This window comes from Lolium perenne, chromosome 2, assembly GCF_019359855.2.
Source record: "Lolium perenne isolate Kyuss_39 chromosome 2, Kyuss_2.0, whole genome shotgun sequence".
Lineage (NCBI taxonomy): Eukaryota > Viridiplantae > Streptophyta > Magnoliopsida > Poales > Poaceae > Lolium > Lolium perenne.
The window spans coordinates 187,055,265-187,127,353 of NC_067245.2; the positions used below are offsets into that span (position 1 = coordinate 187,055,265).

A 72,089-nucleotide genomic window follows, 5' to 3' on the forward strand; every position below is an offset into this window, starting at 1 on the left:
AAAGCTCATACGGAATAGCACTAACACTTGCACCAATATCACATAATCCATAATAACAATGATCACCAATTTTAACAGATAGCATAGGAACACTAGCTTGTTTGGGTTTATTAGGATGTGAGACAATATTAGAAGCATCTTCACAGAAAATAATATGACCATCCTCCACATTTTCAGTCACAAGATCTTTAACTATTGCAACAGCAGGTTCAACTTTTATTTGTTCTTCAGGTTCTACAGGTTTCTTTTCACTTTTATGAACCGCACTATTTATAACAGAGTACTCCTTCATTTTAGCAGGGAAAGGAGTTTTTTCAATATAAACTTCAGGAATAACATGATCAGCAGTTTCAACTACAACGCATTTATTAATAGATGAATCAATTTTATCTTTATACGGTTCATGATACTTATCAAAATTCTTCTTTGGCAATTCATAATGAGAGGCAAAAGCTTTATAAAGATTTACAGCAACTTGAGAATCAAGACCATATATAGCACTCATATTATGAAATTTATCAGTATCCATAAAAGCTTCAATGCATTTATAATCATAAATTATACCTGATTCTCTATCCTTATCGTTCTCCCAACCTTCAGTATTTTCTTGGATCCGATCAAGAAGGTCCCTTTTAAACTCTTCTTTGTTGCGTGTAAATGATCCAGAACAAGAAGTATCCAGCAAGGTCTTGTCTTGAAAAGAAAGTCTTGCATAGAAATTATCAATAATAACATTACCAGGAAGCTCATGAATGGGGCATTTGAGCATTAAAGACTTCAATCTCCCCCAAGCTTGGGCGATGCTCTCTCCATCATGAGGCCAAAAATTATATATGCGATTCCGATCCTTATGAATTTCACTTGGAGGATAGAACTTAGAATAAAACTGGGGCACAATATCATTCCATTCAAGAGAATCCCCATTATCCAGTAATTTATACCAATGCGCCGCCTTACCGGACAGCGACAAAGAGAATAGTTTCTTCCTCACTTCATCCATAGCAATACCTGCACATTAGAATAACCCGCATAATTCATGCAAAAATAGTAAATGATCACCAGGATGGACAGTTCCATCCCTTCATAGCGGTTATCCATAACACGTTCAATAATTTTCATAGGTATTTTATATGGTATCACTTCCTCACCTGGCGCCTCATCCACTACCGTTGCAGTAGTAGTAGATTTCCCAAATAGAAATTGAAGAGAAGACCTCTCCATAATGACTTATAGCAGCAGGCAGAAATAAAATCAGCACAACAAGAAGGTATTCCTTACCAATTCCACTTACCAATAGCGCTTCACTCCCCGGCAACGGCGCCAGAAAATAGTCTTGATGACCCACAAGTATAGGGGGTGTATCGTAGTATCTTCGATAAGTAAGAATGTCGATCCCAACGAGGAGCAGAAGGTGTTGACAAGCAGTTTCGATGAAGGATTCACTGTAAATGCTCACAGACAAGTATTCAGGGGGGTTTGATGTAACAGTTGAATAAAGTACGAGTATGTAAAGTGCGAGAGTAATAATTGCAGCGAGTGGCCCAATCCTTTTTAGCACAAAGGACAAGCCGGTTTGTTTACTTATAATGACCAAACGTTCTCGAGGACACACGGGATTTTAGTCTAGTGCTTTCGCTACATACGGCTAAATAATCTTCATTGTTGTGATAAGTGTTGTGTGGGTGAACCTATGCTAATGTACCTCCCTTCCTAGGACTAATACATACTTGTGATTATACCCCTTGCAAGCATCCGCAACTACAAGAAAGTAATTAAGAATTAAATCTAACCACAGCCTTAAACTCTGAGATCCTGCGATCCCTCCTGCATCGATATACCAACGGGGGTTTAGGTTTCGTCACTCCGGCAACCCCGCAATTGGCAAACGAGTACAAGATGCATTCCCCTAGGCCCATAAATGGTGAAGTGTCATGTAGTCGACGTTCACATGACACCACTAGAAGAATAACACCACAACTTAAATATCACACCATTGAATATTACTCAACCATAGTTCACTACTAACATTTAGACTTCACCCATGTCCTCAAGAACTAAACGAACTACTCACAAGACATCATACGGAACATGATCAGAGGTGATATGATGATGAATAACAATCTGAACATAAACTTGGTTCAATGGTTTCACTCAATAGCATCAACAACAAGTAGAAATCGATACCGGGAGAGTTTCCCCTATCAAACAATCAAGATCAAACCCAAATTGCTACGGCGGTGGCGGTGTCCAGCGGTGATGACGGCGGTGATGATGGTGGAGATGATGATGATGGTGATGGCGATGATGTCCAGCTCGATGACGGTGTCGATGGCGTCGATTTCCCCCTCCCGGAGGGAATTTCCCCGGCGGATTCCTGCCCGCCGGAGAGCTCTTTTCTCTCTGGTGTTCTCCGCCCCGCAGAGGCGGCTGTAACTCTTCGCGAGGTACCCTCTGTGGCTTAGGTCTTCGGGACGAAGGGTTTGGCGAAGAAAAGGAGGCGAAAAGGGTCGTGGGCCCCCCAGACCATAGGCCGGCGCGGCCAGGGCCTGGGCCGCGCCGCCCTAGGGTGTGGGCCCACCCTGGCTCCTCCTGGCTCCTCCTTACGGCTTCCTTCGTCATCTTGAAAAATAGGATTTTTGGTATAATTTCCTTCCAGAGTTGATCTTCCGAAATATTGCGTTCTGACGGTGCTTTTTCCAGCAGAATCCTGGCTCCGGTGTTCGATCCTCCAATAATGATGAAACATGCAAAATAGATGAAATAACATAAGTATTGTGTCCCAATATGAAATATATCAATGAATAACAGCAAATTATGATATAAAATAGTGATGCAAATTGGACGTATCACTGATACGTCTCCGACGTATCGATAATTTCTTATGTTCCATGCCACATTATTGATGTTATCTACATGTTTTATGCACACTTTATGTCATATTCGTGCATTTTCTGGAACTAACCTATTAACAAGATGCCGAAGTGCCAGTTGCTGTTTTCTGCTGTTTTTGGTTTCAGAAATCCTAGTAACGAAATATTCTCGGAATTGGACGAAATCAACGCCCAGGGTCCTATTTTGCTACGAAGCTTCCAGAAGTCCGAAGGAGAGACGAAGAGGGGCCACGAGGGGGCCACACCCTAGGGCGGCGCGGCCCCCCCTTGGCCGCGCGGCCCTGTGGTGTGGGGCCCCCGTGCCGCCTCTTGACCTGCCCTTCCGCCTACAAATAGCCTCCGTCGCGAAACCCCCTGTACCGAGAGCCACGATACGGAAAACCTTCCAGAGACGCCGCCGCCGCCGATCCCATCTCGGGGGATCTAGGAGATCGCCTCCGGCACCCTGCCGGAGAGGGGAATCATCTCCCGGAGGACTCTACGCCGCCATGGTCGCCTCCGGTGTGATGTGTGAGTAGTCTACCCCTGGACTATGGGTCCATAGCAGTAGCTAGATGGTTGTATTCTCACCATTTTGCTATCATTTTCGGATCTTGTGAGCTTCCTAACATTATCAAGATCATCTATCCGTTATTCTATATGTTGCGTTTGTTGGGATCCGATGAATAGAGAATACTTGTTATGTTGATTATCAAAGTTATATCTATGTGTTGTTTATGATCTTGCATGCTCTCCGTTACTAGTAGATGCTCTGGCCAAGTAGATGCTTGTAACTCCAAGAGGGAGTATTTATGCTCGATAGTGGGTTCATGCCTGCATTGACACAGGGACGATGTGAAGAAAGTTCTAAGGTTGTGTTGTGCTTTGTTGCCACTAGGGATAAAACATTGATGCTATGTCTAAGGATGTAGTTGTTGATTACATTACGCACCATACTTAATGCAATTGTCTGTTGCTTTGCAACTTAATACTGGAGGGGGTTCGGATGATAACCTGAAGGTGGACTTTTTAGGCATAGATGCAGTTGGATGGCGGTCTATGTACTTTGTCGTAATGCCCAATTAAATCTCACTATACTCATCATGATATGTATGTGCATGGTCATGCCCTCTTTATTTGTCAATTGCCCAACTGTAATTTGTTCACCCAACATGCTGTTTATCTTATGGGAGAGACACCTCTAGTGAACTGTGGACCCCGGTCCAATTCTCTTTACTGAAATACAATCTACTGCAATACTCGTTCTACTGTTTTCTGCAAACAATCATCTTCCACACAATACGGTTAATCCTTTGTTACAGCAAGCCGGTGAGATTGACAACCTCACTGTTTCGTTGGGACAAAGTACTTTGGTTGTGTTGTGCAGGTTCCACGTTGGCGCCGGAATCCCTGGTGTTGCGCCGCACTACATCTCGCCGCCATCAACCTTCAACGTGCTTCTTGGCTCCTACTGGTTCGATAACCTTGGTTTCATACTGAGGGAAACTTGCCGCTGTACGCATCACACCTTCCTCTTGGGGTTCCCAACGGACGCGTGTTGAACGCGTATCACCCACCACATAGTCATATTCATAATTGTAAAATAATATTTGCTTTTCAATGCAAGAGTGATAAGTATAGTACTTTGCATATAATTTGATAAAAATAATCAAATGACATGAGCAAGCGATGAACTTGCCTTTCTTGACTGCAAGATTATGCAGGCAAAAGCTTCGGTACGTGAGAACTCCAAATTCTGAAATATCATCATTGTCCGGTAAGGACAATGTTTAAAGAACTGGCAAAGATGCTATAATGCATAGTATGAGATGCAATTGTCCCGAGCGTAACCTAACCTCATTGATTTAGGATGGATGAGTTGTAAAGATTTCTTTAGGGTGTGTTGCACTTTTAGGATGATTCTCAAACAAGGTTCTTATTAGGGTTGGTGATATGAATAGCATAAGCAAGTAATATGATGCAACATAACAAGCATATATTCAAAGGATAGTAGTGGAATAGTATGTAAAGAACAATTGTCAATTTTATGTTCTACTGGACATGGTTGATGATTATTTATACTATACTTCAAAAGAATAACTTTTGAAGAACATGTTAATTAAGAAGTAATAAGTATTTCAACTAAGACTAGGGCTTCTAGGGTTTGATTGACCTTTGTTCTTCAAAAGAATAACTTTTGAAGAACAGGTTAATAAGAATGAGAACTACTATAAATAGAAGCTATGGCTTCACATTTGATTCACGAAGTAACCACTAATGGCTTTTAAACTAGGTGGTTTACTACTTCATAAATAGGTTTAGTTGGATAGGAGTATGTGTTGTGAATTATTACAAAAGGTTGGTACTAGGGTTCATTATTATGGTTTTACTAGGGTTTAATGGTTGAGGTTGATCCTAATGGTGTGCTATATAGGAGTGGTGATCAATGACACTACTCTGATTAACAAGCTAGGGTTTGCATCTAGGTGGCACTAATTGGATCATATAAGTGTTAATAAAAAATAAAGACATGAAATAATGATCACATGTAAAGTGATGTGGTTTTATTTTAGTAGATCATGATCATGCATGCATTTGTTTCTAACTAGGGTTCTATAGGTATAGATGAAGTTTATATAATCATATGGGCTAAACCCCTAGGGTTTTAGGGTTGCAACTATTATGGATGAACACATAAAATAATGGGACCAAGGTCTTACTTAAATTGAAACTAGAGTTTCTAAATTATGGTACAACTCTTAAAATGATGATTGTCAATATAGATGTGGTATGTAATTATTTTACAACAAAATTAATAATCGTTTTAGCATTTTATTAATTTTCACAAGAATTAATAATTAGGGTAGCTCCTATTTAGGTTTAATTAAAACTAGGGTTTAACAATTGTTATTAGGTTAATTAACTTGTTAACTAAAGATGTTTAAGTATACAAGTTTTTGAGTTACCAAAATAATATTATCCTTTAGTATTTTCTTGATTTATTATCATTTAAAGAAAAATAGGAAATATCAATTTGCAAATTATGATTTATGAATTAGCACTAATATTTAAGTGGATGCAATTATGATAAATAAAATTAATCTTAATATTTTATTTAGTTACTGAATAGCTATTATTTGTTCTTGAAACTTGAATAATTATTGAATTCAAATTGTGTTTTTAAATGAAATGGCATAATTAATAGGTAAAAAAATAAGTGAATTTTTATTTTGACACACATTTTTATTTTATATTTTATTTTAATAGAGTTTATTTTTGTGAGCATTTTGATATATTATTCATATTTTTCTGAGTTAAAATGAATTTTATCTATTTCTGCAAAGTTTCAGATATTTAATGGTTTTTAATTTAAACAGAAAATGCTATTTGTACCGATTCAGATCTAGCCGCAGAGACAGACAGGTGGGCCTGTTGACTGAGTCAATTTCCACGCAGGCAACGACCAGTCAATAGAGCTGAGGTGGCGGTGGACACGTAGATCTCGCCGGCGGCTTGACGCCGGCGACCAGACGGATACGGCGCCGCCGATTTACGGCCTCCCGGGACGCGCGACTAGGGTTTTTGGAACCTCCTCTACATGCTGAGGCTAGTGGTGGTGATGGTTTTGCAAGGGGATCACCGGAACCATGTCGGAAAACATGTCCCGCGATGGTGCTCTCCGGCGAACTATCGATCGAGGGCTACAGAGGGTTCTGGGAAGCGAGATCTAGCTCTATAGAGGCGTATGCTCACCCTGAATACGACGGCGTGGTCGACGACGACGATTGCTGACGGAGACGGCGAGGATTTCGCCACTACCGTCTATCTGCTGCAAAGGGAAAATCCAAAATTGGTGTTGCTCCGAGCTCCCCTGGATGCTGGGCTCCTCCCAGATGCTCCTTGAGTCCAGGCGCTCCTCCTGGATCACGCGCCGGAGGCTGGGGTGGCCTCCTCCGTCGGCTTTGTCTTCGACTCCGGCGATAGAGAGTGGACGAGATTGAGAGATAGGGATCATCTGAGAAGATTTGAAGTGGTGGAGGTGAGCAAGGCGTGCACGGCGATACCCTCCACCTATTTATAGGCCAAGGGAAGCCCTGTGGCCTCGACACGGCGATGGCCATGGTCGGGAGGTGGTGGTCTCTGGAAGCTTCCGTTTGGCAAAGATCTTCTCGGCCGCGGATAAGCTCGGACGCGAGAGAGATTGGACGTGGTTCTGAGATGTCTGGCGACGTCTAGGCATGCTTATCGACGACGAGGTCGTGGCCTACTGGCCCCGCCGCGCTGTCGAGCTCGGAGACGACGACGGTGAAGTCATTTCTCCGCGCACGATTTTTAAAGCAAGCGAAACGGTATTTGGACGTGGGCTGGACTGCTCCTGGGCTTTGACATGGGCTGCTGCTGGGTTGGCTTCGGGCTGCTGTGGCCTGAACAGGTAGGTTTCCCTCTTTTTCTCATTTCAAATTTTCTATTTATATTTTCTATTTTGTGTTTTGTTATTTGAGTCCAAATTTGAATTCAGTTTCTTTTTGCAGGTTCTAAATTATTTGAGTATCAAGATAACTTAATACTATTACTTACTGCCTAGTTTTTTGGTGTAACAAATATATGATTAACTTGAGGTGCTTATGAGGTGTGTTTAAAATTTAAAATAGATATGAACTTAGGGTTCATCTCAATTGCTTTTTCATTTAAAAATCAAACCTGTTAAAATGCTTTGAAATTAAGAACATGTGCATGGTTAACAAATTCTATTGTTCTAGTGCTTAACCATAGTGATTACTCACATATAATTTAATTATGGATAGAGTTTAACAAATGGAAATGGGAATGGATTGGTTCATGATTTTATGTGAAGAATTGTTTCCAATGGTTTAAGAAAATGGGTTGGATCAACTCTATAATTACTAATCTTGCTTAGCAACTTCTAGCTCAAATTATCTGAGATAGATCCTATGCTCATCATGGTTAACTCAATCTACTTATATGATGATTATATTTTATAAAATACTATTTCATTTGGTTCACTAAGCAATTTCTTTGGGAGCCAAAATAGAATTGGATATTGGTTCACTCTACTCACCAAATGGTATTTAGTTCTTAAGTATATATGGCTTGGCTTTTACTTGTGATACATGATACACAAGTTAGGACATGTAATTTTTTTGTGTGGGATTGATTCCATATGACAAGGTTTAGGGTTTTGGGAATACTTCACTACTTGAAGTATTAAATAGGCATGAGGCATGGCAGGGTTCTACTTATGATTCCAAGTGATACTTGGATTGGTATTCAGATGTGGTCTAGGATTTTAGTGGTGATCACCCATGTGATACACAACTAAGATTATGATATGGGCATGAGCTTTGGTTATATTTCATTAATAGAACATGGCTCTCACATCCAAGGTTAAAGGTTGGTTTGAACAAGTAAGATTTAAGACTACTCTAGTATTCTCTAGGATAGACATGGATATGGTTAGCATCTTGATACGTCCAATTTGCATCACTATTTTATATCATAATTTGCTATTATTCATTGATATATTTCATATTGGGACACAATACTTATGTTATTTCATCTATTTTGCATGTTTCGTCATTATTGGAGGATCGAACACCGGAGCTGTGGATTCTCGCTGGAAAAAGCACCGTCGAACGCAATATTTCGGAAGATCAACTACGGAAGGAAATTATACCAAAAATCCTATTTTTCAAGATGACGAAGGAAGCGGAAGGAGGAGCCGGGGAGGAGCCAGGGTGGGCCCACACCCTAGGGCGGCGCGGCCCAGGCCCTGGCCGCGCCGGCCTATGGTCTGGGGGGCCCACGACCCTTTTCGCCTCCTTTTCTTCGCCAAACCCTTCGTCCCGAAGACCTAAGCCACAGAGGGTACCTCGCGAAGAGTTCTGACCGCCTCTGCGGGGCGGAGAACACCAGAGAGAAAGAGCTCTCCGGCGGGCAGGAATCCGCCGGGGAAATTCCCTCCGGGAGGGAAATCGACGCCATCGACACCGTCATCGAGCTGGACATCATCGCCATCACCATCATCATCATCTCCACCATCATCACCGCCGTCATCACCGCTGGACACCGCCACCGCCGTAGCAATTTGGGTTTGATCTTGATTGTTTGATAGGGGAAACTCTCCCGGTATCGATTTCTACTTGTTGTTGATGCTATTGAGTGAAACCATTGAACCAAGTTTATGTTCAGATTGTTATTCATCATCATATCACCTCTGATCATGTTCCGTATGATGTCTCGTGAGTAGTTCGTTTAGTTCTTGAGGACATGGGTGAAGTCTAAATGTTAGTAGTGAATTATGGTTGAGTAATATTCAATGGTGTGATATTTAAGTTGTGGTGTTATTCTTCTAGTGGTGTCATGTGAACGTCGACTACATGACACTTCACCATTTATGGGCCTAGGGAATGCATCTTGTATTCGTTTGCCAATTGCGGGGTTGCCGGGAGTGAGAAACCTAAACCCCCGTTGGTATATCGATGCGGGAGGGATCGCGAGGATCTCGAGTTTAAGGCTGTGGTTAGATTTAATTCTTAATTACTTTCTTGTAGTTGCGGATGCTTGCAAGGGGTATAATCACAAGTATGTATTAGTCCTAGGAAGGGCGGTACATTAGCATAGGTTCACCCACACAACACTTATCACAACAATGAAGATTATTTAGCCGTATGTAGCGAAAGCACTAGACTAAAATCCCGTGTGTCCTCGAGAACGTTTGGTCATTATAAGTAAACAAACCGGCTTGTCCTTTGTGCTAAAAAGGATTGGGCCACTCGCTGCAATTATTACTCTCGCACTTTACATACTCGTACTTTATTCAACGTTACATCAAACCCCACGAATACTTGTCTCGTGAGCATTTACTGGTGAATCCTTCATCGAAACCGCTTGTCAACACCTTCTGCTCCTCGTTGGGATCGACATTCTTACTTATCGAAGATACTACGATACACCCCTATACTTGTGGGTCATCAAGACTATTTTCCGGCGCCGTTGTCGGGAGTGAAGCGCTATTGGTAAGTGGAATTGGTAAGGAAAACCTTCTTGTTGTGCTGATTTTATTTCTGCACTGCTGCTATAAGTCATTATGGAGAGATCTTCTCTTCAATTTTTATTTGGGAAATCTACTACTACTGCAACGGTAGTGGATGAGGCGCCAGGTGAGGAAGTGATACCATATAAAATACCTATGAAAATTATTGAACGTGTTATGGATAACCAGCTATGAAGGGGATGGAGCTGTCCATCCTGGTGATCATTCTTGTTTTTGCATGAATTATGCGGGTTATTCAAATGTGCAGGTATTGCTATGGATGAAGTGAGGAAGAAACTATTCTCTTTGTAAGCTGTCCGGTAAGGCGGCGCATTGGTATAAATTACTGGATAATGGGGATTCTCTTGAATGGAATGATATTGTGCCCCGGTTTTATTCTAAGTTCTATCCTCCAAGTGAAATTCATAAGGATCGGAATCGCATATATAATTTTTGGCCTCATGATGGAGAGAGCATCGCCCAAGCTTGGGGGAGATTGAAGTCTTTAATGCTCAAATGCCCCATTCATGAGCTTCCTGGTAATGTTATTATTGATAATTTCTATGCAAGACTTTCTTTTCAAGACAAGACCTTGCTTTGGATACTTCTTGTTACGGATCATTTACACGCAACAAAGAAGAGTTTAAAAGGGACCTTCTTGATCGGATCCAAGAAAATACTGAAGGTTGGGAGAACGATAAGGATAGAGAATCAGGTATAATTTATGATTATAAATGCATTGAAGCTTTTATGGATACTGATAAATTTCGTAATATGAGTGCTATATATGGTCTTGATTCTCAAGTTGCTGTAAATCTTTATAAAGCTTTTGCCTCTCATTATGAATTGCCAAGGAAGAATTTTGATAAGTATCATGAACCGTATAAAGATAAAATTGATTCATCTATTAATAAATGCGTTGTAGTTGAAGCTAGCGATCGTGTTATTCCTGAAGCTTATATTGAAAAAACTCCTTTCCTGCTAAAATGAAAGAGTACTCTGTTATAAATAGTGCGGTTCATAAAAGTGAAAAGAAACTTTGTAGAACCTGAAGAACAAATAAAAGTTGAACCTGCTGTTGCAATAGTTAAAGATCTTGTGACTGAAAATGTGGAGGATGGTCATATTATTTTCTGTGAAGATGCTTCTAATATTGTCTCACATCCTAATAAATCCAAACAAGCTAGTGTTCCTATGCTATCTATAAAAATTGGTGATCATTGTTATTATGGATTATGTGATATTGGTGCAAGTGTTAGTGCTATTCCGTATGAGCTTTACACGGAGATTATGCACGAAATTGATTCTTGTGAACTTGAAGATATTGATGTGGTTATTCAGCTGGCTAATAGAGAAACTATTTCTCCAATTGGCATTGTTCGAGATGTGGAAGTTTTATGCGGTAAGATTAAATATCCAGCTGACTTTTTGGTACTTGGTTCTGCTGCTAGTGATTATTGTCCAATTATTTTTGGTAGACCTTTTCTAAATACTTGTGGAGCTATTATAGATTGCAAGAAAGAGAAAATTTTGACTAAATTCGCTGGTGAATCTTATGAGTTTAACTTCTCTAAATTTACTAAAACTCCTTATAAAGCTGATTTGCCTAGTAATGATTTTAAAATGGAGCAATGTGCATCTATTGTTCTTGTTCCTAATAATCCTTTGCAGCAACATTTGGAGGATAGCGAGAGCGAAATTTTTAGGAAAGAAAGAGATGAGCTTGAGGAAATTTTTCTTCGCCAACCTATTCTCAAGCATGATTTACCGGTGGAAGATTTGGGTACAACACCGCCACCAAAGGAAGATCCTGTTTTTGATTTAAAGCCTTTACCTGATAATCTTAAATATGCTCATATTGATGATAAGAAAATATATCCTGTTATTATTAGTTCTAAGCTTTCAGAGATTGAGGAAGAAAGGTTATTGGAAATATTGAAGAAGCATCGAGGCGCTATTGGCTACACTCTTGATGATTTGAAGGGGATTTCTCCGTCTATATGCCAACATGCTATTAATATGGAAGATGATGCAAAGCCTGTTGTTGAACCTCAGCGTCGTCTAATTCCGAAGATGAAGGAAGTGGTAAGGAATGAGGTATTACGACTTCTTGAAGCTGGTATTATATATCCTATTCTTTGATAGTAGATGGGTTAGTCCCAGTGCATTGCGTTCCCAAGAAAGGAGGTATGACTGTTGTGCCTAATGATAATGATGAGCTCATTCCTCAAAGAGTAGTTGTAGGGTATAGAATGTGCATTGATTTTCGAAAAAGTTAATAAAGTTACTAAGAAAGATCATTACCCTTTACCATTTATTGATCAAATGCTAGAAAGATTGTCTAAAAATACTCATTTTTGCTTTCTTGATGGTTATTCAGGTTTTCACAAATTGTTGTTAAAGCTAAAGATCAAGAGAAAACCACCTTTACTTGTCCTTATGGAACTTATGCTTATAGACGCATGCCTTTTGGTTTATGTAATGCTCCTGCTACTTTTCAAAGATGCATGTCTTTATTTTTCATGGTTTTTGTGAAAGTATTGTAGAGGTATTCATGGATGATTTTTCCGTCTATGGGAATTCTTTTGATAGTTGCTTGCGAAACCTTGATAAAGTTTTGCGAGAGATGTGAAGAAACTAACCTTGTTCTTAATTGGGAGAAATGCCACTTTATGGTTAATGAAGGAATTGTATTGGGACATAAAATTTACGAGAGAGGTATTGAAGTTGATAGAGCTAAAGTTGAAGCAATTGAGAAGATGCCCTATCCGAGGGATGTTAAAGGTATTCGTAGTGTTCTTGGTCATCTTTGGGTTTTATAGGAGATTTATTAAAGATTTCTCCAAGATTTCAAAGCCTCTTACTAATCTTCTTCAAAAAGATGTACCATTTGTTTTTGATGATGATTGTAAGGAAGCTTTTGAAACTCTTAAGAAAGCCTTAACAAGCTGCTCCTATAGTTGAACCTCCCGATTGGAACTTACCCTTTGAAATTATGTGTGATGCTAGTGGTTTCTTTAGGCTGTTTGTTCTTGGACAATGAGTAGATAAAAAACTGAATGTTATTCATTATGCTAGTAAAACTCTTGATGCTGCTCAAAGAAATTATGCTACAAGCTGAAAAGGAATTATTAGCTGTAGTCTTTGCTTGTGATAAATTTAGATCTTATATTGTTGATTCAAAAGTTACTATTCATCACGATCATGCCGCAATTAGATACCTAATGACAAAGAAAGATGCTAAGCCGAGGCTTATTAGATGGGTACTTCTTTTGCAAGAATTTGATCTACATATTGTAGATAGGAAAGGTCTTGATAATCCTGTTGCTGATAATTTGTCTAGATTGGAAAATATTGCTTATGATCATTCTGTTAATGATAGTTTTCCAAATGAACAATTGGCTGTAATAAAGGTGAGCTCGCGAGACAGTCCTTGGTATCTTGATTATGCTAACTTTATTGTTTCCAAGTACTTGCCTCCAACCTTTTCAGCTCAGCAAAGGAGGAAATTCTTTTATGACTTGAGGTATTATTTACGGGATGACCCACACTTATATAAAGAAGGAGTGGATGGTATTATGCGAAGATGTGTTCCTGAGTATGAACAACAAGAAATATTGAGTAAATGTCATGGTAGTGCTTATGGAGGACATCACTGGAGAAAGAACCGCGCAAAAGGTTTTACAATCAGGTTTTTATTGGCCAACTCTCTTCAAAGATGCGAGAAAGTTTATTTTATCTTGTGATGAATGCCAAAGGGTTGGTAATATCTCCGACGCAATGAAATGCCTATGAATTATACTCTTGTTATTGAACCGTTTGATTGTTGGGGATTTGACTTCATGGGACCTTTTCCGTCTTGAAGGTAACACTCATATACTTGTTCTTGTTGATTATGTTACTAAATGGGTGGAAGCTATACCTACAAAAAGTCTTGATGGTGAGACCTCTTTAAGAATGCTCTTAGATATTATTTTTCCTAGATTTGGAGTACCTAGATATATTATGGTGATGGAGGTTCTCATTTTATTCATGGAGGTTTTAGAAAAACTCTTGCTAAGTATGGTATTAATCATAGAATTGCTTCTGCTTATCATCCTCAAACTAGTGGTCAAGTAGAATTATCAAATAGAGAGATTAAATCTATTTTGGGAAAGACCGTTAATAAAACTAGAAAGAATTGGGCTAGTAAATTGAAGGATGCACTTTGGGCTTATAGAACTGCTTATAAAAATCCTATGGGAATGTCACCTTATAAAATGGTTTATGGGAAAGCTTGTCATTTACCTCTAGAACTAGAGCACAAAGCTTATTGAGGTACATTAGAGAATTAAATAAAGATCCTAAACTTCTTTGGTGATAAGAGGTTGTTGCAATTGAGTTCTCTAGATGAATGGAGAAGTGAAGCTTATGAAAATGCTAAACTCTTTAAAGAGAAAGTTAAAAAATGGCATGATAGGAGGATCATCAAAAGAGAATTTAATATTGGGGATAAAGTCCTATTGTATCGGTCTCGTCTCAGATTCTTTGCAGGGAAATTACTCTAGAAATGGGAAGGACCATATGTTGTCGAGGAGGTGTATCGTTCAGGAGCAATCAAAATTAGCTCTCTCCAAGGCAATGCTACGCAAGTGGTGAATGGACAAAGACTCAAGCATTATATCTCGGGTGATTCTTATAATGTTGATGTTGATATTATTCAAGTGGAAACACCAGGAGGCCTACATCAAAGGGCAAATTGACGGTCCGCGAGAACTCGACTTCGAATAGGTAACAAGATCTTGGTAATGAAAAGTACGCAATTTACTTTCCGAACTATATTTTTGCTGTTTTTGGAAAATATGAGAAATTACGAGTTGAAACGGAGTGGAAAGGACGCACGAGGGGGTGCCACCATAGGGCGGCGCGGCCTGACTGGGCCCGCGCCGGCCTATGGTTTGGCGCCTCGTCGCCCCTTTCCGACTCGGGTTCGATCTGGTGCTTTCCTTTGACGAGAAAAATTTTGCTATATAATCCCGGAGCCCTGGAGGTCCGTATATCGTTTTCTCGACGTGTTTTGTTTCGAGCTGTTTCTGCCAGGATCTGTTTTCGGTTTAGAAGCACCATGGCCTCCAACAACAAGGGCAAGGGGCTTTTGGAGGAAGAGAAGGAGGTGCCATCAAGACAAGAGCAGCAAGCCGGAGGAAGCAAGCAAATCTTGGTGGGATCTGTTGACACTCGACGTTTTTTTTCTCATAACCTGCAGGGACCTTTACCACCCGCTCTTAGCCTCGACTCTTTCCCCATGATGGAAGAAGTCATACGGATTACCGATGAGTTTTGTGATCAATATCGGGCTCTACGAAGAGAAGTGGAGATACTCCAGGAGGAGAATTGCCGTCTCCGAAGAATGATTGAATACCACTCGATTCGCGTCACAAGGTCGTCATCGCCAACCGGATAACAATGAATCTCTTCGAATCTTAGTGCAGAATTGTCAAGCTGAGAAACTGAAGACGAAGGAGCTTATTAAGAAGCTCGGGAGGAGTTCATCACCATCATCGCCAAAGGAGTAATTCATCATCGGTATTGGCATCCCCTTGGTTTGTTCCAAGCTTGGGGGAGTGCCGCGGTATCACATTATCACTACCTTTTACTTTTATTGTCAAGTAGTATCATATCATGAGTAGGGAAGTTATCATATAAGATGGGTTGCATTTGGAAGTATCTCTCCTTTATTTGGTTATCTATGTATCCCTTGGTGTGAGTTATCGTTATGGAATATTAATGAGAAGTCTTATCATTTACATGTTGCACATCTTATTTTAGTTTGCAATCTCTACTATATGATTCACCTTGTTGTTAGTATTGGTATCACTTTGGGAGCATTGAATAAATCTATTTGGTTTTGGCAAACTTAGCATTGGTCAATAGCAACAACACTTTGAGGTTTAAATAGAAAAGAGAAATACATGTAGATGTTTCATTGTCTTTCTTGTTAGCTCATAGCTTATTATTCTGAAGTTAAAATTGTTTGTACTTACAAGGAAGATGCATGATTGTTTCTATCACATGTATATTTGTTTGTTTCCCTCGACTCTTATGCTTGCTAATTAACCTTGCTAGCCAAAGACTGTACCGAGAGGGAATACTTCTCGTGCATCCAAACCTTAACCCAAACCTATGCCATTTGTGTCCACCATACCTACCTACTACATGGTATTTTCTGCCATTCCAAGTAAATACTTCATGTGCTACCTTTAAACAATTCAAAACTTAGTATCTCTTATTTGTGTCAATGTTTCATAGCTCATGAGGAAGTATGTGGTGTTTTATCTTTCAATCTTGTTGGGCAACTTCCACCAATGGACTAGTGGCTTCACCCGCTTATCCAATAATTTTGCAAAAAGAGTGGCAATGGGATTCCCAGTCCCAAATTGATTAAACTAAATAGACACTCCTCCATGGTATGTGCTGGATGGACGGCACCCGAAGGATTCGGTTAGCCATGGCTTGTGTAAGCAAAGGTTGGGGGAGTGTCATCATCATAATAAAGCTAAAATAAAAAGGCACTCCTTCATGGTATGAGATTGTTGGCAGGCACCCGAGGATTCGGTTAGCCATGGTTTGTGAAAGAAAGGTTGGAAGGAGTGCCACACAAAATGAAAATAATATGGGAGCCGCTCTTAGGAGGTTGTCTGGCAAGGGGGTTAGAGTACCCGCTACCAGTCGTTGACAACAACAAACACCTCTCAAAATGTTACTTTTATTCTCTTTATATGATTGCAAAAATTGAAAAAGCTCTAGCACATGATTTAATCCCTGCTTCCCTCTGCGAAGGGCCTGTCTTTTACTTTATGTTGAGTCAGTAAACCTATTTCCCTCCATCTCAAGCAAGCATTTGAGTAGTTGTGATCAAACCATTATATTGTGATTTGCTACATCATGTCTTTTATTCTTCTTTTGTTTAGTACAAGTTTTATCTGAATGAATATAGCTTTGCAAGTTATCAATGATCATGAGAAAACCATTATGATTGAGTATGCAAGTTGTGCCTTATAAACTTTAACATGGGAGCGCTGCTCAATGAGATATAATCTGTTAATTGTTCTCTGACCAAGAACGAAGTTTGCCATCACCAATTATGATTTCTTATGCACCTTTACTTGTGATTACCTTATACTTGTTTCAATATGAGTTATAAGAGATTGTTTACTATAATGTCCTGTGTGAATGAATATGATGCTTCTTGTCCGTATTTTATTCATCGACTCTTCACTCCATAAACATGTGGTCATGTCTATCGAGCTCGGTTCGCTTGGGGACAAGCGAAGTCTAAGCTTGGGGGAGTTGATACGTCCAATTTGCATCACTATTTTATATCATAATTTGCTGTTATTCATTGATATATTTCATATTGGGACACAATACTTATGTTATTTCATCTATTTTGCATGTTTCATCATTATTGGAGGATCGAACACCGGAGCCAGGATTCTGCTGGAAAAAGCACTGTCAGAACGCAATATTTCGGAAGATCAACTCTGGAAGGAAATTATACCAAAAATCCTATTTTTCAAGATGACGAAGGAAGCCAGAAGGAGGAGCCAGGAGGAACCAGGGTGGGCCCACACCCTAGGGCGGCGCGGCCCAGGCCCTGGCCGCGCCGGCCTATGGTCTGGGGGGCCCACGACCCTTTTTGCCTCCTTTTCTTCGCCAAACCCTTCGTCCCAAAGACCTAAGCCACAGAGGGTACCTCGCGAAGAGTTCTGACCGCCTCTGCGGGGCGGAGAACACCTGAGAGAGAAAGAGCTCTCCGGCGGCGAGGAATCCGCCGGGAAATTCCCTCCGGGAGGGGGAAATCGACGCCATCGACACCGTCATCGAGCTGGACATCATCGCCATCACCATCATCATCATCTCCACCATCATCACCGCCGTCATCACCGCTGGACACCGCCACCGCCGTAGCAATTTGGGTTTGATCTTGATTGTTTGATAGGGGAAACTCTCCCGGTATCGATTTCTACTTGTTGTTGATGCTATTGAGTGAAACCATTGAACCAAGTTTATGTTCAGATTGTTATTCATCATCATATCACCTCTGATCATGTTCCGTATGATGTCTCGTGAGTAGTTCGTTTAGTTCTTGAGGACATGGGTGAAGTCTAAATGTTAGTAGTGAATTATGGTTGAGTAATATTCAATGGTGTGATATTTAAGTTGTGGTGTTATTCTTCTAGTGGTGTCATGTGAACGTCGACTACATGACACTTCACCATTTATGGGCCTAGGGGAATGCATCTTGTATTCGTTTGCCAATTGCGGGGTTGCCGGAGTGACAGAAACCTAAACCCCCGTTGGTATATCGATGCAGGAGGGATCGCAGGATCTCAGAGTTTAAGGCTGTGGTTAGATTTAATTCTTAATTACTTTCTTGTAGTTGCGGATGCTTGCAAGGGGTATAATCACAAGTATGTATTAGTCCTAGGAAGGGCGGTACATTAGCATAGGTTCACCCACACAACACTTATCACAACAATGAAGATTATTTAGCCGTATGTAGCGAAAGCACTAGACTAAAATCCCGTGTGTCCTCGAGAACGTTTGGTCATTATAAGTAAACAAACCGGCTTGTCCTTTGTGCTAAAAAGGATTGGGCCACTCGCTGCAATTATTACTCTCGCACTTTACATACTCGTACTTTATTCAACTGTTACATCAAACCCCCCTGAATACTTGTCTGTGAGCATTTACAGTGAATCCTTCATCGAAACTGCTTGTCAACACCTTCTGCTCCTCGTTGGGATCGACATTCTTACTTATCGAAGATACTACGATACACCCCCTATACTTGTGGGTCATCACATCTATAATCTCTCTCACTTCTAAATGTCTTATAAATTCCTAAGGTCCTACTCAAGAGATGATGATATGGTCCTCTAAATATATGATTTGCCTAGGAATTCTACCTTGGTATCTTATGTAGCTTGTTCTTCTGGAAATCTGATAAACCTGCATCTTGTGGTATGCCTCCACCTCCTAGCTTCTTCATCTTGATCCTAACTAATGCATGGAGTAGCTCTATGTGTTTGTTTCCTTGCATCATGCTACAAGATGATCAAATGGATGAAGGGTGTGGCTCCCTTTTATAGGCTTGGGCAAGCTCTAGTATCATGACACATAGGTGGGTGACTCTTGTTTTGGTTTGATGAGTAAGGTGCTTGTTGTCATGCCCTCATCCATAGCAATCCTTTGAGCATGAGGTGGCAAGGCTTGGAGTGCAAGTCATGTAGATATTTTCATCCTATGTGGCATGATCCTTATCCTCTCATATGATTTATCTTTGGATAGCCAAGAGGCATATGTTACTAAATATCTTGTGGATAGTGGACCACATCATACATGATTGGATTTATGTTATAATATTGGTCAAAAGGTCAAGGTTGAAGGTTATTCCTCCATTTTGGATAGTTGGTGTTCGATTTCACCAAGGCATGATCATATGAGTTTAAAAATACTCATAGTTAGTTTTATTCAAATAGTTTGAACTATAATTTATAATGTAAATGGATTTAGTTTTATGATATACCATATATTTAATAAGTTATGATTTAAATAATAATGTGTGGCCTTTATACACTTTAGACCCTGTGATTTACCTTATTTATTAATAAATTTAGAAGTGAATTAAATTACACACAAAGGTAGTTGATAACTTTTAAGTGTTAACAAATTAGGGTTTGATTCTTAAAGAATGTGTTGTTGTAAGAATTACCATGTGGAGATCTTTTATAAGATATTGTAATTGACCCTTACTTAAGATGTTATTTGTTGTAAAACTAATTCTATTTGATCTAGCCCATAGATCAAATCATCTCTACCCAAAACAAGGTTTTAGCAAAGATCACATTGAAGTTTATAGCGCTTGACTTGATGATCTACTTCAGTTCCAGCAAGTCAAGTGAAACTTCAGTTACTGTGGTAAGTTTTATTTGAAGCGCGAAAATTCCCCGGATTTTCTATGCATGAATGCAATGCACATTTTGGTGTTCTCTCATTTTGTAACCTCTAAACCTGGGATATTACAGAACTCTGCCGGGATCACCACCGGAGGGATCTCCACCTTCTCCAACGTCTTCATCATCATCACCATGCATTATCAAGGGAGAGTAGTCCACCTCTGCACTACAGGTTTGTGGTAGTAGATTGATCTATTTCTCTCATGTTCTTCATAGTTCTTAGTGCCATATGAGCTGCCTCACATGATTATGGCCATATTTGTAATACTTATGTGGTGGATCCTTATTCTATGATATTGTGCTATGAGATCTGATCGTATTATGTGTAAGATGTACTGATAGATGCATATTATGTACCCTATTCTTAAGTATTTTTTCTGGTCCAACATCTATGCAAGAGAGTGTGTGGGGTGATGTGTGTGTTAGATGGAGTAGCATAGTTTTAGTGATTGAATAGTGATAACAAATTCATGATCTATTATGGTTTTACCTTTTCTTTTGCTACCTCACTAGGGATAAAGTGAATGCATGCGCTATGTTCGTCACGTGACAAAAGTGATTATCTTGTTTGCGCAAGGTAGCATATTTGATATTTAAACATCATGTCAAAGTACTTAAAGCTATACTCTGTTGATTCTTAATTCAAGATTGCATGGAGTTTTCCCTTTCTTATGGAGTATAAGAGAGCATCATCTCTATGTTAGTATATGATGCCCATATGAATACGTATCTTACTCATGTTATTGTTCTGCATCCTCATATCTCATTGATGAATTACTTTTTATCCACTACAACTTAAAAGAGAGAATAGTCAAGTGAACTCATGAACTCCGGTCCACTTTTTATCATAAGAAACACCTTTATATTGTTTTTTATCTTGTTTTCTACTTGCAACACTATTTTAATCCGAAATACAAAAATATTTACTTTTCTTATTTGCATCTAAAACCCCAAAAACAATCAACCCCTTTACAGTTTTACCTAGTTACTTTATTTCATCTAGTTTATTTGTTTTATTTTTACTTGTGTTTTATTTACTTACATGAAACCTTGTGCTTGACAACCACACGGTGGAGTTGAGGACAAAAGGCTTTTATTTTACTTGCAGGATTGCTAGAAGAAGAGAGAAGAGAATACTCTTTGTCCAGTTTCCCAAGAGTTTTATATAAACCCTCGAGTCACCCTTGTGGGAAAAATACCCTGCTGACACAACACTCTGTACTTGGAGTCTCAACGTCATCAGGGGGTAACGGGAGCGGGGGCCGCTCGGTTGTTACTTCTTGAGGTGATCTCTGTGTCAATGGACGGTTTTCGTGTTGTTTTGTGTAAGGTTGTGTGTTGGGGCGTCGGCCTGAACTTGTTATGATATCGTGTGTGTGCGAAACTTGGTTTTGATTGTTTGTACAATAATCCCTCCATCTCATGAAAATTATCTTAGATTTGCAAAGAAAATGGATGTATCTATACATTATTCAGTATATAGATACATTTAAAATTAGACAAATCTAAGATAGAGGGAGGAATACTTCAAATGGATGTGCTATGGCCGTTGTGGCTTTGTTATTTTAAAGTTGAGCTCGCACTGGAGAGTTACTCCACTACCACTGCTCGGTCTCTAGCGGAAATACGGTGAGAAATAAGAAAAATAATGATCGAAGTACGGGTAGTCATCAGTAAGTAATCCAAGAAGTCATATGATTACAAACAGCGCGATCACTTTCAGCTCATAATAATAACCAAATTGGAATTTCATTTTTTTTTCCGGAGAAGTTGATCGATCATGGATGACAAACTGACGATATCGGGCCGGTATCGGCAGCTATCCGGTGCTAGCACACAGCCCAATACAAACGAGTTCGGAGATGAACCTAGCTTCTTCTCCCCATGCCCAAAACTCTACCCTGCAGCTAGCAGCATCTACATCCGGTGCTCCATACTGCAGGAGATTTACGAATTAATCAATCGCTAATCTTTTTTAAAATCTTTTTCTTCCCACGCTCCTAATTGAGAACTCTCATACTGTAGTAACAACGAATGATCCAAGCAGAGTGCATGCCCTGCTAGCTAGCTTAACGGGGCAGCGATTAACTGATGAAGAAGAGACGACGACGATGGAATGGACGGATGCTTCATGCATGGTGTGCTGCTGCTCTAGCCGAAGAAGCCGGTGCTGCTCCAGACGGCGTCGCGCACCCGGCTGAGGTCGCGCCCCTTCAGCGTCCTCCCCACGCCTTCGAAGACCGACGGCGCCGGCGTGCCGCGGCCGCCGCTCTGTGCCTGGAGGTACTCGTGCGGCGCCACCCACTCGCCCTCGTCCTCGCGGCAGCTCACGCCGTAGTACTGCTGCTGCTGCTGTTGCTCGCCGCCGCCGCTCAGCGAGAACCTGGCAGCCGGCCACTCGGGCACCTTCACCGGCGCCGAGCTGGCCACCACGTGAGGGCGATGATGGTGGTGTGCCGTGGCGGCGGTGGCCTCGAACGCCATCGACAGGCCCCCCGCGGTCCACCGTCCGCCGCGACGGTCCTGCTCGGGCTGCCTGCCGTTGCCGTTGCCGGAGTCTGGCGCAGGCGCCGCGGCGAGCACCGACCAGACGTCCTCCTCGTCGAGGTCCGCGAGGTGATCGGCGGCGCCGTGGCCGCCGCCGTTGACCTGGACAGGGTACAGCAGCCGCTCCGACCCATACCTGCTGCTGCAGCCGCGGCCCTGCTTCCCCATGTATATATCGATCGCGTGTTGGTCACCGGCTAGTTTTGCTTCAGCTGGAAACTGGAACCAGCGAGAGAGCTAGCGAGCTCCCCTAGCTATATATTGGATGGACGGACGGCAAGCAAGCAAAGAGAAGAGAAGGAGAATCTTAGCTAAAGAAGATGAAACGAAATGATTGAAGCTTTCCAATGAGCTCTCTCCTACAGGCTACAGGTAGTATATCGATCGATCTCTGCCGTGTCCGTGCACACACAAGAAAGAAAGAAACTAGCTTTTCCAGCAAAAAGAAGAGGAAAAGCAGAGGCTTTTTCGATGGTTGGGAGCTTCAGCCGGATGGAGGAATCCATGGGCGGGCAGCCGGTATATATACACGGCCGGGCGGCGGTGCGACCTCCTGTGTAGGATGCCGGTGTGCGCGGGGCGGTTTTGGGGGGCCATGACGTCGCCGCAACAGCGAGATGAGATGGAGACGAGGGCTGGAGTTGGCCTGGAGTTGGCCTCAATTGGTAGCATGCTGTGGGCCCGCAGGCGTAACCTGTTGTGGCCTCACACGTGGCCGCTTGTCCACCTGGGCCCGCCGGAGCGCCAGCTACCCGGTGCCACGTACGATACACGGTGGAGCATTGCGTTCTTGTCCTCTCCGGCAGGACAAAAGAGCACTCAGTACGCATGCATCATACAACTGTACTACCAATTCGACTCATTATTCTTATACGATTGAAGAATTCTTCTTCAGGTTCAGTCCATACAATTTTCCAAACAAAAAATATTACGCGAGTAAAGATTAATTAAGCCGACCGATACTGATCTCAATATCTAGTCTACTCTGCCTTAGGACTACCATGTGAAAACCAATGTGGACTGTGTATTCTCTTAAGTGTGCCACGATAGAGGTTTGGCAGATATATGCTAAGTTTGCTGCTGCCAGCAACATTAAGCATGCAAGCAAAGCGATTAACGCAAAAAAAAAATCACACTGATATATATAGGACTACACCTTGCAGAGCAAATGGGCATTAGCCAAAGGCATTTATCTATTTGGAATTTGTTTATGTCAACCTAGCTAAAGACTGCAATGACTGGTAAGTGATGGCCTTCAGCCTTTCACCATGCACATATGAGTTTTTTTTCCAGAGAACAAACATCTTCATCAGGGGCACACTAAATAGAGATTATTTTGCAATCCACCGAGGGACAAATCCACTACTCATGCATAAAGGAGATGGAGGGGGCAAAGCTCTAATGGAATGAGCAAAATTGTCTACGGCTAGCTATCGTAGCCAGCGAAGGAGAAGTTGTTCGTCAGAGAAGGTCTCATGGAGCGAGGAAAATTGGCCGCAGTCGAACCCACATATTCGTAATACAAATTCCATGATCTGGTCGCGTTGGATGCATGGCACGCCCACATAAACCATATTGTGTGGTTGACATGTGTGACTCTCAAAACATGTAAACCATTAGAATTTGGCGAGTGCTTTAGTGGGCTATGTGGTGTTCCTTTCAAAAAAAAAAAATTTCATGATGATGTAGGGAAGTTGTCTTTGTTTTGCGGGTGCATGTTATGATTGTTGTTTACTCCACTAATCATGGATACCCCAGTGGCCCAGTGATCCTAGTTAAGGCATGGATTCACTTTGAAAAGACAAGGAGATAAATAAACTCAATTTTGTGTGCGAGACACTCTGCATATATAAACCATTTGGTCGTGGCAAATTTAGAGTGTTTTAGTGGACTGTGAGATGTTCCTTTCAAAAATATTTTTACACAATGATGTAGAGAAGTTGCCATTGTTTTACGAGCGTGTGTTCTCCTTTACTTTTTTTTACTAATCATGGATACGCTAGTGATCTTAACTAATCATGGATTCACTTTGAAAAGACTACTAGGAGAGAAATAAACCCAAACAGGTGCATGCACATTCAACGGTTCACAAGATCGCAGGACCACCGGTCGTCATGAGTGAGCTCCTTTGTCTTAATTTGGGTGCATAGCTAGCTAGCACTGCATACTACGTGTTCCTTTTGGCTTATGCCTCACTATCTTCCATTAGCAAATGAAATGGCAAACGACATGTCATGTGAACTATAAACCCCAGTTTATGCATGAGGTACACGAATTGTTTCTACTTCCTCCATCTCATGAAAGTTGTTTAAGATTTGTTTAAATTTAAATCTATCTAGACAGAAAAATATATAAATATATCTAAATTTTGATAAATCTCAGACAACTTTGATAGAACTGAAGGACTACTAGGAACTAACATAGCATTTTTACACGCATGATTCAGTAGTGCAACACGGCCATCACTAGCCGGTCTTTTAAAATAGGCCGGGTGGTCTACCTGAGATGCACCCCATCTAAGACGGTTTAAGACGAATCACCTTCCAATGGACGCCTCTGTGGAACAGCCACCTCAAGATTGAGAACATCTCTATTTTCTTGTTCACAAAGAATTTATTCTTTAATATGTAGCTTCATGTTATCTTGATTCGTATTATAAAGCACTTTTCAATGGGAGAAGAGATTTGATGCACATGAACACCAGTGCTCCTGCTTTTTAGAAAGATGAAATCACCAATTTGGTATATGAAGTTGCCCTGGATGTACGCTTTGGTCAAGAACTTGCAAATCGTGAATTCTGGGTCAAAAAGTTACCCCGCGCGAGCGTTTTGGTCATTCTGTCACGACCACTGTTAGTTTCTGACGTGGCCAATTATTTTATTACAAATTTCCCCCTAAAAAGTCAAACTAAGGACTACAAAATTAGGAAAAACGAAATTTTAGGGCCCAATTTGCAAAGAAAAAAAACAATTAATTGGCTACATCAACAAACTAACGGTCACCTTGATGGAGTGGCGAAAACAGTCGCGCGGGGCAACTTCGTGACCCAAAATTCACTATTTGCAAGTTCGTGGTCAAATTAGGGTTTTTATTTTTAAAAAATTATATTTTTCTATTTAAAAAATAGAATATTAATTCCATGAATATATACACATGTTCAGAATAATCGTGCAAAATTTTGTTAGAGATTGCGCAGTATTTTAAGCTATAGAAAAAAACCAAATTTATTATTGTATATAAGGATAGCAAACTCATATTTTTGTCAGGAATTTGTCTTTTCGTATAGCTAAAACTACAAAATATTTCCTCCCGAAGTTTATACCATACCTTCAGAATGTGTATATGTATGCACGTAATTAATATACTCCGTATGTTTTTTTGGAGAATCATAAGTATTGTTTTTTAACTTTTTATAAAAAAAACTAGAAGCCCCGGTGCTCATTTACCAAAAGCACTTTCCGTTTTCAATGTCAAGCCTATTTTTTATTAGATAATTGTATATAATTGGGAGAGTACAAATGGAGTCCGAGCTACATGTAGCTCTTCATTTAAAAAAACAGGGAACCATATTTTTAGGCTTCAAAAATTTCTCGATATAGCCAATAAAAATCAATAAATGTGCAAATTCTCAATATGAAATTCTTTGCATTGTAGGCTACACAAACATAAAAAAATGTGTGGATCTAAGTGTAGTGAATAGTGCATATTTTTAAAACTATAAAATCTGTCAGATTTTATCATTTTTGTGTTACCTAGAATACAAAAAAAAAAACACATTAAGATTTTGCACATTTGTAGATTTCATCATTGACTACATCTATAATTTTGTTTTATGTTTTCTAAAATAATGATTTATAATTTTTTAAATGTAAAGAGCTACATGTAGTTGAGCCTCCATTTACAGTTTCTCTATAATATAGTGTAGGGATTCGTAGCATAGAAAACAAAAAATTTCCTACCGCGAGAATGCAATCCAAGCCAAGATGCAATCTAGAAGATGGGAGCAACGAGGGGATGAACGAGACTAACCCTTGAAGATTTCCAAAGCCTACAAGAGGAGGCTCTCGTTGCTGCGGTAGACGATCACTTGCCGCTTTCAAAAGCGCGTAGAAGATCTTGACGGTGCCACAATCGGGCAGCACCTCCGTACTCGGTCACACGTTCGGTGTTGATGACGACGTCCTTCTCCCCGTTCCAGCGGGCAGCGGAAGTAGTAGATCCTCCTCGGAATCCCGGCAGCACGACGGCGTGGTGGCGGTGTCGATGGAGATCTCCGGCGGAGCTTCGCTAAGCATATGCGGGAGAAGTAGTGGAGGAGGGGCGCTAGGGTTTGGGGAGAGGGGGTGCCTTGGGTGCCGGCCACAAAGGGGGGAAGCCAAGGTTGGAGGCTAGAGTGGCCGGCCACCCTCCCCTTGTCCCTCATTATATAGGTGGAAGCCCCAAGAGTTGTAGTCCAAGTCTTCGAATAAGACCCCAACACCAAAACTTCCCAAAGGTGGGAAACCTACTCAAGGGGGGAGTCCTACCCAAGGTGGGACTCCCACCTTTTCCTTAGGTGGGTTGGCCGGCCACCTCAGGTGGAGCCCACCTGGGACTCCTCCCTTAGGGTTTGGCCGGCCAAGCTTGTGGAGTCCCTCCGGGACTCCACCTTCCATAGTGCCTTTCTTCCGGACTTTTCTAGAACCTGCCATAAATGCACCGGATCATTTCCAAACTTAGAATATGACTTCCTATATATGAATCTTATTCTCCGGACCATTCCGGAACTCCTCGTGATGTCCTGGATCCCATCCGAGACTCCGAACAAAACTTCGAACTCCATTCCATATTCCATATCTACTTAAACGACATCAAACCTTAAGTGTGTCACCCTACGGTTCGTGAACTATGCAGACATGATTGAGACTTCTCTCCGACCAATAACCAATAGCGGGATCTGGAGATCCATAATGGCTCCCACATATTCAACGATGACTTAGTGATCGAATGAACCATTCACATACGATACCAATTCCCTTTGTCACGCGATATTTTACTTGTCCGAGGTTTGATCATCGGTATTACTCTATACCTTGTTCAACCTCGTCTCCTGACAAGTACTCTTTACTCGTACCGTGGTATGTGGTCTCTTATGAACTTATTCATATGCTTGCAAGACATTAGACGACATTCCACCGAGAGGGCCCAGAGTATATCTATCCGTCATCGGGATGGACAAATCCCACTGTTGATCCATATGCCTCAACTCATACTTTCCGGATACTTAATCCCACCTTTATAACCACCCATTTACGCAGTGGCGTTTGATGTAATCAAAGTACCTTTCCGGTATAAGTGATTTACATGATCTCATGGTCAAAAGGACTAGGTAACTATGTATCGAAAGCTTATAGCAAATAACTTAATGACGTGATCTTATGCTACGCTTAATTGGGTATGTCCATTACATCATTCATATAATGATATAATCTTGTTATTAATAACATCCAATGTTCATGATTATGAAACTAATCATCTATTAATCAACAAGCTAGTTAAGAGGCTTACTAGGGACTCCTTGTTGTTCACATAACACACATGTATCAATGTTTCGGTTAATACAATTATAGCATGGTATGTAAACATTATCATAAACACAAAAATATATTATAATAACCATTTTATTATTGCCTCTTGGACATATCTCCAACATATAGCAGTTAGACTAATAACTGAACCAAATTAAAAGCATGTGGGCCTTATATTTTGGGACATAGATAGGACTAATATATTGTAGTTGAGAAAATGTGTTGAATCGGAAACCATATTTTTAGTCTTCAAAAAATTCTCGATATAGCCAACAAAAAAATCAGTAAATGTGCAAATTCTCAATGTGAAATTCTTTGCATTGTAGGCTACACAAATGTAAGAAAATGTGTGGATCTAAGTATAGTGAATAGTGCATATTTTTAAAACTATAAAATCTGTCTGATTTTATCATTTTTGTGTTGCCTAGAATACAAAAAAAAACACATTAAAATTTTGCACATTTGTAGATTTCATCATTGACTACATCTATAATTTTGTTTTATATTTCCTAAATTATGATTTATAAATTTTTAAATATAAAGAGCTACATGTAGCTGAGCCTCCTTTTGCAGTTTCCCTATAATATAGTTGTTAGACTAATAACTAAACCAAATTAAAAGCATGTGGGCCTTATATTTCGGGACATAGATAGGACTACTATATTGTAGTTGATAAAATGTGTTGAATCCCCAATGATACTAGTGCTTGTCTTAAAATCTTGGAGTGATGCTGAAGGCCTTTATGTCAAGGTCAAAAAATAAATAAAGGAACAATGCACAAACAGGCACCCAAAGGTGGAGGAACAACCGAACAAGATACAATTGCCAATTTACACTGTCGAAATTCCCCTGAAATGTATACGAGATATATGAGACAGAGGAGAGCATTGGCGATTAATGGAGACGTTTTTGGAACAGTGGTGATCGACTGGCCGAATGGCTGGTACAGGGTGGAGTGTATGTAGCTATCGAGACAAAAGTAAGCTTCAGCCCTATCCTCCAACATGTCTGGCAGTGGCAAGCTGTGTGGTCGCCTCCAATAATCAGTTGCCCATTCACATCAAGCACAGATTTTAGAATTAGGCACAATAATGACCCGTCATTGTCTTGGAACACAACCATAGTATATATATTACTAAAACCAGTTTTGATATAAGTATTTGAGCATAATTGGCCAGTCCAATCAGTTTTCATGTGGGTGCACTAGTTCTTCAATCAGAACGTGTGTAGCTATGTAATTATATGTGTGTACGTACTTCTTATATAATATCTAAATGTTGCTATGTGACATGCATATTTAGCACAAAAGAATTCTGAAAATTGGCAACCGCACACAACTCACAATACTATCAACCTACACACTCTCTTATTGCCTTCTGAAAACAGTTATCATTGGCCTGGCACATTCAAAGCAGCTTCCACAAGTAATGATGAACCAATATTTCAATAGAGTTTGTGGTGCATATAGAAGATTCGAATGCAAAATAATCACAAGAGGCTGTGATTCCATAGGCCACCCCATCACATCATACATATGTCACGACGTGACATTGAATTATTTATGTGAGTATTTTTATATTATTTTCCAGGGAATCAGTAGGTCATGTTGTTTTCGGCAATGCGCTCATGGACCCCCGTCCCAAAAAAAGGCTATATATTGACACCACTTTTTTTTTTTTGAGAAACACAGTACAAACGCAGGCGCTCACATACACGCGCATACACTCACCCCTATGAACGCACACACGCACACCCTACCCCTATGAGCACCTCCGGAAGACCGAGCCGGCGGATTGGATCTTGAAATTGACGAAGTCACCACAGGCGGCACCATTGCCTTGAGAACGTCGCCTCCCACTGAAAGAATATTCCGCCTTTATGAGACACACAGATGTCAAACCTGTGGTTTGAACTCTGGTGGGCTGGGGGTACAACCACCCTCCTAACCACCCAACCTCAGGTTGGTTCTCGACACCACATATTTATAAATACACGAACAGTTGATTTGTGTGAGATATTCATGCTATAACTGAAGTAGTGAGTTATTAAGTAATCTGTCCATGACATTTGTTAGTGCACTTAATCTTGTATGGGAATGCCCTCATGGACCCAAAAAAAAACACCCTACATTTATATACACCACATATTTATAAATATGTGAAACCTTGATTTGTTTGCGATATTCATCCTAGAACCGAAGTAGTCAGTTACTAAGCAAATAATTTGTGCATGATATCTGCTAGTGAGGTTAATTGTATATAAGGGGTTGCCGTGTGTGATGTTTTTGCGGGGATGCTAAGCGTGGGATATAATTAAGCAAATATATGTCATGTCGAGGGCAAAACTCCTAATATTTTGCTATTAAATAGTAAGGACTAGTAAGCCACAATAACATTGAATTGGAGTTTATTTCAGTTCCAAATCCTTCCTCGTTCCAAAGATTGAGCCGCACCGTGTCGGCAATCGAATATCTGGGTATACAGAAAGTCCTATTCACCATTTTGCTGCTGGTGGACCTAGCTAGTAATAATAATGTTAGAAAAAGAAAAAGCTGAAGGTTATATAGTAGGGATTCTATTCCCCAGGGTCAATGGAAAAAATGGTGGTGGTCACATCAGCAAGATGCAAGGCAGGGGAGCCGGATCTTCTTGTGGATCACAGTATTTTACTACCATCTGGCCGAGGCAGACCACACGTACGCATGATTTAGCTTTACGACTTTTCTTTTTGTGTTTGATTCCTCCCTCTCTTTATCAATTTTATACAGATCCAGGGGGATCTTATGGAAGAAGAACCTTCGGAATATGTAAATTTCAGGCCAAGATTCAGATGGCGACTTGTCTAGAAAAACATAAACGCTGTCATGTCGAATCATTTGAGGGCTGGACTTTTATCGAGTGGCAATAAGAAAAACAAGGTGTTGATAGAAGATCATCATGGCGCTAGAGGTGCGTTGTCCAATCAGTCTGCTGTGCGATGATTTATGTGGATGAAAAAAGAAATGGAAAATCTTGAAGGGAAAAAACAGGATTGGTGAAGCTGGGAGCGTGGTGGGCCAGGAGCGTTGTTTGGCGTGCGTGCGTAGGGTGGGCCTCCGGAAGCAGACAGAGCGAGGGCAAAGGGCCAAGGAGATTCCAGTAGGCCTGGGCCCACGGCCAGCAGCTGCCAAAGGGCCTGGTGGGCCTCCCGGCCCTCCCCGACCCCCTTGTTTCGCCAACACGTATGAATAGTACTAGTACTCGAGTACTAGCGGGTTGTTGCTTTCTCTGTCAGCAGAAAAGAAAAATTGGTTGCTGGTTCTTGCTTGGTCTGAGCTCAGCTGAGGTTCACTCGCTTGGATGGATGCTCATGAGATGTTGCATTCTTCGTGCTCATCCGGCTTAACTGCTACTGCTGCTTCACCGTCGATCGGCTCGTCGCTGTCGGCAAAAAGTGAAGAAGAAATGGAGTTGAGCTCCATACTGTACTATCAACTGCGGCCAGCCACACATCGATCACCGGAAGTAAGTAAAAATCTCAAGGTTTGCTGCACAATAATGCAGGTCGAGATGGAAGCGGTTCGAAGCAAAGCGCCGGCCGACCAGATCCGTGTCGATCTCTAGGCATCTAGCTAATGTTCAGTCCTCGCATATGTGGGTGCCGGACATCTCTGTTATTCAGTCCATCATATCTATACACAGCACATACCGAAGCTGATCAATAATTCAGCGTGTGGTTTTCTTAATTGGAGATTCATCATGTGATACATGCTAACATGCACGCCGCTATTAACACTGCAATCCGCTAATCTGAAAAGATGGATCACCCAATTTGCTGTCAGATTTAGCAGCGTGTGTTGTGTGTACTAGCATTATTGAAAGAAAAAAAAAATTGAACTAGGAAACGCAAGGCTTTTAACATCCCAATTCACATGTTCAGACCGATATCCAATGTATGGGCTGGGTTTCCTCATGTCACTTTCCTGAAGCCTGCTCGGCGACTGCAGGTCCTTTGCTAATTTGGCCCACGGGGACTTGCCAGCTTCATGTACAGGAATTTCATCTGTTTGTGCTTTCACTTTCTTCAAAACCATCATCATTAGACTACTTTAAACAAGATAGCATCAGATACTATCTATCTATTCACCCATGCACCTACAGCCTACTACTGTTCAACAGCATTGCCAAATGCTGAAGCAACAAATGTGCTTGCTTTCTTTTTTAGATTACAAGAGATACAAAGGAAATCAGTTACAACATCATGTTTATTTTGGGGATTCTGCCTTTGCCTCACATATCAGTTAGAGCATCTCCAACAAATAATGAAAAATAAATTTGATGCTCAAAAAACTGATTTTTAGGGTTATGAAAGGCCAAAAACAGGGCCTCATAGATGATGTAAAAAATAGGGCACCCTCAATTTTTGCCTCTTGTGCTGCAAATTTGCAGCACCAAATGCATGGCCTAAAACAAATTGACCGTGTGGCACCAAGGCCAACTGACAACCTGGAAGCACTTATTTTTGTGTCAACTAGCCCATCAGTACATTTGCTGCAGTCCTGATGGACAGTATATGGGAGCCTCAGTCCTTGCTTGCCTAGGAATTTCTGAACCTGCAATTCTTGAATCAATTGCATGTGCGTTGGCAAATTATCTTCAGGTTTCTAAATGTGTGATCGCTTCAGATTGCCTCGAAGTGATTACAGCTTTGAAGAAGAATTACCGCCCCAGTTTTAGTACTGTTTTGAATGAAATAAGATCTCATAGTAGTGAATTTATGGTGGTTAGTTTTATTCATGAAAATAGAGTGTCTAATGGGCATTCCCATGATCTAGCTCGTAGCTCTTTGGATCTGTATCAGGGTCATCGTTCGTGGCTGCTGAACCCACCTGATACACACATTGTACCAATACTTATTGAGTAATAAAGAGAGCTACCTTTCCTGAAAAATTTATTTTGGGGAAAAAATAATGAAAGGTATTTAACATCATGATTCACATTTTTCTGTCTGACATGCAATTTATGGGCTGGCCTCTGGGCTGCTCAAGTCACTTTCCTGAAGCCTACACCAGGCCCTTCACTAATTTCTAATTTGGCCCACAGAGACTTGTCAGCTTCATGTACAGAAGTGTCAACTGTTTTAAGTGCCCCATCTTGCTTTGCAATCATCGTAAGACTACAAACATGGTACCATCAGATGCTATCTATTCACAGATGCATCTACAGATTATAACTGTATAAAAAATCATTGCCAAATGCTGGAGCAACAAATATACTTACACATGTTTTCCTTTCGTCTGAAGACTACAGGATACGCAGAAAATTCAGTTACATCACAATGTTAACTCAGGCATTCTGCCTTTGCCTCACATATGAAGGACGAATAAGCCTCAGTTAGATAGAACTACGACCACAGTTAGCATATCTGTATAAATAATGTATGTACACATGACCGGAGGAGACTGAAACGCACAAACCAGGATGAAGAATGTTTTGATACGTATATCTGTATACATCTACCATGTGCAGATACTAATCAAAATATTGTGCACGGTGAGGTTGCGAGTCACAACCATGTATATATATCTCGAGATTTTGAATGATCCGTATAGATAATCGATCTCAATTAGTAGTCATTTGCACGCCGCTAGCAGCACGGATTCTTCTGCTTGGCTGCAGAGCAGGCAATGGCTTGCTGTGATCGTCCATTCTAGCCTCCATAAGCTTCTCCTGAAGGCTTTGCTTTTGCTTGTCTGAGCCTCCTCCTCGCGCCAATCCTTTCGCTTCACGGATCCTCCCCGGTTTCACGGAGTAGGATGAACTGCACTGCTCCCCAACCGGCAATGTCGGGGTGATCACGGTGGACCTCTGTTCCGAAGACGGCGTCTGTGTCGTCGTCGTCGTCGTCCCTACGGATGCAGATCCTGCTGTTTTCAGCTTCCTGCTTTCGCTGATCGCTGACCTCCAGAGCCGCCTTATCAATGCCGTATTCTTGCCCGTAGCGCCAATCCTGCTCACGCCTGGAGGATCGGTGACGGTGAGCCCACTGCCGCCTCGGCTTCCACTGCCATTAGACAGAGCTGGCGCATTCTTGCCTGCTCGCGCCACCGAACGGTCGGTGCTGGTTCCAGCCGAAGAAGAAGAATCGCGTCGTCGGTCACGGCCGGGAGTGCCCCAGCTGAGTGAGCCGTCGCCGTCGAGTTTTTCCAAGAATATGTCGGTGGCCGGGCTGACAGAGTGAACGTTAGACGCAGCGGGGCTCGCCGGGCTGCCGCCATTGGCGGCGCCGTTGTTCTCTTCTTTCCGGCAAAAGTGCTGGAACACTCGATCCACGTCCTCCGGGGCATGAGAATTCTGATGGTTCAGCTCCTTGACGCCGCGGAGCCGGACGGAGCTCGCCGCCTCGCTGATCATCCGCGCCTCCCGCAGCGCGGCGGAGCCGCTGCTGGCGTCGGCGCTCTTGCCGTCTCTCCGCAGGAACGACTCCATCTCGGCCTGCAGCCTGTTGAGCTGGGAGTACTTCTGCTCGAGCGCCACCTTGGCGTCGGAGAGCTTCATCTGGACGCGCTCCTCGCGCCACACCTCCGCCATCTGCAGCATCCGCCGCTCCTCCTCCATCTCCTCCCGCATGCCCAGGCACTCGCGCCGGAGCAGCTCCACCTCCGCCTGGTCCTCCTCCACCTCCTTGGTCAGCTCCTCGCACGCGTCCTCCATCATCTCCCGCGCCTTCCGCTCCATCTCGTAGCTCTGCGACGCCTGCTTCGCCGACGCCTTCGCCTCCGCCACCTCCTTCATCAGCTTCCCGTTCGCCGCCTCCAGCTGCCGCCGGTGGTTCCTCTCCGCCTTGGCGTCCTCCTTCAGCGCCGCGATCGCGTCCCGCGCCCTGCTCTTCCACGACGACTTCTCCTTCGCCAGCTTCTTCAGGAACCGTTCCACCTTCTTCCTCATCACGCGCTTCTCGTCCTCCAGATCCTCGATCTGTGCACGAGCCTTCTCAAGCTCGGCCTCCAGCGCCACCACCGCCGTCGACGTCGCGTGGGCGTGAACCGGCGTTGCACGGGCGTGATGGTGGACATGTGAACCCAAGGTGTTGTGCAGACATACGTGCTGGTCCCATTTCGTTGCCTTCTCCATGGAGCAACCATATGGCATTTCCACCGCGCAGGCATCGATCTAATCAATGAACGCTCATGTTAGATGACGATCAGTTCATGGGTTTATATGCCACACAAGAAACACACAGTTATACACTACTTACTACCTTGTCTAAGATGCTGTGATATCTGCATTGGATACCGACACCGAAACCGCACCGAGTTTTACTAATGTTGCCGAGCTTCGCTTTCCGTCGATGCCGAGGGCTATGCTGACAATGAAGAAGATAGAAGCAATTGTTAGTAACATACATATCCAATCAGAGTCATATATAGCGGTTATATCTCCTTAACTGATCTCTGATGGAAAATTTCAATCAAGAGTTAGGCACTAGTGACTATTGTGGATCAAGAGTTGAACACTAGTGCGGATTTTGGGAAACAGATGTGGATCAAAAGTTGAACATTAGTGCGGGTTTTGGAAAACAAATGTGGAAAATTATCGGGTTCACCCGGTCTTTGGATTCCCTTGGTAATCAATGTATTGATAATCAATACCCCACGTTAAATTTATAACACTTGTATCATGGCAGTGTCTCACTGAAGACATGTGGTTTTCTGACTTCTGAGTGGTTGTACACTATATTTTGGGGCAGTAATTAATGGAGGAGTAAAAATCCAGGTGAAAATGGTGATCATTAACAAACAATCATGCTAATTAACTGAAACAGTTTTGAACCTAATCAAACAAAAGAGAATGTAAAAAAGAAGAGGAAGCGGATTTTGGCCCTGAATTGGCAGACAAATGCCTACCTTATGAACAGAGAAAAATTAACAGAGAATACATAATCAAACCGTATGGCGCCATTTGTAAGAAAGGATCAGAGGTCAAAAGTGTATAAAACCAGCTTTGACCATTCTGGGGATCAGAGGTCAAAAGTGCCACCCGATTTTGACCATTGTGCAAGGAAGGATCAAGAACACTCAACCATGACATGACCCAAATATAAAAGATAATTACAGCCTAGTACTACGGTCAAACCAAGAGTCCTTATATTTCTTCCTATGCCCGAGATCAAGAACGGAAAGAATCAATCTTGAATGAAGAAGAACAATCCCCAAAATGGTCAGACGATCGGAGGATCGCAGCAACGCAACGCAAGGCGACGATCCGATCAGAGGGAGGGAGGCAGGGACTGCGCTTACCGGAGCATGGTGTCGCCGCCGAGCGTCTGTGCTGGCCGCCTGCCGCTCGGCGTGGCGCAGCCTCCAGAGGCCGGCGGCGAGCGCCCTTGCGGTGGCCGTGGGTGTGGCGGCGACGATCCCGGCGGCTGCATTGCCGCGACACCTCCTCCGTGGAGCGTCCGCGCACGGGCTCCGACGACGATGTGTGGCGCAGGAGGGGGTCATGGGATCATGGAGGTGGGGAGATTGGAAGGTGGCAGGGAGTTATTGGTCGCCGTTTTTGGGTGGCGATTTCTTTCCGCATCTGCATGCACATGCCATGTGTGACGAGACGGAGGCCATCACAGGAACGAAGAGAGAGACAGACAATACAGTGCTTTTCTTTTTCTTTCCTTCTAATTTCCTTTAATTAGGTAGATCTAGGAGAGATACCATGGTGATGAGTGCATGTGCTTTGCCATTTCAAATACCCAATTTTCAACCTTGCTGTCCATCAAATCTTTTAACCGCTCACGGTTAATCTCACTGTATATGGTTCTTGATTTCAGACATTTTTTCCATCCTAAATTCTCGAGTTTATTTGCTGAATGAACAAAACCACCACAAAGGAATATCAAACCTCAATGTTACCACCTGATCGGATCTGATTCTGATCTGACTGTCTGACCCTGACCTGATAGAAAACAGTCTGAATTTCCAATGGCTACTTATGAGATGGCCCGCGCCGGCAGTGGTCTGGCCAGACGCTGTGCGACGGTCGAGTAGACCTGCCGACGTGTGCACGGTTCTTGAGTTCGGCAGACTCCATTGTCCAGTTGGGAGCACGCTGAAGCCAGACGTGGACGTGAGAGAATAACAATATTATCAGAGTGATTGGCATCGGCTTCAACGGCCGTACGTCGTGCGTGCTGCCAAACTGCCATCATCCCTCTTTTCATTTTTTCGCAGCCCAAGAACATTAGAATTGTGTAGCTTGGTCCTGGCCTACATACGACGAGGGTGTCATCGCCTCTTTGTACGGGGAATCTATCACTCTCTTTTCTCGACAATATAGCGCAAGATCGAGATGCCACCAGCACATGTCTTAAGCTAGCTACATGCCTGCCATGGATATATGGTTGGTTTGGTGCTGCTGATGGAAGTGACCGTGCATGATAGGGGAGGGGAATATTTCTCGCAGGATGGTGAAGTACAATAGGAAGGAATGCTATCAAGCAGTTGATGTGCCAGTGTTGCTGATGTGGGCTACAAGGAGAGTTGGATCATGCCCAACCCTGATTATTAAACTATAGTTAACACCTATCTAGATCTCGCCATCCCAAGCTCCCACTCATCGTAAAGTGTAGTAGCCTCCACTATAAGATCATCGATTGTTTGTTTGATTTGGTCCCCCTATGTTCATGGCCCCGAACTCTGTTCCACAAGCTATACATGCTGCTGTTGGATCGCAGGCTTGCTGTGCACTTGACCTGATCGTATAACTATACCTTTACTGAGATGCGTGCATGGTGTAATCTCAGGGTAACCAATCTGTCCAACGCTATTCAGAAACAGGTCTGTTTCTGGAACCTGGTGATCTGCACTGCGCTATTATTCAGACTTGGTGCCGACACAACACAACAACATGATTCTCATCTGCCAATCAGGCGAGCAAGGCCTGACCACATTTAGGGGAGATCATTCTCGAGAATGATTCAGATTTGTTGACGCGTCAAACATCAACAAACAATGTGGAGGCTATCAGGCTAAGCAATGGCAGAAAACCAATCGTAACGTGACACCCACAAAACTTTAGTCGAATTGTCATGCAGAATTCTGAAAGCCCCCTCTTCTTTCTCGCTACTCGCTATACAAAGGCATAATAAATTAGAGTGTTAGATCACTAGTATCATTTTATAGCTTACAGCAAATTCAGCTAATTACTACCGGTTACAATGGTTCGGTGTGATGGCCAAGCACAAGCAAAACTCCGCGGTTCACAGTTCCAATCAGCTCTCCTCAACCTGAATATTTGAAAAAATTGGAGTGGACTAGACTTGTAGTAAAAGAGCAGCCAGAAGGGTGCACAAACAAATGACTAGGCTAAGCTCCAGCCTGTTCTGGCTCACACCTGGAAAAAGAAGAAGAATAATCACTTCCACATCTTCCGAATACCAATGCACCAGAATGGGGAGAGAAAAATGAGCGTGTCGTCAGATTACCATTTTGTGCCGATGTTGCTGAAGGCCTCTCTGGGATACTAGGACCAGGACCAGGACCAGGAGCAGGAGCTGTAGACAAGGTGATCAAAAGGTAAGGAGCCTAACCTAAATAAAAGCAACAAAACATGCAGGAAGCTTGTGACACGCTGCAACTGTAAAGGCATATTTAACTACTCCAGTTTCACAACTACTTGGCTCCACTGTTAGCAGCACAACTTTATAAACCAGGTTTTTTTTGTAGAAAGTACAAGTAATTTAGTAATTAAAAAAGCCTATCGATAATTTATTTCAGCAGAAGGGAGATCGGATAGTACAGTAGAGCTAGACAAAAGGTTTCAATTTGTAAATTCATAACTGCGTAGCACATTCTCAGTTTCTCACTAATAATTTTAACTTGTGAACATGTGGATATACTCTGGCTAATAGGAAGGCATAATCAGAACCACAGGTAGATAACATACATCTACTGCATGATGAAGCTGACGGTTTCAAAGAAGATGTCCATGGGGCCGCGATGTTGTCATTCAGATCACATGTGAAACTAATCCCAGAAGAAGGGTCAAATGATGCATCTGAAGGCATACTTGGAAGGAGGCATCCAGATTCTGTATTCAACCACAAAGCACAAATCAGCCACAATGAATAAACTTTAGTTTGTCATGCAGTTTTGCAAGTTAATGGTGCGAAATTTGTTGTAACTAGTACTACTCTTACCCAAAAATGATACCTTATTGACACTCCCTCCTTCCCTACTTATATGGTGCCCTAGTACTTGGAGGTTTAACTTTAACCATCAATAAGACCAATAATATATTAGCTATGCGCCATAAATGTTATACCATTGGAAACTTCTTCTGAATATACTTGCAATGGTATAATTTTTATAGCACATAACCCTCATTTCATAGGTCAAACTTGAACTTCAAATTGCGTGGGCACCATATAAATTGGGACGACGGGAGTAATTAATTTGCTCATCTAGGTGGAGAGAAACTATAAATGCACATCATATAAGTATTGTTTCACCGCAAAATAAGGTAGTGAAGAGTTCTATTGGTTTTTACTTAGGAATTAAAATGAGCACATTAAGACTTGAAATTCGAGTTACAAATCCATCTTCACATGGTGGCAATTGGAGTCCTCTACACTGGTTGAGACTACTTACTATGAATCTATGGTCCGTATTGACAACTGACTCACATTGCTGATTCAATAGGAAAATGTCCGCTATTAGTTTATATCTCTATGGATCGCAAACATTGCTACAAGCTGATCGTTGAAATTGCTCCCATTTTTACATCCACCTTTAGTAAAGGTCTCAATGTTTAACCCCTTAAGAAAATTAAGATGATTCGATATTTAGGTTCCTGACTTCCTATTAATATACATACTGTTACTTTTATTCGATACAGTGGTTGACAACACAAGCATTCTGAAACATGCAACATCAGCCAAAATTGAAAGAAATACTGCTTTAGGCAAAGATTAATCATTATTTTTCTAGGAAAACAAAACATGTACACTGGCAAAAAAATCATAAGAATTTGAAATGTTCAATTACCTTGAGATCCAACTATATGCCAAATCATTGGGGAGTTTGTCAAACACACACGTACAAAAGAAATAAAGTGCATTAGTTCAGTTGTTAAGATAACATAAGATGGAAATTAAATAGGATTCTAACACATATATCTAACTGAATGATACTGTTTAACTTACCTTGAAGTGAAAAATCTTTCAAAGTTATTTGGCACGTGCTATAAACATCTATGCTGACATTCATCTTTTGCAATTTATTCCCAAGGGATGAGGCACAATCCAAAGCTTGCAAATTTGTGATGAAACTTTGCTTTTGCAAGTGAGATACATAACTGTCCATCTCCTCGCAACATACAGTAAAGTTCTTCACTGTACCACCACACTCCTTTGCTACCTTACTTGTGTCTGGGAAGCTTAGTGGGCAAACTTGAAGGTTGAAACGAACAAAAAAAAAGTCAGATATTTAATGAAAATAATAAATAAATAAATAAATAGTAAACAAAAATATAAATATATCCAGGTATTTCACATGTTTCCCAAAGCAGATTACAAAAAACTTTTTTATAAATTTGTGACAATTCTGATGTACACCTTAGTGGGTAATGGCCCGCATATTGCAAGAACCTGTGCATATTAATAACGTGAACACTGAAGTGAAAATAACTCAGTGTCCTAATTCCAGTGATTTGTTCGGTCAAATGGAAAATTCAAATGACCCTTGTAAGAAAATTTATTTGCCTTGCTATAAAGTAAGGTATTTGTTTTGAGCAAATAAAATATGATGCTTAAAGCTAAATGTCTGTTAGTAGCCTTTTCTTACCTCTATAGCCATGAAAAGATTTGTGATATTCCACACTTAATCACGCAAACTATCTTTGTGCATCTACAGTATTATTTTTTCTAGGATAGATGTATGTAGTCATTCTAAAAGAGTAAAATGTACTGGCTGATGGCATGATAATGCGCATTTATGCAAGTTGTTAACTTGAACGTACCTTCATTGACATTACAGTTTGATATCTGCCTTAGCATCTTGGATGCAGGCGATGGCTCCAGCCTGCTGGATAACCATCTAAGTACAACATTCCTGCAACTGTCAACTTTGGAACCCCCAGTGTTGCTTGTCAACGCAGCGTCCTTGGAAGAGATTTTCTGGGCAGCATCGTTTATAGCGTTCTGGCATGTTTTGCTGCAGCACTCGTTAACAGGATCCACCTTCCGACAGGCTTCGAGGAGCTTTGACGAGTCGATGACGCTCTCAAACGCATCGACGCTGCTGACCGGGCACGACCCCTCGGTGGCATTGGAGAGATGAACCGAGCAAATGCTGTGGAGATCGTCGCTCGCACCCTGGCTCATGAGCAGCTGCTGTACATCAGACAGACAGTAGTTGGCAGCAGTGGGGTCCAACGCGAGGGAGCCTGTCTGCTTGCTCGACTGTCCTATCAGGATGGTGAGAGTGGCCTGGAGCTGCGGACAGCAAATGACATTGGCAAGGAACGGGGCGAACAGGGCAAAGCAATCGACGGCCGTGGTGGTCATCAGGCTATCGATGGCGGTGAAGTTCAGCGCACATTTGCCTACATTGAGGGAAAGAATTTTAAGGCTCACACCTTAACCTGACACTGACAGGCTAGAAACGATCTTGCATTTGCTGAAGCCGTATTAGTTGAATTTGATGTACACAATGCATCGATCTTGCATTGCTTCCCATAAAAATGTAGAGGGGGTTCAGACCTGACAGCTTGGGCGTGGTGTTGTTGTAGAACGGCGCGAGAGGGGCAGGCGCGAGGAAGGGGACGAAGGGCTGGGGAGAGCCTGTCGGTGAGAGCTCTGGCATGAGGCCGCCGCTGTCGTCTTCTTCCTCTGCGTGGTCGACCCGGTGGAGCACCGGTCCACTATGAGCAAATGCGCGGCCGGAATTCCCCGGCAGCCCATGTAAACCTGCACATTCGAAAATTGGGACCGCAAATCAGGCGCTTCTTTCTCTCCTTGCAACCAGAATTTCCACCAATCCGAGCTCCACCCAGCACAGAGAATGCACAGAAGCTAGGTAGAACTAAGCAGTACGTGGTCCGGCCGCTGGGTACACTGAATTAACTTGCAAGAAAGTGAAGCATCAGAAGCTAGCTAGGCAGCGGATCAGCAAGGGATACTCACAGAGGCTGGAGAGGAGAGTGGCTGCCGCGAGGAGCCGGCCGGCAGGCCCCATCCGGCGGCGGCAGGGGACAGCGGGCCGGGGCGGAGGCGGCTGCTGCAACGGCGAGGTGGGAAAGGACGAAGAGAGGAGACTCAGAGAGAAGCGCTGCTTGAGAAGAAAGGGAAGCGGAGAAAGTGGACAGCTAGGGAAGCGCCGCTAATTGCCAAATGCACACGGCATAAGACTAGACTGGACATTGTTTTCTTCTTTCAACAATATAAAAGACAAGTTGTAAATGCTAAGCAATGAAGAAAAATGAAAGATGTGGTACTCCATATAATATGTAGTCGATAAAGTGATGCATATTACTTGTACACTAATTCTCAGTGTGTATTAGGTGCACTATGGTGATAAAATGTCAACTTTGCCATAGGTCAACACTTGCTTAAGTCAACAATTGGTGTGTCCCTAGTTTATTCCTTAAGCGACAAGTTGAGTATACTTAACTAGATTTAGAGGAAGGAGGTGGTAGCACATGCTCTGGATGAAAAATAAACCTTGAACCTTTAGCAAAATTCAACAAAATCTACATCATTTTGTTTGTGTGTTTTGCATGCCCAAAAATTAAGATAAAGAAAAGACATACTCCACTTTATGTCCTGTTAAAAAATATAACAAAGGCAATGTTGTAAAAAGAACTCCTGGAGCACCAATTTTTTTTGCACAAGTCTAAAAAATGTTTTTTCTCGAAAATGTATGTGTATAGGGCGTGTAAACTGGTGCGGTAATTTCCACGCTGAATCCGGCTTTGGATCCATTTAAAGTATCCATATCAGATTTTAAATAACCCGGTGGATAAAGATATTTGATTCCAAAGTCGCGCAAGATATGTTGTAGGATACACAATAGCAAATAGCACGCATGTATGGGTTATCCAAAAAAAAATAGCATTATCCAAATGCATTGAATTGGATTATCCAAAATTTGAGTAAAACGTCAAGTTTAATGGCACAATTAGCAATTGATTTACTGATTTCACTTGGTATGTCTAGCTCTGAATTCTAGCACCGACTGATTGATGGCTCAAAGTGAAATTTTATACTTATACCATTCCGTCCATGTTTGAGTTTCTACTCTAAATCATGTCTCTCTCTGGGAGTGGTGTTTTGGAACATGGGAGCATATACTCCCTCTATTTTAAAATTCATCTTACACATATTTTGAATTTCAAAAAAATGAAAACAAAAAATTCGCACGTACATCTTCCCGTGCTACGCGCTTACAAAGTTGTTTCATAAAAAATGAACTTGTCATGTGACGTGTGTAAAAAAGACAAAACTCAGTGCTAAAAATAATACTTTTTACAAGATAAATTTTGTCTTTTTTACATAGACCACAAAAAATATTATTTTTTCATGAAACTTGACGAATGCACATATATTATGGAGATGTACATGTAGAATTTTTATCAAAAAATTTCGACAACTCAAAATATAATTTTTTGGTATAGGGAGCATACGCACCTGGGAGCCGAATTGAATTTTCGTCTCTATTTTCTTAAGAGATTGACTCTTGCAAGACCGAAAGGTCAAATCTCTCTTAAGTTCTGCTACGGATATAGTTATCTATCTATGAGAGTAGTTACCCGGCTACTCTTGTTCCTAGTCCGAGTCCGCATCATTCTAATTTGAAATCACAATCCAACAACCACATTTGAATCTACAATTTGTGATTGTCCGCTCGATATCCGAGAAAAAAATGTGATAAAGGTTGTGCTACAAGAAAAATCCGATGCGACCAGTTGGATGGGTTTCGGCATATGGTTAGTTTGCTCGTAACATTGTTTGATGGCCATTGCTAGGTGCGAGTGATTTGACCAAAATGAGAGCTTTTGGGGTACATGTCTTGGAGTAGACGTGAGGAAAGACGAGTTTGGGGGTGCTGGGAATTCAATGTCGGTATCAATGCCCTTCAATACGCCTTGCCACCATGTTCCCTTCTGACTGACGCGTGGGACCACTGCAAGCGCAATGAATTCCTGCAGTCGCCAATTCGCCCCACCCGCTGGTCCGTTTTAGATCCTGCTCACAGTTACTTCGTTTCCCTGACAGGGAGGACCCACGTCCTCCTTACCCGGCGGCACCAATGTGGATGTTTCACGAAGGAGAGCCAGCAGACAAGCATCGACATGGAAGTCAGCGATGGCTGCCGATTAGTGGACGCACTCACTTTAGTGCCTTCAGACTGGACCGAGGGCATCTCGGCCGCTCGGCGAACCAAAACAGAGACCTAAATTCTTTTTGATCCGTTTGAGCCAGCCCACGGTTAAATTGTGGCTGACCTATTCCGTCTGGTGTTGAGGCAATTGTGTACAAAAATCTTAAATTACATATATATTTGGAGACAAAATTGGTTAAAGCAAATTGGTACAATAAACTAGTAGAAATTAACAAAAACATGGTACAAGACTCCATCTTCTTCGTCATGCCCTAGTGGTTGCGGCACATGGTCTTGTTGCCGCGACGATGAGCATGTCGTGGCCCTCGTATTTGATGCCGATGAAGTGCCCGACTTCAATGGCGTGCGCGCGGGCAAACCGCCTCCAGCCGTAGCAGAGGTACATATGACCTTGGTCGTCAAAAAACACCTCGTCGCACCGCTAGCCATACGCGATACGATGACCGCCGCTAGCCATACACGATACGATGACGTGGGGCTCTTGCCCATCGACGATCATGCAAACTTCTGGTGCAGACGCAACCTCTTCATGCCCACGTGGATGGTGACGCCGAACTCGAAACCGTAGAGGTCGATGGCGATGGGCTCGGGCGACATGGTTGCGATGGGGACAACGATGGTGATGAGGACAGTGGCTGCTGACTCCGCCTCTCCCACCACGCCTTCCTCTACGACCTCGGCCTCGACCACGCCCAATGTTGTGGGTATACTTCATGGGTGTACCATCGATAGTGCCTAGATCCGGCAAGTCCGGGTGGCCCATCGATAGTGACAGTGATGTGGCATGTGGCCCATCGGGCGGCCCAGTTGCTGTTGATCATGAGGGATGAAGTCCAGCCCAGGATCGGGAAGCCGGATCCTAACCGACCTTCGGAGGAGGCCGGATCCTTGAAGGCCCATGAGGAACCCGGATCCAGTACGTCAAGGATCCGCCTTCCATCTACGTCGTGTGAAGGCCAGGATCCCTTCACACAGAGTCACGTGATTGCTGATGGCCAGGATGCTATTCGGAGATATGTTGTGAGGCTGGAGCCCATACGCCTTTAGAACTTCAGTGAAGAGGTCGCTAGGCGGAAAGGAGAAGCCACGCTCCACAAGCGCCTTGGTCACCACCATCTCTCCGGCTTCGGGAGCTGGAGCCAATGAACCCGGAAGTGTCCGCCAGGACCCGGGCCTCAAAAAACCCTCCGCCTCGAGGTTGTGGAGCTCAGTCTCTATGGTGGTGCAGGGCCACCATTTCCCTTGGCTTCGCTATCTCGCACGCGAGCCTTAGATTTTTTAGCGGTTGCTTCTTCCGCCTTCTTTTCCATTTGTTTTGCCCCCGCTGTTTCTTCTGGGTTGGCAGATGTTCCCTCGATGTTCTTGCTGGAATCCTTTGAGGGTTCCAGCTGAACTGGGATGAAAGGGGAGGAGCGGAGGAGATGGGCGTCGCCATAATCGGCTCGGAGGAGGGAGGCGGAGTTGAAGAAGACATCTGAAAAGAAAAATGCGAAGATACCTAACTTAGCCGGATCCGACGTTGATACCCTATTCATCCCTACCAACTACGGCGAGAAGGCGAAGCTTGAGGGCTTACCGGAATAGCTTCTGCGGTGGTCGGAGTCGCCGGCAGTGAGGTTTTGCTGCGGTGGCTCGCTGGACTTAAGAACATGAAGAACAGCGCACGGCGGTGAAACGGCTCCGGCGAACTTCCGGTGGACTCCGGTGCGACGAAGGAGGAGCTCGGAGGCGGCGCTGTGCGAGAGATGAAAAGGGGGCGAATGGGGTGATTAGGGTGAACGGCGGATATTTATAGGCCGAGGGGAGGAGATTCGTGCTCCGCATCCTGTGGTCGGAACGCAAGCGTCGCGCCGTTGGATGATCGACACGTGTCAAAAACCCTAAGCGGTAAAAATGGCTAAGGATAAGTTACCGCTCAAATCGCCCGAAAATGGCGCCAAGATTGGCGGAGCCGTTTGAACTTTTCGTGGTTCCGGGTAGAAGTTTGAAAAGCTGTGAACTCTTGTCCAAGCAGGGGAGTTGAAAGGATCGTATGCCGCACCTAGAGGGGGGGTGAATAGGTGCTAACCAATTATTAGTTCTTTTTCAATTTAGGCTTGACACAAAGGTAAATTCTCTAGATATGCAACTAAGTGAATTTACCTATATGACAAGGCAAACAACTAAGCAAGATATAGCTAAGCAATATAAGAGATAGAATAGGATAGAGGTAACCGAGAGTGGAGCACGCGATGACACGGAGATGATTCTCGTAGTTCCCTTCCTTTGCAAGAAGGTACGTCTACGTTTGGAGGAGTGTGGTTGCTACGAAAGCCAAACCAATAGCCACAAAGGCTTCACTCAGATCTCCGGTGAGCAACGCCACGAAGGCCTAGCCCACTTCCACTAGGGGATTTCCTCGAGGCGGAAACCGGGCCTTTACAAGGTTCTTGGGGCACACATCCACAACCGAATTGGAGGCTCCCAAATCTGTTACAACACAAGAATCAATCAACAATACATCAACACAAATCAACTAGGGATCCAAAGAGGAGCACTAGCAAAGGGGCCCTCAAGCATAAGAGGGGGAAATGAGAAACGCTTCGGTGAGGATGTAGATCGGGGTCTTCTCCTTCGATTCTCCAAAGCACAAGTGATTTGGGTGGTTGAGGGAGGAGATCTGGCTATTTTGGTGTTCTTGGTGGCTCAGCAATGGAGGATAAAGATCTTAGGGTTTGAGCTACCTTCCAAGGTAGGTGAAGGGGGGTATTTATACCCCCCCAGCTTTTCTGCCCGTTGGAGACGAATCGCCGGCAGTGCCGGCCTTGAGACGCCGGCAGTGCCGGCCACATTTTCGAAACAGCAGCCAGACAGGCATGCCGGCAGTGCCGGGCCAGAAACGCCGGCAGTGCTGGGGTGCACTCACCGGCAGTGCCGGCCTGGAGTCGCCGGCAGTGCCGGGGCACACACACCGGCAGTGCCGGCCCGGTGTTGCCGGCAGTGCCGGCCTGAGCCAGTCTCCATGTTCCTCCTTCTTTTCTTCCTTTTTGAGTGAGTCGAGATTTTCCTGTGATATCTTTTCCTAAACTGTAAACCACTTAGCACACGGTTAAATTGTCATCGGTGTTGTTAACAAACACACAAAACTCAGAGATCATGAAATGTTCTTTCAATCTCCCCTTTTTGGTGTTTGATGACAATACCGGGATTTTGCAAAGAATAGAGCAAGAATATCTATATGTTTGACAGAAGAGAGAAACTCCCTCTAGATGTGTGCATGCGAGAAATTTAGTGCAAGAATATATATATGCACACATTAGGTATAGAGAAACTTCAACTTACAAGATAGTAAGCACAATGCTCATAAGACAAAAGACATATAATGTATGGGAAAAGATAAAAGATGACAAGTTAAGATCATACCCTTTCATACTGACATCCTTAACATTTCAAGACAATAGCCTCAATATCATGAACAAGAATCCCATAATCACATCAAGTATCAATTTGAGATAAATCCATAGACCATATGAGATATAAGATGACCATACCAATCAATGACAATACTCTTAATCATATAGAATACCGAAACCATAGCAATAGTTCACCAACTAAAAAGACTTGCCCACCACACATAGGACACATAAAACACAAGATAAGGTTCAACATAACATAGAAGATAAATGGAGGACACAAGCTTTAACGGAATGATAAAAAGCAAATGCCTGTGCCCTCAAACCACCCTAGCAAATCCCGTGCAAGTCCTACTAGACCTTCTTCTCCCCCTTTGGCATCAAGACACCAAAAAGGAGAAAAGAAGCGATGCTACAACGTCCCATGAGAGCTCACTCATCCTCCGTCTCTTCATCGTCTTCAGACTCGGCGGGCTCAACATCATCACTAGGAGGGCGCCGACGGCGAGAAGGACCGGGAAGCCCAAGCTGTTCAAACTCAGTCACATTGCCATGCTTAGAGAGCCATTCTTCTTCAGGAGTGATGACCTCCTCAGATCCACTTTCAACAGGAATATCCAACTTGCGCATGATGAGCTTTGTGTTCCTCCTGTCCATTTTCCGCTCCCTATGAGCACGATCGACGCTTTGTTGATGTCAGACTTGAGACAGAACATCTTGGCCAACTTGGCCTCTATGCGAGCAACCCAGCCATTGTCAGCAGGGGGTGCAAACTCCAAATCAGAGTCTTCTTCAGCAGAATCCTCATCATTGGGAAGACGAGGAGGATTGTCGTGAGTCTTGACCTTGAGATCCTTAGCCTTGTGAGGTACCAATACACCTACCTCATCAGAGAGTATGCCATATCCAGCATTGTCCCAACGTGAGCATATGAAGAGCATGAAGTAAGGAGCAAAAACAGGAGCCTTGCGAGCTATAATGCATGCCCAAAACTCATTCCACAGAAAGTCCATCACATCAAGCTGAAGCCCAGAGTCACGGTGCTGATGAGAGAGATATAACAAGTTCCCAAGGTATCCATAGATCTGATCAACGCAGCCAACCTTGTGATTAAGGACCTCTCGATAAATGCGGAGAAGGATGTCATACACCGGGCGAAGGAATTTCTGAGATCCATATACCACTTCTCCTTCAAGATAAAGATCAGCAAGGAGAGCCTTCTCAATGGGCTTGGGAGTGTTGTGAGCTCTAAAATATCCGTCTGCATTGATAGGGAGCACGGGATAACCAAGGCAAGCTGCAAATTGGTCCCAAGTGCCATGTAACAAGCGACCCTCTGTCATCCAAGTCATAGTCTTGGCATCATCATTGTCAACATAAACTGTGGCAAAGAATTGCCCAATCACATCCACACTGTAAGGATGATGGAACTTCATTAGTGGAAAGAGACCAAACTGCTCATAAATCTCTCGAGCTTCTGCAAAGTATTGGGCATGTCTATCCATGTGATTAAAGTTGATGTGATGCATAGGAGCGACTTTATAGGTGGCATTAGCATAGAGATCGTCAAAAATCTTCTCTTGATACTTGGTCCAGAACAGCTCAGAGCAATTGGTGGCCTTGGGAGTGGTCTAGATGTTGGTCTGACGCAGTCGAGCATACTCATGATCGGGCCACTTCCCAACAGGCATGCCTCTCAACCTCCTGATGAGATTAGCTCGAGGTTCAGCCGGAGCCATGTTCTTCTCCCGACGAGACGACTTCTTCACAGGTAGGATTTCAGCTTCAAAGTCACTCGGTACAGCCCGTTTTCCTGAGTTGAAGCGATGAGGTTCACCACCTGCACCTGTGAGAGAAATGGGTGGAAGAAGCATAGGATAAGGTACACTAAACCAGAGCAAACTTGATAAACAAAGCATGATGAATGATATGTTTAAGATACAACAGGAAGATGCTAAAGATGATCTGGACTCAGCTTCACCGGCAGTGCCGGGGTGGTATGGGCGGCAGTGCCGGCCCAACCGGCAGTGCCGGTGAGACAGGGGCGGCAGTTGTCGAGGGTACTCCTCGCCAATGCCCTCCGATAGGGGCTTAGGGTTGATGGAATCCTGTAGGCTGACACGAGACATCGGTTCACAGGCAAGCGGGGAGAGCGATTTACCCAGGTTCGGGGCCCTCGATGAGGTAAAACCCTTACGTCATGCCTGTCTGTTCTTTGATTATGATGACAATGGGTTACAATGGGGTGCCGAATACTTCGGCTGAGGTCTAGTCGAGATTGCTATTGCTAGGGTTACTTAGCTCTAAGCTTCTCCGGGCTAAGATTGCTAAGATTGTTCGTGTTCTTCGGCAGCCCCTCTCCTGGCCTTTATATAGGAGGCCAGGTCTCAAGGGTCCTAACCGAGTACGACTAGGTTTACAGTACTTTTTAGATCTAATCTTTCCTTGCTGACCGCTTCCTTGTCTTGCCCGCCAAGGTTTCCTCCGGCGCGCTGTCCAGGTGGCCCATCTAGCCTTCGGCTGTCTTCATGGGCCTCCAATTAGTCAATACAGGATAGGGCAACATCGGTTACTCGAAGGGTAGTGCCCACGTCAGTAGCCCCCGAGTGTCTAGCCGAAGTTAATTCGGGTAGAGACTAATGCATGTCTTCTCATGATATTCTTCTTCTTCATTGTCCTTGTTTATCTTGATTCTGCTTCATCTTCTTTTTATTGGGTGCGCGTCAGCGCTCCCGATGGGAGTAGCCCCCGAGTCTAGGTACGGATGCTTGCAATCCGTGCGTAGACTCAAGTTGTATTACTCGAATACTTTCCTCTGCCGAATTTTCTCGCAGGTCTTCATAGGTCATCCGATGCATTTTCTTTATGCAAAGGATAATGAGCAACGTGCCCAACTTCTGTTGGTTAACTGCCGATGGCAAAACAACGTTACCCTACACAGAATCAAGTCCCCGGGCATGATCCTTATTCCTTCGACTGCTTATTCTGTCGAGTCTTCTTTTTATCGGGTGTGCATCAGCACTCCCGATGGGAGTAGCCCCCGAGTCCAGGTCCGGATGCTTGCAATCCGTGCGTGGACTCAAGTCTTTTACCCAACAACTTTTCATATTTCCTTCGAGTGCTTCTAGTTTTTTTTTATATATGACGTCATGGTTGTGGGCCGATTGACGGGATTTGACTTGACGTGTAACTGCCGTGGGCCAAATGATAGGACTTGACCTGACGGGCCCACCCTAGCTCTGCGCAGGCAGTTTTTTAGGTCTTGACTAGTGCACGCGCGGCGATCGAGGCGTCTCCTCAATTTTCGCGCGACGTGGGAATAATGGGCCGCCGGTTCCACTCCTTCAAGCGCCACGTGTACAGTCAGATCTGCTCCTCCCCCCACGATGTATTGTGGAGTTATGGCCACGTCGGGGCTCAAATTCTTATGGAATAAATAGGAGCCCTCCTTTCTTTTTTACCTTTTACCCCGTTCACTGCTCATCTTCTCCTTCAAGCCTCATGTTCTTCCTCCTCTCCATCAAAAGCTTCGTTCACCATGGGCAAAAAGAAGAGTGGCAGCACATCGGAGGCGGTCAAAGTTAGCCGTGACTGGAACGCCTCTGCCATTACCAACCGCGACATCAACAAACTTCGCGCCCTTGGCTTCATCTCCGCATCTGAGGATGACATCCGTCTCCCAGGTTCGGTTTCTCGCCCAAGTCCCCCAAAGGGCTTCACCGTCATGTTTGTTGCTTTTCTGTTCCGTGGCCTCTCTCTCCCGGCGCACGAGTTCCTTCATTCCCTCCTTTTCTTCTACGGGATTCAGCTCTGGTAGCTGACCCCAAATTCCATCCTCCACCTTTCCATTTTTATCACCGTCTGTGAAGCCTTCCTCGGCATTGAGCCCCACTGGGGCCTTTGGAGGAAGATCTTCTATGTGAAGCGTCATAATGATAGCAACGGCCCCCCCGTTGTCGGCGGCGTTGGATTCGTTGTCAGGAAGGAGGTCGACTACTTCGACTATCCAATGAAGGAATCCGTCCAGGGCTGGCGCAACAAGTGGTTCTACCTTTGGGACCCTGCCGTTCCTGGGCGGCGTTCAAATCTCCCTCTTTTTGACGATGTCTTGGTGGCTCACAAGAAGAAGTCTTGGAACAACGCCCTTTCTCCCGAAGAAAAGGCGACAGCCGATGAGCTATTCAAGCAAATTGTCGCTTTGAAGAATTCAGGAGGCATGACGATGTGCGGTACTGAAGTAGTTTCAGTGTTCCTACAACGTCGAGTGCAGCCGCTGATGTCTCGCCCTCACCAGCTGTGGCTTTTCACTGGCAAAAACGACAAGTCGAGGGTCAACTCTGCCGACCTATCGGCAGATGAGCTCCAGAACGAAGTTCGTCGCCTAACATGCCTCAGCACCAAGGACACCATTGTCTTGACATCGGCGCGCCCTCCTTATGATTTCAAGCATCTCCCGTCCGAGGTAACCTTATAGTTCTTCATTTACTGTCATTACTTCTTCTTTCTGTTTGTGCCTTACACGTTTTCTATCCTTCCGCAGGTTCCCGCTGTCGCCCAATGTTATCCTCCCTCACCCGAGAGCGGAGTGGTATTAGAGGATGACGATGACGATTCTGAGGGAACCGAGGATGCTCAGCACGCCCTTGAGGACAGCGATGTTCAAGAGGAGGAAACTGCTGAAGATGACACCTTTCTCAAGAGCAGACGTCGCAAGCAGGTACATGATGATCTTATCACTTCGGCTGAATCAAGTCCTAAAGGAGGAGATAATGATGCAGACGAAGCTGCTTCGCCTCCTCCTACTAAAAAGGGTTCAACAAGTTTCTTCATGGACGAAGATGATCTGGACCTGTGAGCATTTATACTCTTGTTACTTTTATTTCTTGTCACCTTGTATGCTAACTTCACGCTGTACTTAAACAGCTCTGCCGATGATGATGACGATGTTCCTCTCGCAAAGAGGGCTAAACTAGCTTCTGAGAGAGCAGCATCGGCTAAGGAATCGAACCCTTCTCCTGCCAAGTCGACACCTCCATCCCGAACGGGTGTAGAGAAGGTCCCATTATCGAGAGTTATTCCTCCTGATGACGCTCCCACCCCGCCGGCTGGCCGCGATCATGTAAGTACTTAATCTGTCTGACTTTGCTGAATTTCCATCACCTGACTCCTCTTTATTTTTCCTGGCTGCAGCCAATTTACGCTACAGTCGATGCTGTGGCGGATTTTGCTGAACAATTTACTCGCCTAGAGGCCGAAAACGCCCAACTTCGGAAGGCCGTCAAGTCTTCGGCTGATCAAGCAGTCGAAGCTAACAGGATCGCTGCCGATGCCAAGAGTGAGAACGCCTTGTTGAAGGAGGAGGTAAAGAGGCTGAAGCGTCAGATGAAGGATGATCAAGATGCCAGGCGTGCAGCGGCGGCTGCGATTGATGAGAAGGAAGGTGTCCTCCGCGAATCCATCAAGGATTTACTGGGTAAAAATCTTTATGGTGTTCCGCTCCTTTCTTGATGCTTTCTCCATTGATTACTGATACATCTCTTTTTCAGAGGCCGCCAATTTAACTGTCAGCCGACGCCATCAGCTTCGGGAGGATTCCACAGCCGACGCTTTGTCACTTGCTGCTGAGTCGAACGTCCAGATTCTCAAGTTACTGCAGAAGTCCAAGGGAGCTCTGTCGAAGTTATACTCGATGATCTTCTGATACGTCTCCGACGTATCGATAATTTCTTATGTTCCATGCCACATTATTGATGTTATCTACATGTTTTATGCACACTTTATGTCATATTCGTGCATTTTCTGGAACTAACCTATTAACAAGATGCCGAAGTGCTAGTTCTTTGTTCTGCTGTTTTTGGTTTCAGAAATCCTAGTAAGGAAATATTCTCGGAATTGGACGAAATCAAAGCCCAGGGGCCTATTTTCTCACGAAGCTTCCAGAAGTCCGAAGGAGAGACGAAGAGGGGCCACGGAGGGGCCACACTATAGGGCGGCGCGGCCCCCCCCTTGGCCGCGCCGGCCTGTAGTGTGGGGCCCCCGTGCCACCTCTTGACCTGCCCTTCCGCCTATAAAAAGTCTCCGTGACGAAACCCCGATCTGAGAACCACGATACGGAAAACCTTCCAGAGACGCCGCCGCCGCCGATCCCATCTCGGGGGATCCAGGAGATCGCCTCCGGCACCCTGCCGGAGAGGGGAATCATCTCCCGGAGGACTCTACGCCGCCATGGTCGCCTCCGGTGTGATGTGTGAGTAGTCTACCCCTGGACTATGGGTCCATAGCAGTAGCTAGATGGTTGTCTTCTCCCCATTGTGCTATCATTGTCGGATCTTGTGAGCTGCCTAACATGATCAAGATCATCTATCTGTAATTCTATATGTTGCGTTTGTTGGGATCCGATGAATAGAGAATACTTGTTATGTTGATTATCAAAGTTATGCTATGTGTTGTTTATGATCTTGCATGCTCTCCGTTACTAGTAGATGCTCTGGCCAAGTAGATGCTTGTAACTCCAAGAGGGAGTACTTATGCTCGATAGTGGGTTCATGCCTGCATTGACACAGGACGATGTGATGAAAGTTCTAAGGTTGTGTTGTGCTGTTGCCACTAGGGATAAAACATTAGTGCTATGTTCAAGGATGTAGTCACTAGTTACATTACGCACCATACTTAATGCAATTGTCTGTTGTTAGCAACTTAATACTGGAAGGGGTTCGGATGATAACCGAAGGTGGACTTTTTAGGCATAGATGCGGTTGGATGACGGTCTATGTACTTTGTCGTAATGCCCAATTAAATCTCACTATACTCATCATGATATGTATGTGCATGGTCATGCTCTCTTTATTTGTCAATTGCCCAACTGTAATTTGTTCACCCAACATGCCGTTCGTCTTATGGGAGAGACACCTCTAGTGAACTGTGGACCCCGGTCCAATTCTCTTTCTTGAAATACAATCTACTGCAATACTTGTTCTCTTGTTTTCTGCAAACAATCATCTTCCACACAATACGGTTAATCCTTTGTTACAGCAAGCCGGTGAGATTGACAACCTCACTGTTTCGTTGGGGCAAAGTACTTTGGTTGTGTTGTGCAGGGTTCCACGTTGGCGCCGGAATCCCTGGTGTTGCGCCAAGCACTACATCCCGCCGCCATCAACCTTCAACGTGCTTCTTGGCTCCTCCTGGTTCGATAAACCTTGGTTTCTTTACGAGGAAAACTTGCTGCTGCGCATCATACCTTCCTCTTGGGGTTGCCCAACAAACGTGTGAAATACACGCCATCAAGCTCTTTTTCTCGGGCGCCGTTGCGGGAGATCAAGACACGCTGCAAGGGGAGTCTCCACTTCTCAATCTCTTTACTTTGTTTTTGTCTTGCTTAGTTTTATTTACTACTTTGTTTGCTGCACTAAATCAAAATACAAAAATTAGGTGCTAGTTTTACTTTATTTGCTATCTTGTTTGCTATATCAAAAATACAAAAAAATTAGTTTCCTTGCATTGACTTTATCTAGTGTGCTTTATTTACTGTTGCTAAAATGGCCAACGCTGAAAATACTAAGTTGTGTGACTTCACAACCACAAATAATCATGATTTCTTATGCACACCTAGTGCTCCACCTGCTACTACAGCTGAATTCTTTGAAATTAAACACCTTTCTTGAATCTTGTTATGCGAGAGCAATTTTCAGTGTTAGTTACGATGATGCTGCTGCCCATCTTAATAATTTTGTTGAACTATGTGAAATGCAAAAATATAAAGATGTAGATGGTGATATTATTAAACTAAAATTGTTCCCTTTCTCATTAAGAGGAAGAGCTAAAGATTGGTTGCTATCTCGCCTAAGAATAGTATTGATTCATGGACTAAATGCAAGGATGCTTTTATTGGTAGATATTATCCCCTGCTAAAATTATATCTTTGAGGAGTAGCATAATGAATTTTAAACAATTAGATACTGAACATGTTGCTCAAGCTTGGGAAAGAATGAAATCTTTGGTTAAAAATTGCCCAACCCATGGATGACTACTTGGATGATCATCCAAACCTTCTATGCAGGACTAAATTTTTCTTCGCGAATTTATTGGATTCAGCTGCTGGAGGTACCTTTATGTCCATCACTCTTGGTGAAGCAACAAAGCTTCTTGATAATATGATGATCAACTACTCTGAATGGCACACGGAAAGAGCTCCACAAGGTAAGAAGGTAAATTACGTCGAAGAAACCTCTTCCTTGAGTGATAAGATTGATGCTATTATGTCTATGCTTGTGAATGATAGGACTAATATTGATCCTAATAATGTTCCGTTAGCTTCATTGGTTGCACAAGAAGAACATGTTGATGTAAACTTCATTAAAAATAATAATTTCAACAACAATGCTTGGAACAATTCTAGTAACAACTATAGGCCATATCCTTATAATAATGGCAACGGCTATGGTAATTCTTATGGGAATTCTTACAACAATAATAGGAGTTCACCCTGGACTTGAAGCCATGCTTAAAGAATTTATTAGTACACAAACTGCTTTTAACAAATCTGTTGAAGAAAAGCTTGGGAAAATTGATATACTTGCTTCTAAAGTCGATAGTCTTGCTGCTGATGTTGATCTTTTGAAATCAAAAGTTTTGCCTAATGAGAATCATCATAATAAAATTACTACTACAGCAAATGCCATTCAAGTTAGAATTAATGAGAATATAAGATTAATGGCTGAACTACGTGCTAGGTGGGATAGAGAAGAAAATGAAAAACTAGCTAAAGAAAAGAATATAGCTAAAGTTTGGACTATTACCACCACTAGTAATGCTAATGCTACACATGTTGCTGCACCTCCTACTCATACTAATAAAAGAATTGGTGTTAGCAATGTTTCCACTTCTAATGCAAAGCGAAAAACTGCTAAACTGCTAAAGCTGAAACTCACTCGTGATAAAGCTGCTGAAATTTTTTCCAACATTGGGGATGATGATCCCATTGCTTTAGATTATAATGGTTTGAATTTTGATGATTGCCACATCTCTGAAGTTATAAAGTTCTTGCAAAAACTTGCTAAAAGTCCTAATGCTAGTGCTATAAATTTGGCTTTTACACATCATATTACAAATGCTCTTATAAAAGCTAGAGAAGAGAAACTAGAGCGCGAAGCCTCTATTCCTAAAAAGCTAGAGGATGGTTGGGAGCCCATCATTAAGATGAAGGTTAAAGATTTTGATTGTAATGCTTTATGTGATCTTGGTGCAAGTATTTCTGTTATGCCTAAGAAAATTTATAATATGCTTGACTTGCCACATTGAAAAATTGTTATTTGGATGTTAATCTTGCTGATCATTCTACAAAGAAACCTTTGGGGAAAGTTGATAATGTTCGCATTACCGTTAACAATAACCTTGTTCCCGTTGATTTTGTTGTCTTGGATATTGAATGCAATGCATCTTGTCCCATTATATTGGGAAGACCTTTTCTTCGATCTGATGGAGCAATAAATTATATGAACGAAGGAAATATAAAATATCAATTTCCTCTCAAGAAAGGTATGGAACACTTCCCTAGAAAGAGAATGAAGGTACCTTTTGATTCTATTATGAGAACAAATTATGATGTTGACACTTCGTCTCTTGATAATACTTGATACACACTTTCTGCGCCTAGCTGAAAGGCGTTAAAGAAAAGCGCTTATGGGAGACAACCCATGTTTTTACCTACAGTACTTTGTTTTTATTTTGTGTCTTGGAAGTTGTTTACTACTGTAGCAACCTCTCCTTATCTTAGTTTTGTGTTTTGTTCTGCCAAGTTAAGCCGTTGATAGAAAAGTAAGTACTAGATTTGGATTACTGCACAGTTCCAGATTTCTTTGCTATCACGAATCTGGGTCCACCTCCCTGTAGGTAACTCAGAAAATTAAGCCAATTTACGTGCATGATCCTCAGATATGTACACAACTTTCATTCAATTTGAGCATTTTCATTTGAGCAAGTCTGGTGCCATTTTAAAATTCGTCAATACGAACTGTTCTGTTTTGACAGATTCTGCCTTTTATTTCGCATTGCCTCTTTCGCTATGTTGGATGAATTTCTTTGATCCACTAATGTCCAGTAGCATTATGCAATGTCCAGAAGTGTTAAGAATGATTGTGTCACCTCTGAATATGTCAATTTATATTGTGCACTAACCCTCTAATGAGTTGTTTCGAGTTTGGTGTGGAGGAAGTTTTCAAGGATCAAGAGAGTAGTATGATGCAACATGATCAAGGAGAGTGAAAGCTCTAAGCTTGGGGATGCACCCGGTGGTTCACCCCTGCATATATCAAGAAGACTCAAGCGTCTAAGCTTGGGGATGCCCAAGGCATCCCCTTCTTCATCGACAACATTATCAGGTTCCTCCAGAAACTATATTTTTATTCCATCACATCTTATGTGCTTTTTCTTGGAGCGTCGGTTTGTTTTTGTTTTTTGTTTTGTTTGAATAAAATGGATCCTAGCATTCACTTTATGGGAGAGAGACACGCTCCGCTGTAGCATATGGACAAGTATGTCCTTGGTTTCTACTCATAGTATTCATGGCGAAGTTTCTCCTTCGTTAAATTGTTATATGGTTGGAATTGGAAAATGATACATGTAGTAATTGCTATAAATGTCTTGGATAATGTGATACTTGGCAATTGTTGTGCTCATGATTAAGCTCTTGCATCATATGCTTTGCACCCATTAATGAAGAAATACATAGAGCATGCTAAAATTTGGTTTGCATATTTGGTTTCTCTAAGGTCTAGATAATTTCTAGTATTGAGTTTGAACAACAAGGAAGACGGTGTAGGGTCTTATAATGTTTTCAATATGTCTTTTATGTGAGTTTTGCTGCACCGGTTCATCCTTGTGTTTGTTTCAAATAAGCCTTGCTAGCCTAAACCTTGTATCGAGAGGGAATACTTCTCATGCATCCAAAATACTTGAGCCAACCACTATGCCATTTGTGTCCACCATACCTACCTATACTACATGGTATTTTCCGCCATTCCAAAGTAAATTGCTTGAGTGCTACCTTTAAAATTCCATCATTCACCTTTGCAATATATAGCTCATGGGACAAATAGCTTAAAAACTATTGTGGTATTGAATATGTAATTATGCACTTTATCTCATATTAAGTTGCTTGTTGTGCGATAACCATGTTCACTGGGGACGCCATCAACTATTCATTGTTGAATTTCATGTGAGTTGCTATGCATGTTCGTCTTGTCTGAAGTAAGAGAGATCTACCACCATAGGGTTAAGCATGCATATGTTAGAGAAGAACATTGGGCCGCTAACTAAAGCCATGTTCCATGGTGGAAGTTTCAGTTTTGGACAACAATCCTCAAATCTCAAATGAGAAAATTATTAATTGTTGTTATATGCTTATGCATAAAAGAGGAGTCCATTATCTGTTGTCTATGTTGTCCCGGTATGGATGTCTAAGTTGAAGAATAATCAATAGCGAGAAATCCAATGCGAGCTTTCTCCTTAGACCTTTGTACAGGCGGCATAGAGGTACCCCTTTGTGACACTTGGTAAAAACAATGCATTGTGATGACCCGGTAGTCCAAGCTAATTAGGACAAGGTGCGGGCACTATTAGTACACTATGCATGAGGCTTGCAACTTATAAGATATAATTTACATGATGCATATGCTTTATTACTACCGTTGACAAAATTGTTTCATGTTTTTAAAATCAAAGCTCTAGCACAAATATAGCAATCGATGCTTTTCCTCTATAGAGGACCATTCTTTTACTTTCAATGTTGAGTCAGTTCACCTATTTCTCTCCACCTCAAGAAGCAAACACTTGTGTGAACTGTGCATTGATTCCTACATACTTGCTTATTGCATCTATTATATTACTCTATGTTGACAATATCCATGAGATATACATGTTACAAGTTGAAAGCAACCGCTGAAACTTAATCTTCTTTTGTGTTGCTTCAATGCCTTTACTTTGAATTATTGCTTTATGAGTTAACTCTTATGCAAGACTTATTGATGCTTGTCTTGAAGTGCTATTCATGAAAAGTCTTTGCTATATGATTCACTTGTTTACTCATGTCATATACATTGTTTTGATCGCTGCATTCACTACATATGCTTTACAAATAGTATGATCAAGATTATGATGGCATGTCACTCCAGAAATTATACGTATTTATCGTTTTACCTGCTCGGGACGAGCAGAACTAAGCTTGGGGATGCTGATACGTCTCCGACGTATCGATAATTTCTTATGTTCCATGCCACATTATTGATGTTATCTACATGTTTTATGCACACTTTATGTCATATTCGTGCATTTTACGGAACTAACCTATTAACAAGATGCCGAAGTGCCGATTCTTTGTTTCTGCTGTTTTGGTTTCGTAAATCCTAGTAAGGAAATATTCTCGAATTGGACGAAATCAAAGCCAGGGGCCTATTTTCTCACGAAGCTTCCGAAGTCCGAAGGAGAGACGAAGAGGGGCCACGGAGGGGCCACACTATAGGCGGCGCGGCCCCCCTTGGCCGCGCCGGCCTGTAGTGTGGGGCCCCGTGCCGCCTCTTGACCTGCCCTTCCGCCTATAAAAAGTCTCCGTGACGAAACCCCCGCATCGAGAACCACGATACGGAAAACCTTCCAGAGACGCCGCCGCCGCCGATCCCATCTCGGGGATCCAGAGATCGCCTCCGGCACCCTGCCGGAGAGGGGAATCATCTCCGGAGGACTCTACGCCGCCATGGTCGCCTCCGGTGTGATGTGTGAGTAGTCTACCCCTGGACTATGGGTCCATAGCAGTAGCTAGATGGTTGTCTTCTCCCCATTGTGCTATCATTGTCGGATCTTGTGAGCTGCCTAACATGATCAAGATCATCTATCTGTAATTCTATATGTTGCGTTTGTTGGGATCCGATGAATAGAGAATACTTGTTATGTTGATTATCAAAGTTATGCTATGTGTTGTTTATGATCTTGCATGCTCTCCGTTACTAGTAGATGCTCTGGCCAAGTAGATGCTTGTAACTCCAAGAGGGAGTACTTATGCTCGATAGTGGGTTCATGCCTGCATTGACACCGGGACGATGTGATGAAAGTTCTAAGGTTGTGTTGTGCTGTTGCCACTAGGGATAAAACATTAGTGCTATGTTCAAGGATGTAGTCACTAGTTACATTACGCACCATACTTAATGCAATTGTCTGTTGTTAGCAACTTAATACTGGAAGGGGTTCGGATGATAACCTGAAGGTGGACTTTTTAGGCATAGATGCAGTTGGATGACGGTCTATGTACTTTGTCGTAATGCCCAATTAAATCTCACTATACTCATCATGATATGTATGTGCATGGTCATGCTCTCTTTATTTGTCAATTGCGCAACTGTAATTTGTTCACCCAACATGCTGTTCGTCTTATGGGAGAGACACCTCTAGTGAACTGTGGACCCCGGTCCAATTCTCTTTACTGAAATACAATCTACTGCAATACTTGTTCTACTGTTTTCTGCAAACAATCATCTTCCACACAATACGGTTAATCCTTTGTTACAGCAAGCCGGTGAGATTGACAACCTCACTGTTTCGTTGGGGCAAAGTACTTTGGTTGTGTTGTGCAGGTTCCACGTTGGCGCCGGAATCCCTGGTGTTGCGCCGCACTACATCCCGCCGCCATCAACCTTCAACGTGCTTCTTGGCTCCTCCTGGTTCGATAAACCTTGGTTTCTTTCTGAGGGAAAACTTGCTGTTGTGCGCATCATACCTTCCTCTTGGGGTTGCCCAACGAACGTGTGAAATACACGCCATCATCTTCCCAAAGGCGAAGCTGGACAAAACTCTCGACGAAATGGCGGAAGCTTTCCTTGTCGATCCTTCCGAACCTGTAGAGGTACTGAAACGTCGCAGCCGCTTGATGGGTGCAGTTCTTACTTTCCAGTTGCTCATGGGCCACGGGATGGGGTCGGAATTGGAAGAGTTCTCTAAGGCGCTGCCTACTGATGATGAAAATCATCTAGTCAACCTTGAGCCTTACAAGAGATCAGCAATAACTTGCGCCAACCGGCTTCTGAAGTTGGTGTATGAAGCACAAGCCGAGCCTATCCCTGAGTCAGCCCCGGTTCAACGTCGGCGAATCCTTGAACCATTATTTGATTTGTTGTACATAAGATTATCGTAACTCTTTTTAAATTCGGCTCTGTTGCCAAACATCCTTTTGCCTGTATGATGTGCACTCAATACTCCCGATGGGAGTTTTTATATTAATGCTTGGTCTGAACTGAGGACGTGCTGCAGATTCCTTCATCTTCTTCCCGTGCCGAGCTTTTTTCGAATTCTTCGGGAAATGACGAGTCAGGCCTTGTTCGTCAGTTACGCGACCAGGTGTCTAGTCTGAATAAAGACATTACTTCCCTTCGTGCAATGGCCGCCTTGGTGAAGAAGAAAGGAGAAATAGCGACTGCCGTCGAACAATACGCTCTCGATGGTCTTCATGTTGCTTCCGAAAGCCTAGGCTGTGAGTGTTTAGTCTATCTTCTAATTCCGGGTATAGCTTGAATGTTCTAACATTCGTTCCTTTTCCAGTCGTAGCTTCGGATGCAGCCGAAGAGGACAGGAAGATTCATCAAGAGGTTGAGGCGATGACCGACGTTGCACACCCAACGCATGGTTTATGGCTGCATCGTCCGAAGGCCGTCATCATGGCGAAGTTTAAGTACCGGGTGATGAAGGCGCATTACTATAAATACTATGCCCTTCTTACGATGGTTTGGCACACCTTGTTTCCTCTGGATAAGGCACCCGAAACCTTGTCTGGTTTGTTCACCCGATTCAAGTCTCCCGAGAGGATTCGGCTGCTGGTGCGGAAAGAGCTTCTAGCTGGTGCTGAGCTCGCCTTTGCTTCAATATTGGCATGTCATCCATCTTTGGATTTAAGAGCCGTGGCAAACACTAAAAGGGATTTAGGCCAATATTATGATGTTGCTCGAGGTCCTGCTCACACCATTGTTTCTCGGATGGAATCATGCCTCGAAAAGGAACTGAAGGCCCATTGGGACCGGGGATCCCGATTGTAAATAGAATAACCTTGTATTCGCATAAGATTGTTTACTGCGTACGCTGTACGCTTATGTTATTTTGATTGATATTTTGTTGTCGAGTGCGGCTGAGTGATCAGTTCAACCTGCTTACTCGACGATTTCGTTGTATTTTATGCAATGTTATTGCGAAGTCAATATGTAATTTATGCAAAAGTTCGGCTTCGTCACACGGTGCACCGGTTTGAGCCTTATCTTAATGTAACCATCGACTGCAGCACTCGCGTATTTTTCGAGGCTTGGATTGGTTGTTTTTGTGTGTCATTAATCTTAGCTCTCGCTGAGAGTATTTGATTAATGTCATCGTGTGGGCCAGCGCTCCCGATGGGAGTTAGAGCCGATGGAAAAAAGGTTCCGGACGTTACGTTCGGGTGCCAAAGCCTGAGGCAAAAAAAAGGGTAACAGAAATCTGATTAGATCTTTATTCATAATGTAAGGCAACTTTGTAGGCCGTTAAATGAAAACAATCGTATCCTATGTATAAAACCGTCGCAATTGCGCGATGTTCCATGGATTCTCGACATCTTTTCCTGAGGCTGGATTTTTGAGCCGATAAGCTCCTCCTGGTATCACTTCGGTGATGATGTATGGTCCTTCCCATGGAGATTCTAGCTTCAAAGGTCTTTTCTGCTTCAACCGAAGTACCATATCTCCGACACTGAAATTTCGACTGCGTATCCGTCGACTGTGATAATTTCTCAGTGCTTGTTGGTAGACCGTTGTTCTTGCCAAGGCGATATCTCATGCTTCGTCAAGGAGATCGACAGCATCTTGTAGCGCGATATTGGAGGAGGACTCTGTATACACCGTTACTCGAGGTGCTTCAAATCGGACGTCAGCTGGTAGGACTGCTTCGGCTCCGTACACCAAGAAGAATGGAGTGTATTAAGTCGACCTGTTGGGGGTGGTACGTAAACTCCATAGCACAGATGGTAACTCTTCAACCCAGGCTCCGGCTGCACCTTTAAGGCGTTTCTTTAAACCATCCCCTATTAAACCATTGATCCTTTCCACCTGGCCATTGGTCTGGGGGTGAGAAACTGATGCAAATTTCAATTTGATTCCCCCATCGTCACAAAATTTCCTGAACTCCTCGGAATCAAAATTGGAACCGTTGTCTGTGACGATGCTGTGGGGCATACCAAATCGACAGGTTATTCCTTTGAAGAATTGAACCGCCGTTTCAGCCTTTTGATTTCGCACTGGTACTGCCTCGATCCACTTAGTGAATTTGTCGACTGCAACCAGTAAGTACGTGTGTCCTCCGGGTGATGATCTTGGCAGCGGTCCAACTTGATCGAGTCCCCATTGAGCGAACGGCCATGCCAAGGGTATTGTCATTAAATCCATTGCAGGAGCGTGTGGTTTCGACGAGAAACGTTGGCACGCATCGCACTTCATGACTAGATCCCTGGCATCCGATGCTGCTGTTGGCCAGTAAAATCCTGCCCTAAAGGCTTTCGCCACAAGGGCTCTGCTTCCTGCATGATGCCCACAGGTTCCTTCATGTATCTCGTGTAACAATGCTTTTCCATCGTCAATGGCGATGCACCTTTGGAAGATCCCTGAGATGCTACGCTTGTAAAGCTCGCCATTTATCACCGTAAAAGCCTTTGATCGTCTAACGATTCGTTTAGCTTCCACAGGGTCTTCCGGCAGCTCTTGCTTCGATAGGTAGGCTAGGAATGGTTTGGTCCATAGTGGCTCGAGGAGGAGAACTTGTTCGGCAGGGAGGCCTGGGAATTCTTCAGTCGAAGGTTTTTGTAATGAGCTTTTCTCCAACTCTTCAACCGATGGTTTTGCAGACGGCTTTTCTTTGATTGATCTTTGAGCAATCACTTCGTAAAAAACTCCATCTGGAATAGGGGAGCATGTGGACCCGATGTTCGCCAGAGTGTCGGCTTCCTCGTTACTGGCTCTGCCGATATGCTTAAGCTCACACCCTTCGAATTTAGCCTCCATACTCTGATACAGCTGCCGATAAGCAACCATGTTATCACTGACTGCGTCACAAAGGTTCATCGACTGCTGGACCACCAAGTTTGAGTCTCCGTAGATTTCTAGGCGCGTAGCACCACACGCCTTCGCCATTTTCATTCCATGTAGCAGTGCTTCGTATTCTGCTTCGTTGTTTGTCGGCAGGGAGAAGTTCATGCGTAGTATATACCTCATCTTGTCTCCTTGTGGTGATATCAGTACCACTCCTGCCCCCGCGCGTGTACTCCGTTTTGACCCATCAAAGTACATCACCCATGACCCCGACATGTCGGGTGTTGCTGGTGTTTGTGACTGGATCCAATCTGCCACAAAATCTGGGAGAATTTGGGATTTTACTGCCGTTCGGTTGACGTAAGTTATGTCGTGTGGTGCTAACTCGATGGCCCATTGAGACACTCGACCCGTGGCTTCCGGATTGGTCATTATGCTCTTCAGGGGTGCTTCGCTCACGACTTTAATCGGGTGCTCCGTGAAGTAGTGCCTCAGCTTGCGAGCCGACCTCCACACTGCATATGCCAACTTCTGGTGATGAGGATACCTCTGCCTCGCGGGGGTGAGTACTTCACTGAGGTAGTAAACGGGCCTCTGCACGCCATGAACTCTCCCTGCTTCTTCTCGCTCGACAACCAAAACGCTGCTGAAGACTTGAGCTGTGGCGGCTATGTACATCAGCAGTGTCTCCTTTTCGTGCAGGGTTACGAGCACCGGGGAGGTCGATAGGATTTTCTTCAAGTTGTCGAAGGAATCTTGTGCCTCCTTTGTCCACTCGAACTTTTCTGACTTTTTCATCAAGTTGTAGAAGGGCAAAGCTTTCTCCCCTAGCTTTGCGATGAGCCTGCTAAGCACTGCTAATCGGCCTGCCAACTGCTGCACTTGGTGCAGATTCTTTGGCGGCTCCATGTCGAGAATAGCTTTGATCTTCAAGGGGTTAGCCTCGATTCCTCTGGCTGATATGAAGTACCCGAGTACTTGTCCTCCTGGCACCCCGAAAAAACATTTCTTCGGATTCAGCTTAATTTTGTATCTGTCCAGATTGTCGAAGGTTTCCCGTAAATCATCAATGAGTGTGGCTGCGTGTTTCGTTTTCACCACGATGTCGTCGATGTAGACTTCAATGTTTCTTGCAATCTGCTCCGCGAGGCAGGCTTGCATGCAGCGTTGATAGGTAGCTCCTGCATTTTTTAACCCGAAGGTCATGACGTTGTAACAGAAAACGCCGTGTGGAGTGATGAATGCGGTCAGCTCCTGGTCTTCCTTCTTCAGTTTGATCTGGTTGTACCCGGAGTACGCATCGAGGAAAGAGAGACGATCGCACCCGGCTGTAGAATCAACTATCTGATCTATTCGAGGCAGTGGGAAATGATCTTTCGGGCAGTGCTTGTTAAGGCTAGTGTAATCGATGCATATGCGGAGGGCGGTTGTGTCTTTCTTTGGCACCATGACTGGATTAGCCACCCATTCAGATTCCTTAAACTCTCGGATAAATCCCGCCTTGTGGAGTCGATTAACTTCTTCGCTGATTGCTCTTCTTTTAGGTTCGGAGAATCGCCGCATCGACTGATGTACTGGCTTGGCTGTCGGGTCAACATTTAGGGCGTGCTCAGCGAGTTCCCTGGGGATACCTGGCATGTCGGATGGCTCCCATGCAAATATCTCCCAGCGCTCACGGAGGAACTCGATGAGCGCGCTTTCCTATGCGACACCTAGGTCAGCCGAGGTGTTGACCGTTTTCTTCGGATCAGTAGGGTGCACCTGCAGTTTCTTGGTTTCCTTTGCAGTATCGAACTCATCGGATCTTATGTTTCGATTGTCGGCTGGTGGCTGTGTGTGATCTGTAACGGCGTTGATCGCGTTGAGTTCTTCCTTGGCTCCAAACTTCGAGGCGATCTTCTGAAATTCCCTGTCGCAGTTATCTGACCGAGCGAAGCTGCCGTGAACGGTTATTGGGGTCCCGTTGTTGCCTAGCATCTTTAGTTTCAGATATGCATAATGAGGCACGGACATGAATTTGGCAAACGCAGGTCTGCCGAGGATGGCGTGGTACTGAGATTCCCAGTCGACTACCTCGAACTCAACCCTTTCTTTCCTGAAATTACTGGGCGTGCCGAAGACTACGTCCAACGATGTTTTGCCCAGCGAGTAGGCGGGTCGAGTCGGTATAATGCCGTGGAACCCTGTGTCGGATTCTTTTAGCATGTCGACTGTTAAACCCATTGCCCTCATTGTGCTGGCGAATAACAGGTTCAAGCCGCTTCCACCATCCATAAATACTTTGCCCATATTGTATCCTCCAATCTGTGCTTCCAGGACAAGGGCCGCGTGACCGGGCCTTGGGACGGCCTTCGGGTGATCCGCCCTGCTGAAGGTGATGCTCTGATCTGACCAATCGATAAAATCCGGTGTATCAACCATGGCAACCTCCACGTATTTTACTTCTCGGGAGAACTTTTTGATTTCTCTTTTCGAAAAGCTGGTTTTGTGGATCATGTTGATCTGTCCACGCAGTGCTGGGAATGCCTCGACTGGTTCGTATTCGTCTTTTTCCATTGGCTCGTATGGTTCTGGTACATATGGCTCTAGCTGATGACCATAGGACCTTGCTTTCTCTTCCATTATGCGAACTCTTGATGTGGCTTCAGCTCTAAGATCGTCGCAGAACTGCCGAATCTCTAGGAAGTGTCGGCAGTTCCTCAACAGATGGCTGGACTTCTCCCGACCATCCTTAGGATCGAAATAAGAGTGGAGATAACATGGCGCTTCAAGTTGCTCTGTAGCTGAGAGGTGTGGAGAACGGGTGCGTCCTCTGATTGATGACATGTCATAGCATCGAGAGTGGACTACTGTTCTGCCTTCCTCTTCACGGTGTGAACTCCTTCGTCTCTTTATTTGTCCAGCTGCGGCGTCGAGATTTTCCCGATTGCTCTCTCGTATGCTTCTGGGCGAAGCCTTTAGGGTTGCTGCCGAAGGGACACCCTCCTGAGGCACAGCCTTTGAGTGGGACGCGCCGGCCCCGGGGAGGCGAAGAAAACCTCCGGAGTCGACGACGAAGTGGACGCCACCGAAAACAGCTTCCGTGTCGCGAGACGATGCCATAGAGTTCGGGTGAAGCTCTTCGCGGCGCGGCACGAATTCGAAGGATCCACAGCGGATCGGATCTTTTGACTTTGCTGGCGTCGGTGACTCGAGTAAGAACGCCGCGGACGTAACTGGTGCTGCCGATGACCTGCCTTGTGCCGACAGATTTCCCACAGACGGCGCCAATTGTCGAGGGTACTCCTCGCCAATGCCCTCCGATAGGGGCTTAGGGTTGATGGAATCCTGTAGGCTAACACGAGACATCGGTTCACAGGCAAGCGGGGAGAGCGATTTACCCAGGTTCGGGGCCCTCGATGAGGTAAAACCCTTACGTCCTGCCTGTCTGTTCTTTGATTATGATGACAATGGGTTACAATGGGGTGCCGAATACTTCGGCTGAGGTCTAGTCGAGATTGCCATTTCTAGGGTTACTTAGCTCTAAGCTTCTTCGGGCTAAGATTGCTAAGATTGTTCGTGTTCTTCGGCAGCCCCTCTCCTAGCCTTTATATAGGAGGCCAGGTCTCAAGGGTCCTAACCGAGTACGACTAGGTTTACAGTACTTTTTAGATCTAATCTTTCCTTGCTGACCGCTTACTTGTCTTGCCCGCCAAGGTTTCCTCCGGCGCGCTGTCCAGGTGGCCCATCTAGCCTTCGGCTGTCTTCATGGGCCTCCAATTAGTCAATACAGGATAGGGCAACATCGGTTACTCGAAGGGTAGTGCCCACGTCAGCAGTGCCGGCCCAACCGGCAGTGCCGGTGAGGCAGGGGCGGCAGTGCCGGTCAACAAGGAAACACTCCAGATCTGCTCTAGACTCAACCATTGTTCCTCAAAATTTCACAGCACCATGCACAAGATTATCCACCTCTATGGCAAAACTTACGGAGAGAATCGTCCACCCATCTTTCTTCTAGAGAGGTCTACCCAATCTAGAGAGGGAGAGAGAGGAGGGAAACTAACCGGAGGAGGAAGCCATGGAGGGGAGGGGGCCCTGCCCGGATCCACCGACCAGAGGAGGAAGGAGGTCCCGGGACGGCGGCCGGAGGGCAGGAGGTGACGGCGGCGATGGCTGGGGTCGGGGACGGGAGAGAGGAGAGGGACGCACGATGGGGAAGAAGGAGCAGTTGCCCTAACTTCCCCTGCGGGCCTTCAACTTAATCCACGCCCCCAGCGGCAGTGCCGCCCAGCCGAGGCCGGCAGTGCCGGTGCCACCGGTAGTGCCGGGGTGGAGGCACCGGCAGTGCCGCCGAAGCAGTCCACAGCCCAACAACCCTCGAAAGTTTGCAAAGTTTTAGCATGTGGAGATAGAAATGGTTTCTTTTAGGAAAGGTGGGGCTTAGGATAGAAAGAGCACACTGTTGATGGTACGATATCACTCATATTTGCAAAAAAATGCAAATGAAGTCCAAACATGAGTGATTTCCCATAAGAACAAAAGATATGTCAAATAAAAGGCGATAAGATCCAAATAACTCCAACTCTTCACAAGGAAGAGTGTGGCCTAGGCCACCATATATGAGTGTTGTGGCATGGCACCGCGAAGATATATCTTGGGTCCAAGCCACTACTCATCATTGAAGCTCACATATCAACATATGATATAACGAGAATGATTTCTTAATGTTGGCATTATGGGGGGAGGGATAGCTCAATAATTTAAACCGCACTCCCCCTATTTCCATGCCCACATCTAAACCAAATAAAGTTTTGAGACGAAGGTGTGTTTGCAAGATGATCAAGCTATACTCCTTGAATCAATGATGTTTAGCTCATTCCTCAAATAAGTGAACCTTGCTTCATCAAGAGGCTTCGTGAATATATCGGCAAGTTGATCTTTGGTAGGAACATAGATGAGCTCAATATCACCACGGGCAACATGATCCCTAATGAAATGATTCCGGATCTCAATATGCTTCGTTCTTGAATGTTGCACCGGATTATAGGCAATCTTGATGGCACTTTCATTGTCACATAATAGAGGCACTTTGTCACAAATGACACCGTATTCCTTTAAAGTTTGCCTCATCCATAACAATTGAGTGCATCCACTTGCGGCGGCAACATATTCGGCTTCGGCGGTGGAGAGAGATATACAATTTTGCTTCTTAGAAGACCAACACACCAAGGACCTACCAAGAAATTGGCAAGCCCCGGAGGTTGATTTCCTATCATCCTTGTCTCCCGCCCAATCCGCATCGGTGTATCCATTGAGAATAAAGCTAGAGCCTTTGGGGTACCAAATACCATATCTTGGGGTATCAACCAAATATCGAAAGATTATTTTGAGAGCTATCATGTGGCTCTCCTTAGGAGAAGCTTGATACCTAGCACACACACCAACACTCAACACTATGTCCGGTCTAGATGCGCAAAGGTAAAGCAAGGATCCAATCATGGAGCGATATACCTTTTGATCCACCTCTTTACCATTGGGATCAAGTGCAAGATGACATTTGGTAACCATAGGAGTGGCAACACCTTTCATCTCGGTCATCTTAAACCTCTTGAGCATGTCTTGGAGATATTTTGCTTGGTTGATGAAGGTTCCTCCTCTCAATTGCTTGATCTCAAAACCAAGGAAGAACTTCATCTCTCCCATCATAGACATCTCAAACCTATCGGTCATAAGCTTTGAGAAATCATCATTGAAAGCTTTGTTAGTAGAGCCAAAGATAATATCATCAACATATAATTGGCAAACGAAAAGCTCCCCATTGACCCTCTTAGTAAAAAGAGTGGGATCGATTAGCCCAACATCAAACCCACGGTCTACCAATAATTCTTTAAGGTGCTCATACCAAGCTCTAGGAGCTTGTTTGAGATCATAAAGAGCTTTATCAAGCTTGTAGACATGGTTAGGGAAGTTGAGATCCTCGAACCCCGGGGGTTGCTTAACATAAACCTCTTCATGCAAAGGACCATTAAGAAATGCACTTTTCACATCCATTTGTTGTAACTTAAAGTTATGATGCGATGCATAAGCAAGAAGGATACGGATGGACTCAAGGCGAGCCACGGGAGCATAGGTTTCTCCAAAGTCAATTCCCTCAACTTGAGAGAACCCTTGAGCCACCAATCTTGCCTTGTTCCTCACAACATTTCCAAACTCATCTTGCTTGTTCTTGAATATCCATTTAGTGCCAATAACATCGCGGCACCCCTTTGGCTTCTCTACTAAGGTCCACACTTTGTTGCGCTTGAAGTTGTTGAGTTCTTCGTGCATAGCTTCCAACCAATCCGAATCTTCAAGGGCTTCAAACACTTTCTTGGGTTCCACTAAGGAGATATAAGCATGATGGTTGCTAAAATTAGCCAATTGCCTTCTTGTGGAAACCTTTGCCCTTATATCACCAAGAACCTTATCATGAGTGTGATCACGAAGCTCAAGGTTCCTTTCTCTTCTTGCTAGACAACGGGCCTCGATCTCCTCCTTGGTTCTTCTAGGCCTTGGAGGTATCACTTGATCAACTTGATCTTTTGGGTCCCCGTCTTGACCTTCAACTTGAGCAACTACAATTTCTTGAGAGTGCTCAACCTCATGTGCTTGATCTTGGACATCATTTGGTGCGGAGCAAATATCCAATAGATACTTGTCGGAGCCATCATGAATTCTTGGTTGATCTTGACCTTGATCTTGTCCTTGATCTTGTCCTTGATCTTGTTCTTGATCTTGTCCTTGATCTTGCACACAAGAGGGAGAGTTTTGTTCTTGTTCTTGGGTTGGTGCATCATTTGCTTCACTTGATGGGGTTTGTTGATGTTGAGAAGATGAGGGCTCCACCGTGGTAGAGCATAGTCCTTCCTGAGACGCCACACCGTGTCCCTCAATGGGGCAAAAAAACCCCACACCCATTCTTACTATGGCATCTTGAGGTATTTCATCACCTGCACATACATCAACTTGCCCCACTTGGGAGCCATCATTTTCTTCGAACCTCACACTACAAGATTCAATGATAATCCCGGAGGCTATATCAAAGATTCTATAAGTGTGAGACTCGGCACCGTAACCAACAAATATACCCTCCAAAGCTTTAGGAGCAAATTTAGATAAACGAACCCCTTTGATTTTGTAGAAACACTTACACCCGAACACCTTGAAGTATGAGATATTAG

At 43.7% G+C, this 72,089-nt stretch overlaps 3 protein-coding genes across 4 annotated transcripts; all 3 read right to left on the minus strand.

Annotated features, from left to right (window-relative positions):
* Positions 1 to 21,642: 21,642 nt before the first annotated feature.
* LOC127334139 (protein S40-6) lies at positions 21,643 to 22,980 on the minus strand. The gene has a single exon (XM_051360560.2). The coding sequence runs from the start codon at positions 22,638 to 22,640 to the stop codon at positions 22,077 to 22,079; it is 564 nt and encodes a 187-aa protein (XP_051216520.1). The 5' UTR covers positions 22,641 to 22,980; the 3' UTR covers positions 21,643 to 22,076.
* A 10,431-nt stretch (positions 22,981 to 33,411) lies between these two features.
* On the minus strand, positions 33,412 to 36,638 carry LOC127334140 (uncharacterized). 2 transcript variants are annotated; one of them, XM_051360561.2, is made up of 3 exons: positions 36,318 to 36,638; positions 35,279 to 35,383; positions 33,412 to 35,190 (listed from the first exon to the last, which is right to left on the minus strand). In XM_051360561.2, exons 1-3 carry the CDS (start codon positions 36,519 to 36,521, stop codon positions 33,640 to 33,642), a joined length of 1,860 nt encoding a protein of 619 aa, XP_051216521.1. In that variant the 5' UTR covers positions 36,522 to 36,638; the 3' UTR covers positions 33,412 to 33,639. The 2 variants fall into 2 exon arrangements, with proteins under 2 accessions (XP_051216521.1, XP_051216522.1); XM_051360562.2 differs by having other exon boundaries at positions 35,279 to 35,378; positions 36,318 to 36,625.
* A 1,428-nt stretch (positions 36,639 to 38,066) lies between these two features.
* On the minus strand, positions 38,067 to 42,385 carry LOC127334141 (uncharacterized GPI-anchored protein At1g61900). The gene is made up of 8 exons (XM_051360563.1): positions 42,197 to 42,385; positions 41,774 to 41,980; positions 41,032 to 41,616; positions 40,217 to 40,462; positions 40,059 to 40,070; positions 38,959 to 39,102; positions 38,498 to 38,566; positions 38,067 to 38,406 (listed from the first exon to the last, which is right to left on the minus strand). The coding sequence occupies exons 1-8, from the start codon at positions 42,246 to 42,248 to the stop codon at positions 38,327 to 38,329; spliced, it is 1,395 nt and encodes a 464-aa protein (XP_051216523.1). The 5' UTR covers positions 42,249 to 42,385; the 3' UTR covers positions 38,067 to 38,326.
* Between the last annotated feature and the right edge of the window lie 29,704 nt (positions 42,386 to 72,089).

What these genes read in the sequence shown, in the direction of transcription:
- LOC127334140 (XM_051360561.2), bottom strand. Translation starts at nt 36,521, where the DNA reads ATGACCCCCTCCTGCGCCACACATCGTCGTCGGAGCCCGTGCGCGGAC. An exon ending in GGCGGCGACACCATGCTCCG is followed by an intron (nt 35,384 to 36,317) that starts GTAAGCGCAGTC and finishes CTTCATTGTCAG; the next exon opens with CATAGCCCTCGGCATCGACG. An exon ending in ATCACAGCATCTTAGACAAG is followed by an intron (nt 35,191 to 35,278) that starts GTAGTAAGTAGT and finishes TTCATTGATTAG; the next exon opens with ATCGATGCCTGCGCGGTGGA.
- LOC127334139 (XM_051360560.2), bottom strand. Translation starts at nt 22,640, where the DNA reads ATGGGGAAGCAGGGCCGCGGCTGCAGCAGCAGGTATGGGTCGGAGCGG.
- LOC127334141 (XM_051360563.1), bottom strand. Translation starts at nt 42,248, where the DNA reads ATGGGGCCTGCCGGCCGGCTCCTCGCGGCAGCCACTCTCCTCTCCAGC. An exon ending in CACTCTCCTCTCCAGCCTCT is followed by an intron (nt 41,981 to 42,196) that starts GTGAGTATCCCT and finishes TCGAATGTGCAG; the next exon opens with GTTTACATGGGCTGCCGGGG. An exon ending in AGCAACATCGGCACAAAATG is followed by an intron (nt 38,407 to 38,497) that starts GTAATCTGACGA and finishes TTCTTTTTCCAG; the next exon opens with GTGTGAGCCAGAACAGGCTG.